At 43.3% G+C, this 72089-nt stretch overlaps 1 protein-coding gene across 6 annotated transcripts; it reads left to right on the forward strand.

The window, feature by feature from the left end:
- Positions 1-835: 835 nt before the first annotated feature.
- LOC147449070 (beta-amylase-like) lies at positions 836-41037 on the forward strand. Of its 6 annotated transcripts, none has more exons than XM_086521607.1 (10): positions 912-991; positions 1110-1133; positions 35721-36118; positions 36230-36331; positions 36446-36844; positions 36945-37109; positions 37191-37460; positions 39463-39672; positions 39749-39988; positions 40484-41037. In XM_086521607.1, the coding sequence occupies exons 3-10, from the start codon at positions 35828-35830 to the stop codon at positions 40832-40834; spliced, it is 2028 nt and encodes a 675-aa protein (XP_086377733.1). In that variant the 5' UTR covers positions 912-991; positions 1110-1133; positions 35721-35827; the 3' UTR covers positions 40835-41037. The 6 variants fall into 6 exon arrangements, with proteins under 6 accessions (XP_086377729.1, XP_086377733.1, XP_086377731.1 ...); XM_086521605.1 differs by lacking the exon at positions 912-991 and adding an exon at positions 2242-2394 and having other exon boundaries at positions 998-1133; XM_086521606.1 differs by lacking the exon at positions 912-991 and adding an exon at positions 2242-2374 and having other exon boundaries at positions 998-1133.
- The last annotated feature ends 31052 nt before the right edge of the window (positions 41038-72089 follow it).

Consider the following 72089-nt stretch of genomic DNA (forward strand, 5'->3'; position numbering starts at 1 on the left):
TCCTAATGTAATCTCGAAGAGAGCCAAAGAACCACAATAATCTCTATGGTAGAAATTCAAGCTCTTTGTTCCATAAGGGTAGAGGATGCAATTAAGGGAGCTCAAAGAGGCGATGAAGAGGGGTCTTCAAGGAGTGGCAAATGACCTTGGTTCAAGTGCTAATCGTCGCGACAATCTTGCAAGATCATTGTACCATATAGTAAGAACTAAGTACAACAAGCCTTTGCCATCGGGCTTGTGTGAAACTGTGAACAAAAGGGTGGCCAAAATTGCCTGTTGGGAATGCTTCCACCAGGAAACCTCTCGTCACTAAATGACAACTCCCCAGGGAGGTGGGATCAATGGCCCAGAGTAGGCGTCGCGAGGCGGGTGCAATCCGGGTCGTCCGATCGACATTTGAACTATGTGTGAACTAAGAGTGAACTGGGAGACATGTGCACCACACCAAATTTGGTGTGAACTTGGTGTGAACTGGGGAGGGCCTGCACACCACATCAAATTTGGTGTGAACTCAGTGTGAACTCGGTGTGAACTAAGTGTAAACTTGTCCACGACGCCGTGATCTATAAACTTATCCCACATCACATTTTCCAATGAGCGCGCGTTAGCCTAATGGATAGAGTAAATCCTTGGGGGAGAGGGTAGTGAGTTCAAGTCCCAGATCCGAAAAAGTGAGAATCTTTTGTATTCTGTAAGCAATCCAACGGTCACGATCAATCGGTGATCGTGAGCCATTGATCCCACCTCCCAAATGGAGGTGTCAATTACTAACGAGGCAGGAAACCCCTCATTTCCGCCACCATTGTATGAACCCAACCTAAGAAAATTGAATGAGAATAATCGTTCCAAAGGAATCGAATTAAAAAGACACGCAAGCTAGTAGACACTAGCAGTCACTCGTTACACAGAGGGGAGCACTGGAGCAGACACTTGAAAAGGTTGGCTGCCCAGTCACGGCACGTCCCGCTGTCGTCTGAGCTCATCAAGCAAGGTACGCACTCTTTCTCCGACTCTAGCTGCATCTGCTGGGGTGTCATTTTCGTTCGTTTTATCTCTGCTTCTTTTGCTTTGAATACACCCTCACATAATGGGCGGCATCGTTTCTGTAGCGAAAGCTTGGGCAAACCCTTTCAGTAAGACTCTCTCTCTCTCTCTCTCTCTCTCTCTCTCAAATTTCGATTTTTACAGAACACAGACTCTTTATTTGCCCCCAGAAGTGGAAATTTTATACCATGACAAGCACATACATTTTTAGGGACTCTTTGGATCTGAAATTGTTGTGGTGACTGGAGTTCGTTTAAAATTGACATATAAGATTTTAATCCACACCAAATTGCAAAGTGGCACTGATTTAGCAAATGTTTGGGGGAGATGAGACAACTTTGACTGGGGCTAGGTGGCTTGTTTTTTCCGGTCCCAAGATAATGATGTGAATTCCAGATAGGTTCAGAGAACTAAGTGCCCAAATTCTGGTGATACCTGTTGTTTATTGTAGCTTCCATTCAACCATAATAGAGGGAGGAGTGAGTGCAGTTAGGCAAATTTTCTTGACAATAGAGACCAATAAGGTTTTGTCGGTAGGCAATGTTGGAGATTGCTAATGGTGGTACTTAGGCTACATGCCATGGTTGTATGGCTACTTTAGACTCGCATATGCTTGTTTATTTTTGTAGTGTTTTTTTTACGGTCAAGTTATTTACTGGGCACCTTTTACTATTGGAGTCAATAGTTTATTCTGATAGGCAACAAGCACCAGGATTGTCACAGTTTGTTGCCAGTGCCAGATAGATTGTGGGAAAGTGTCGCAATGGTCGCACAATAGGCAATAATGGGATTATTTGCAGGTCTAGTAGCTCATTTCATTCGCACTACTAAGCAACATGCGTGTGTTGATCATAGTTGCACGAAACTCCGTTTCTGGCCCTGAAATGTTCCGTCGTTTCCTAGTTTTCTAGAAACGTGGTTTTTGATTCTCGAGGACTTTCTGGACTTTTCAGCCTTCAATTGCATTTTGAGGGCCAAAATTGTATGATTGGGCTTGTGCATGAATTTTTTTGACAAAAACACGAATTGGCCCCCCCTCTCTCTCCTCTCTCACGGATGTTAACGATTACTTGTACTCTTTTTGTTGAAATCTCCCAAACACATGTGGATGGTGCAAGTGTTAGTTTTGATGTGACTTGTGATAATCTGTTGTTGTCATGATTGTGACTATGTTAACAGCATTACATCTACTTCTAGTTGCAGGTACGTGAAGTGCCATGCCAAGGAGGACCCCTACGCTTGGATGGTCACACCCCTTCGCCCAAGAGACGTACCTCTTCGCCAAAAGCCACACTCCTTTGACGACTGATCACACCCCTTCGCTCTACGGGTGCAACTCTTCCGCCAATGGTTGCAACTCTTCGCCGAAAGGATGTGTTTTTACGTCTAAAGTCATGTCTCTTCACTAGGAGACATGTCTTTTCATTTATGTCTCTTCGTCTCCTATATAAGGAGCCCTTGTATCACACATTCAATCAATCAACACAGAGTCTTCTAGTCTTGTCTCTGAGTTCAATTTAAGTTCCTTAAGTCTTAATCATGAGTTTAAGTACTTAATTAAGGATTAGTACCTAGAATCCTTATAGTGGTATTAGAGCAAATTTTTTTCTCGGGACCCGGAGGTTGTGAGCCTCTCACCCTCGTCGCTACACTCTACCCTTTTCTCGGAGTTGCATGGAAGTAGAAGAAAGATGGTACATACACACCTACGCGTATGAGGTAACCTAAACCTTCTTTCTCAATTCTGCATACAAAAAACAGAACACAGATGTGTGCGGCGTACTTGACTTGCGGGGAAAATTGTGTGCTGGTGACTCTTTGCGTTTCCCAACCATCGGGTGGTACCCCTTCGTGCTCGTACTTGTGCCCCTTCATACATGAAGGTCTTGAATCGGCAAGCAGTCACCTCCAAAGGTTGCACCTATTGAAATTATTGGTTGCCTGCTTGCATGACGTTTCATCTCCCAAGCGCCACTTCTCCCAAGCGACAGCATCTCCAAGCAGCGAACCATTACAAATCCTTACGCTGGAACGTGCGCTGAAGTCTCTTTATGCTGATGATTTTGTTTATGCTACTTACTTTAGCACTTAACTTATCATAAGTTTTAAAAACACTTTGGCCGGCCCAATTGTCCATGGTGTGGAAACTTTAAAACAATCAGCCAAAGGGTTTTGTTTTAAATTGGCCAGTTAGCCCTCATATAATAAATCCCATGTGAACACCTTTATACATTAAAAAAAGTGCCAAAAAAAAAAAGCCAGCAATTAAAATGCCGCACACTGCTCTTATCCCCTCACCCAGCATTGGCCTCTTCTCTCCCTCTTGCCTGTGTACTGTACATGGCCATGGAAGACGCCCATACTTGAGTGCCCATTCCGCATCTCCGGAACACAAGTGAGATTGCCGATGAAATCTTACCGGAGAATTTCCCTACATACGAAGTGATTGTGATTCCGGATTCTCTTGCTCAGAGCCGGACGTTAGAATTATTCTTGATTCCCCAACTCTAGAGCACAAACTTATTCCGGAAGGACTTTCCGCTCCTGGAGCATCCGTTACAGAACCTGTTCTTGAATCAGAACCTGCATTTGTTCGTTAATCCCTTTGAGACGTAACCATGCCGAATTCTCAGGACGGAGGTGGTCAATCTGACGACGCCCTTGCTCTCATCAAAGAGCAGATGGCCACACTTTCTACAAGTCTCGCATCACTACACACTCATTTGGATCATATGCAGACGCAAAACAATTCCCGTAATCGTCCTACAACTTCTCGGAGTACGCATGCTGATTCAACACCTTCTTCCGAAGCTTCAGTGGACGAACCAAACGAACCAGATCCATTGAAGAGATAGACAATCGCGAACTTCAATTACTTTATAAAATTTTTAATGCTACAAAAGAAGAAGAAGCTGGATGTTATATTGTCCGAGCCGTATAATGGCCGCTGCAATAAGCGCGTGCTGGACCAATGGCTGTTCAAAATGGAGGTTTACTTATCAAACACAGATTTGGTCGAGAGTAAAAAAGTTGCACTTGCTAGTTCTCTACTCAAGGATACAACATTTCTTTGGTGGCAATGACGGGTTGCTGATGGTAAACACACATCTTCTTGAGATAAATTCCAGCGTGCTATTTGCAAGGTGTTCGAGCCTGCCAATGCAGATTTTCGTGCCCGGTCCTCTCTTCGCTGCCTAAGCCAGACCGGTTTCTTGGCCGCGTACATCACAGAGTTTCAAAGATTAACTCTGGAGATAGAGACTCTTAGTCCCTTTGATAAACTTCACAGTTTTATCGACAGACTCGAACCCAACCTGAAGGACGATGTGCAAAAATACAAACCTAACACCTTGGATGCTGCAATTGCCTATGTGGAGCGTCTTGGCGATAATCGGCGCCCTACACGGAATTTTCTCCCTTGTGACAGATCTTCAAATAGCGCTCGCTTTTCACAGCGCGATCGCAGAGACAAAGTTAGTAACATCAGTCTCAGTTCTGACAGCAAGCCACAGTACCTTATTCAACTTCAAGGTTCTATTCTCAAGATCCGACAATCTCAAAGCAGATCTTCTTCTAATGCTCCACTTGATCGTGGTAAAGGACGTGATTTTTCTCAAGATCGGCATTCCAATACTTAGCAAGTCTCTTCATCAAATGCATCTTCGACGTCAAAGAAGGATGGTTTATGTACACTTTATGGTGGTGACCATAGATGGTATCAATGTCCAAAGAGATTAAATCCGTCTAATTTGAAAAGAAATTCAACGCGGAAACATCATTAAATTCTGAGCAACCAATTTCTGCTCATGATAAAGGAAAATCTGTGGTCAATATGATTCGTGTTTCAGAGGATACAACTATTCTTATAAAGCATGCTCAATGCAATTCTTTAGTTTTGGAGCCTCTTTCAAAGCAAGTTTTGAGTCTTCTTGGAACTCTCAATGGTCGCTCCATCAATATTTTGGTGGACAGCGGATACTCGAATAATTTCGTCAGTACTCAGATGGTTCAATAGCTTGGCTTACCAACTCAGAAGACATCTCACTTATATGATGTGAAATTAGCAGATGGATCAACTTTGACTTGTGATTAAACAGTTCGATAGTTGCAATTCGAGATTCAAACTTATGTAGATCAACTGAATTTCGAAGTCATGCCTTTGTCTTACTACGACATGATTCTTGGTCAGCATTGGTTATTTTAGTATGATCCCGCAATCAGCTTTTGAGGACATACTATCAACTTGTTCAAAGATGGACGTGAATTGATTTTACACGGGCTTTTTCATGCGGAACGAGTGATTTCAGCCTCACGTGTATAAGTCAAACAACATGATATAGTGGATTATGAAACGAGTATGATTTCCGATGCAGATGCAAAAATTCTAATTGATGAATTTTTGAATTCATTAACTTCTTTTGAATCGATTGCTGAGGACAAAGATGATTTCAAGCAAGAAGTTTTTGCAAGTGATACTTCGTTACCAGACACATATAAGGACATAGTTGCAGATTCCGAGTCTGAAGACGAGCATGCTTCCTTTGATTCTTTGTTGGATGATGATATGCCAATTACAAGTCATGAAGTGGCAATTTTTGAAGATGATTCTGAAGAATTTTGGGATTCATTATTGGACGATGATTACACTCTCAAGCCAAAATCCTCTCCAGTGATTACTAAAGTTGAAGTTATCCCATCTGAAAAATGTCTCGAGAAGATTTCCTCTTCCCCAAATTTTTCACAGTTATTGGAATATTTTGAACGAGAAATCTTACATCGCATGAAGAATTTTGAAGATCAATCTCTTGTTGCAATCAACCTGAATAAGCAAGATTCTTCTAAAAGTCTTTGAATAATGCAACGACATGGGATTTAGCAGTCAAAGCAAAAAGGTTTCGCAAGAAGCAAAGGTTCAAGACAAAGGTTTCCATAACTCAAAGATTGAAGATTTTCGAAGATTCAATGCTTTTCCAGAGTTCTATCAATATCAGAAGTCATTTCTTTGACACCGGCTCTCATTTTAAATGGGAGGGAATGCCACGATTGTGACTATGTTAACAGCATTACAATTACTCCTAGTTGCAGATACGCAAAGTGCTATGCCAAGGAGGACCCCTACGCTTGGATAGTCACACCCCTTCGCCAAAGAGACGTACCTCTTCGCCAAAAGCCACACTCTTTCGATGACTGATCACACCCCTTCGCTCTACGGGTGCGACTCTTTGCCCAATGGTTGCAGCTCTGCGCCGAAAGGATATGTCTTTACTTCTAAAGTCATATCTCTTCACTAGGAGACGTGTCTTTTCATTTATGTCTCTTCGTCTCCTATATAAGAAGCTCTTGTATCACACATTCAATCAATCAACACAGAGTCTTCTAAGTCTTGTTTTTGAGTTCAGTTCAAGTTTCTTAAGTCTTAATCATGAGTTTAAGTACTTAATTAAGGATTAGTACCTATAATCCTTACAGTTGTTGTGGACGAAGTTGAGTGTGGCAAATTAAATGATATTCAGCTTTTTTATGGCTTTGGATGGTCAATGACTCAATTGTATAAAATGGTTAAGGATGAATTTTGATATTTACATATAACATTATTTAAAATTTCATTTCATGTTTCACCGTTTCTTCTCGAGACTGAAACTCCGTTTCTCTCGTTTCTTGATCGTTTTTGTTTCTCTGTTTTTGAAACTCCTAGCAATTATGGTGTTGAAATGGACTCTTGGGCTAGACTTTTGAGCTATGGGGTGATGGTTGTTTCTCTCGAGTTGCAGGCTAGTGGGCGGCTGCCAGCCAACATGGAGAGGAGGTGAAGATATTGTAGTGGTCTAACCTCCACAATGGGTGCAAATGCAACCACGTGGAGGCAAAACCCTCCTAATTTTTATGTACAGTAGAGATGAGAAAGAAGATATCATGAAATAACATGGAGAGATTATTTATGCAAAATATCTTCAAGTAGCATGGTGTGCAACACTCGACTGCTAGTGATCGAGATACAAGGATGAAGTGTCTATTTGGGAGAGGCTTGTTTGAGAACATTTGAACTACATTTAAAGTCTCCACCTTTGTTCAATCCATAGATGGATGGGAACTCACAACTAATATTTTGAATGAGTTAATCCTTCGGAAGAGCTCACTGCTGCTGTTCGTTGCCCTTCCCCATCGCTGAACCCCCCCTTGCGCCCTTGCGTTGCCCTCTTCCCTGTACGTTGGTGCTGTCCGCCCTTGCGCACAAGCCCGCCTCTGGCCGCCTCCCTTGTTCGCTCCTCTGTCCCCACGTGCCAACCCCCCGCCCCCCCGCTCGCTCCCTCCAGCTTCTTTCTCGCGCCCCCCCTCGGTTGCCGTCGGTTTCTCCCAACGCCTCGACCTTGAGGGCTTGTCCTTCACCGTCAGAGTTCCTCGGAAGTCGTCTGGTTCTTGTCATCCGCCACACACAGCAGTAGATACAGATGGAGGCTCATGCTCCGTCCGATAGGGACTTTATAGAAGCCCCCTCGCCCGTCCCTGTAGTCTGCAGAGCCCACCATCCGACTTACTCTCTCGCCGATAGAGCAAGCGAGCCTAGCCGTAGAGGTGGAGCGCCTCCAAGCGACCTCCGTCATCTGCAAGATCATTGGTACCCGACCTAGGAGAGGAGAGATGCGTGATCTTCTCCAGGCCCGCCTTTTAGCAGAGGTGGACAAGATCCTCGATGCTCAACTTCTTAGGCGTGGCTACTATCAGATAGAGTTTGAGACTCCCGAGATGGCGTCCAAGGTCATTGTGATGAGCCCCCTGGCCATCCGAGCAGTTCGAGCACACTTTCGACAGTGGCGCCATGGTTTCGGTCCAACCATCGATGCTCTTGTCGAGGAGGCAGAAGTGCCTATCTTTCTCTCTCTATCACTCACAGAATCTTCACTCAGTATCTCTCCTCTCTCTAGTCTATTGCACATCTCTCTTATGAAAGTAAAAGGAACCTTGTGTAGATCTAGCACCCTGAGTTATCGCCATAAAGCACTTTTGTTGCACATTAACAGCCTTGTGAGCTGACTTGTCAATTACATTATCCAAGGTTAAATAGGTAGAAAATTGAAAGCCATAAAGCACTTTTGTTGCACATTAACAGCCTTGTGAGCTGACTTGTCAATTACATTATCCAAGGTTAAATAGGTAGAAAATTGAAAGCCTCTAGGTGATTAGCAATACCCAAGGCGAGTTCATAATTCAATCTCTTCCATTCACTTTGTGTCTATTGGTGGATAAGTCTTGAATTTGCAATTCCTCTACTGCTGTTCTTCTACAACCGGCACACTATTATTGTTTGTATAATAACCAATGGCAAATAATGATCCTAACTTAACTACTGCTCTGAAGCATTAGTCTTCTGATTTCCCATCTATCTATGGATTGAACAAAGATGGAGACTTTAAATCTAGTTCACAATGCACATGTTCTCAAACAAGCCTCTCCCAAATAAACTCGCCATCCTTGGGTCACAGTCACTCACAATGGATTAACTTTTTTTTTTCCTAAGAAAAAGATCCTTCTATTAGTTAATAAAACTGCCCATGCGGCTACAACCACATCTACTAGAGAGGGCTACAACAATCAGAAGGGAAGACTCTCCCAATGAAAAACAGCATATGTACAATGAGGGCTAAATCAAGAGATGGGGGGAGGGAAAAGCCACACAAGTGGACGGTAGTGCCATCTAAGCTCACCCAGAACCATGGTGAAGAAAGGCCCAAAGCGCCAGAGTCGAAGGAATGCCTCTCTATGCACTCCCATGCGGTCGGAGCTGCCCTGAGTCTCTCAAACTGTCCCCTGAGAATATGGATCAACTCGAGCCAAAAATCTCGAACAATCTCCGTTGGTGGCACAAGGCGAGCCTCAAAGATGCGGAAGCAACGGGCCCGCCAAATGAACCAAAGTGTCAAGCCACAGACAAGCTCCCAACACACCTCCCGCTCACTGCACCACTCCCCCGGTGCCACGTGACACATCCAACCCTATGTGTCCGTGGACAAGCTACAGCATGATCAGGGTTCAGTCAGTCCATTCAATCTAGATTAGAAGTGATCAGGCACTTTGTGAGTCTATTCGTAGACCGTGCATGCCCAGTCACTTAGTGTAGATGCATATCCTCTGGTTGCACACAGCATGATCATCAGTATTCCCATCAGAATCCATCAGATCGCATCAAGGGAATTTTCCAGTGCATTTACCCTATTTTACCTATTTTTGACATTTTTCACTTATTATTTTTAAGTGACTTTTGTTGGAAAGTAGGTAGGGCAATTTTGCTAAGTTTGTATATAAGCAAACTAGAGCTAGCACTATCTGGTAGAAGAGACAACAGGAGCCAAGCTCAGCAGGCAACTTCTCAACAAGACCCCTTCGTGGTTTTCCTCCAAGCAAGAAGAACCTCCCCTAGCGTTTTCTCATCAGCAGATCACGACGACGGAAGCAGCATCCCCTAGCGTTTTCAGGTAGCCATCGCCAACAAGTTCCAGCCACTAGCGTTTTGCATCAGCATTCATCGCCAAAAGAAGTTCCAGACACACCTAGCATTTTTGACATCAGCATGCCTAGCAATTTTGGAAACACCTCAGCCTAGCGTTTTTGCATGTCCCAGCGATTGCAGATTTGCAGCATTATGACCTAAGCCTGCAGTGTTTTTCAGCAATGAACAACTAGCAGATTCAGCCCTAAAAGAAGTAGCAGATTCAGCCTTGAGGAACCTCAGTTTTCAGCCCTAAACCTGCAGATTTTCAGCGTCAAAGACCCACAGAAAACAGCCCCCAAATCAGCGTTTTTGGACTAGTCGCAGATCTCAACCCATAGCATTTTTGGACAGCAGTAGAAAGATTGCAGAGTTCAGCCCTTAGGTCGGTCTCGTCGTCCCAGTCGTCATCGCCGACATAGCCTAGACTTGCATCAGTCACATGCATACAGTTTTCAGCCCTAAACCTGCAGATTTTCAGCGTCAAAGACCCACAGAAAACAGCCCCCAAATCTGCGTTTTTGGACTAGTCGCAGATCTCAACCCATAGCATTTTTGGACAGCAGTAGAAAGATTGCAGAGTTCAGCCCTTAGGTCGGTCTCGTCGTCCCCGTCGTCATCGCCGACATAGCTTAGACTTGCATCAGTCACATGCATACAGTTTGTACCAGTTTGTGCAATCACAAGTAGACCACTCTCGCCGATGAGAGTAGGGCCTTCGGAGGAGGGTTTTACAACGTCTGGTGTCGTATCTCTCTTCTCTCTCTATCTCTCAGTCTCATTCACTTGCACGCGCAGTGTCCATTCACTTTGTTTGTGATCATAGCATTCTCTCATTAAGAACGGAAGGCTCTACCTTCCATAAGAACAAAAGGAACCTTGAGCACAGTTCGGAGCACTCATCTTGAGCAAAGCACAACAATCATTTCCGCTGCACCTAACATTGGTATCAAAGCTTTGGCAGTGTTCTGTATCACTCAAGGAAAGAACCACAAGAATCACAAGAATTTTTTTTGCTTGTTGCGGTCGCACGAACCCAAGTTCGCTTGGGCGTGTCGATTCCTAATCGTGTTTTGAAGAGTGACAAGAATCCCAGGAAAGAAGGGCTTGTCCAGCCTCCCCTTGTGTCTCTTTTCACTCACTGAGAGCGAACCGTGCACTTAGCGGCCGGCCATCGACGTGAGGTGGGAAAAAGCAACCTTGGTGTGAGCGCAAGGCCACCAAGGGGTGCGCCCGCGGAAAAGAGTAGAACTCGGATGAAGAGAAGATCCTTCTCAAACACGGTTTGCAAGCGGAAGAAAACCTCAAGAACCTCAAGAACCTCAAGACCCTCAAGAACCCAAGAACCCAAGACCCTAGTGCATGGTCATCACCCGAACCGGAATGGATACTTCGCATAAAAGCGGTGAGCATGAGAGAGGCGACGAAGAGTTCTCCCCACCAAGAGATTTTTCAGACCCTCCCCCTTCGCAATCTACGCCACGAGTTGTACCAACTTCCATGGAGGCGATGGTCAAGTCTATGTTGGACATGATGGCACAACAACAAGAAATGAATCGAGTTGCGTTGGCACAACTAGCAAGAAAAGCAGAACAACAGGAAGCCAAGGACCGCGAGCGCGAAGAAAGAAACGAAAAAACTGCCACACAACAAGAAGCAAATCGCCTTCCTTTAGAACGCGAGCGCAATGAACGAAACGAAAGAAAAGCAGAAAGAAAGGCTGAGAGTGAAGCTCAAAGAGTGGCCTTGGAGGTCGAGCGTGAGGCTCAAAGAGAACTACGCATTCAAGAAATGGTTCGACAAGTACTTGCCTCGAAGTCCGAACCAGCCAAAGATCGTGGGAGTTCCTCAAGTGGCGCAAGCCACGATGCGGATTCCCACCATCCAGTCACAGAGAAGTTGACTTTCAGTAAGTATGATGGTAAGATGGATGCTACGGTTATTCATTCTTGGTTGCATCAATTTAATGCTTATTTTGCGATAACTAAGAAGACAGTGAATAACAAGGTTTTGATGGCAGCTATGTATCTTGCCGGTGATGCCATCAATTGGTACCACGCTTGGCAAGAGGCACAGTTAGCCGCGCACTTAGAGGAAGCCGACGAACTCACGCCCCATTCCTTCAATTGGGCTGATTTCCAAGACAAGCTCCAAGACGCGGTTTATGCCACCTTAGTACCTCGCACGATTGAAGGATGATTGGCACGCTCTCAAGCAAAATGGTATGCCGGTTATGTCTTTTTCTAATCGTGTTTTGCAACTAGGTACCCAATTATGCGAGTCGGATGATGAACGCAAAGAGGCATTCCTTTTTGGATTAGACGACTATATCAAGTTTATTGTAGAAGTCTTCGATCCAATCGATCTCAACAAGGCGGTAGCGATTGCTCTTGCACAAGAGATGAAGCACAACAAGGGAAAGCCTAAGGAGAACAAGACTTCCACAAGTACCTGTTACCTCGCAGACTTCTCAGAACCCTCAGAACGGTAAGAATGGTAACTCTTCTAACCAATCTTCCAACAGTCTCTCTGAAAAGAATTCTTCCAATGAATCTAAGGGTAAGGCTAACACAATTGCTAAACCTAAGCTTACTCCATATGAAAAGGTAGCACAAGGAATTGTAGGAGGATACATCACGTCGGAAGAGCAAAGCAATTATTCTAAGAAAGGTCGTTGTTTTCATTGTCACATTAAGGGTCACATAAAAAGAGCATGTCCTAAGCTTGAATCGAATGAATCTAAAGAATCCACAAAACCCACTTCCTTTGTCAATGCAATTAATGATAACACGAGTGTGCCCCAAGTTTCTCTTGACCCTCCCATTGATGATTCTCTCATTAAATGTTATGATCAGGTGTCGAGACAGCGTTTTGTCATATTGTTTGTTAGTCAGAAATCTCCTTTCGAGGTTTCTGGCTTTGTTTCCGGTATGGACTCTCTCATCACGCAGGAGTGTCTTGGTGTGTCGTTTGCAATTCAACAAGCTGCCTTCGCTAGAAGATTTGTTGTCTCTCCTCTCTCAGGATGTGATATGATTTTGGGCATTCGATGGTTTCATGATCTTAACCCTCTCATTGATTGGGAGGCTAACACTCTCACTCTCCATGCCATAGGTGATTCTCCCATTGTCATTCATGGAGAGGACATTGTTCATTCTCCATCTCTCATTGCTAATATGCAGAACAAGATTGAAAGGATTCAGGAGAAGGAGACTCTCTCAGTCTCTTCTTCTCCAGCATGATACACATGATTTGCATAATGATGATTAGAATGACAATGATAAGCATGATGATTTGCATGATCAAGATGTGATTTCACAAGCATGATGAGTTTCATGAAGATGATGTGATTGTTCACAAGGATGATGTGTTAGTGGATGCTTTTTCTAGCAAAACTAACCTCGTTGTAGATTCAATCAATCACAAAGAACCAATCTTGGCTCTCGAGCCTAGGTCCAAAGAGCCTAGGTCTCAAGAACCATCACAGGAAGTATTATGTGTTCGCATGATTGATACGCACGCATTGTTGAAGTGTTTCATTCGTGATCGTTTCCTATATTTTAGTCAGTGTCTTTATGTGATTCCTTTTATTAGGCATGACATATTATACGTTGAGTACGTTTCACTCATGGGTGAGCACGAATGTATGCGGATTTTTCATGAAAGTTGAAAGGTATGTAGGTAAGGAAGTCACATTCCATGTCTCTTCCTTCGCATGACAAGAGTACCCAAAAGAGCACATAAAAGTATGAGCACCAAGCATGGGCATTTCCATTGCGAATTGCCACAGTTGATTGCTCTAGATCATAAGAGAAAGATTCGATCTCATTGTTTGTATGTATGTGGTGAACGGTTTAGCACTCTGTCTTTTTGTTCATCTACATTGCATGCACAGTCTTTGAGGGAGACAAGATTTTTTCCACTCACTTTACATGGAATAGGTATGTTCATAGTTTTGTGTTGGAAATGGTTTCAGGAATTTTCAGCCATGGAGATTCTTGAAGAAGAAAGAAGCATGACTCTCGACGAAGTTGAAGCATTGAAGGAGCCACAGAAGACTTTGAGTCGCTTTCGGCGCAGCCCAAAGAAGCAAGCGTTGAAGACCTTTATGAAGTTCAAGTGCCGCACGACCCACACATCACAGTGTGCCGGCGAAGAGTCCCTTCCAGGATTCCGGATGCTATTGCCGATCTCCCTCGACGCCATACAGTTCGGTACCAGTACCTCACTTTGAAAAGGAGGGGATGTCACATGACACATCCAACCCTATGTGTCCGTGGACAAGCTACAGCATGATCAGGGTTCAGTCAGTCCAGTCAATCTAGATTAGAAGTGATCTGGCACTTTTGTGAGTCTATTCGTAGACCGTGCATGCCCAGTCACTTAGTGTAGATGCATATCCTCTGGTTGCACACAGCATGATCATCAATATTCCCATCAGAATCCATCAGATTCCATCAGGGGAATTTTCCGGTGCATTTAGCCTATTTTACCTATTTTTGACATTTTTCACTTATTATTTTTAAGTGATAAGTGACTTTTGTTGGAAAGTAGGTAGGGAAATTTTGATAAGTTTGTATATAAGCAAACTAGAGCTAGCACTATTTGGCAGAAGAGGCAACAGGAGCCAAGCTCAGCAGGCAACTTCTCAACAAGACTCTTGGTGGTTTTCCTCCAAGCAAGAAGAACCTCCCCTAGCGTTTTCTCATCGACAGATCACGGCGACGAAAGCAGCATCCCCTAGCGTTTTCAGGTAGCCATCACCAGCAAGTTCTAGCCACTAGCATTTTGCATCAGCATTCATCGCCAAAAGAAGTTCCAGACACAGCTAGCGTTTTTGACATCAGCATGCCTAGCGTTTTTGGAAACACCTCAGCCTAGCGTTTTTGCATGTCCCAACGATTGCAGATTTGCAGCATTATGACCTCAGCTTGCAGCGTTTTTCAGCAATGAACAACTAGCAAATTCAGCCCTAAAAGAAGTAGCAGAGTCAGTCCCGGTAAGAACCTCAGTTTTCAGCCTTAAGGAACCTCAGTTTTCAGCCCTAAACCTGCAGATTTTCAGCGTCAAAGACCCACAGAAAACAGCCCCCAAATCAGCGTTTTTGGACTAGTCGCAGATCTCAACCCTAGCGTTTTTGGACAGCAGTAGAAAGATTGCAGATTTCAGCCCTTAGGTCAGTCTCGTCGTCCCCGTCGTCATCGCCGACATAGCCTAGACTTGCATCAATCACATGCATACAGTTTGTACCAGTTTGTGCAATCATAAGTAGACCACTCTCGCCGACGAGAGTGGGGCCTTCGGAGGATGGTTTTACGTCTCTGGTGTCGTATCTCTCTTCTCTCTCTATCTCTCAGTCTCATTCACTTGCACGCGCAATGTCCATTCACTTTGTTTGTGATTATAGCATTCTCTCATTAAGAACGGAAGGCTCTACCTTCCATAAGAACAAAAGGAACCTTGAGCACAGTTCAGAGCACTCATCTTGAGCAAAGTGCAACAATCATTTCCGCTGCACCTAACATGCAGGGTAAGCTCCATAGCAGGCTAGGGTGTAGGTCGCCCCCCTGTATCACTATCATCCTGCTGGTGGAGGATAGCTCAAACTGTAGTGCAGTGCCCGTGAGAGTGGACCAAGCAGCTGCCCCCCAAGTGTACTATCATGTTGTGGAAAGAGCTGGCTTCAGACGAAGGACCCGAAGCCAAGCCTGTCGTGCCATGGGGCAATCCCACTGACAGTGACGTTGATTCTCCAAGGGATGGTCACAAGTTGCGCATGCTGTCGGAAGGCCACTATGTACTACTAGCCAGCTCCCCACTATGGCAGCTCTATGTGCATCTACCCACTGAAACAAAGTGACTCGCCACGACTGTCTGGTGTCCCACAACCTCGCCCAAAAGGCTGACAAGAACTCAATTGTGAGACCCTCCTCCTGCCAATAAGGTGCTGTTGGTAGACGAGCCTCTCTTCGTGCTGCCAGTATGTGACGTCCCAGTCGAACAGTGTACTGAAAGAAAGGGACCCCTGGATGGTCAACTGAAGAGAAAGGATCCCTCCAAAACCACTCTCCACGATCCCACTGCACTCGTGCCAGTGGACAGCTCTCTTAAGCCCACAGCCTCCAATGGCCTGTCCTGTCTCAAGAGCGCCCTGACCAAAGGAAGTTCCTAATGAGCCTCTCTACCTGACTGATGCAGGAGCTCGAAAAGAACCAACAAGATGTAATGTACCACATAGTAGCCAACAACACCTGGTTGGCCACTACAACTCAGCTTGCCAAAGAAAGTTGTGCCGAGCTCCAATGTAACAGCTTCCTCCTGATGGACAGGAGGAGGGAAGCAATTTGTTGCTCAGGAGACAAGTCCAAGCCAACCTGACAACCCAAGTATCGAACTGCAGTCCCTGGGGGGATCCATCTAAAACCCTCACCTGGCAGCCAATCAGGCGTAAGAGCACTGCCAACCAAGAAAGCCAACGTCTTCCTCCAGTTGATTAGTGCGCTTGATGCACAACAAAAAGTCTCAAGAGCCTGCTCACACCTATGCAGGTTGAAACCGGCCCGTAGGGCGATAGGCGTTGGCTTTCACCCGAAATTCTTTACTTTATACACACACACAGAGCACTTTGCAAAGAGAACCTGCGACGGGAGTTAACACTTCAACTCACACACGGCTCGGAAGCTAGAATGCTCCGAGCAGACGCTGACAACCTGTAGGCCCCAAAATTGGCGCCCCTTTCGGTATTTCTTTATTCTTTAGGAGGGTAAATTACAAGGTAAGGTCCTGGGAATCCTTCACGTGTATCCACCTAGATACCATTTGATTTGGCCAAATTTCGGCAACATAACAGCCCCAAAACTTGCGCGAAACCAATTCCCCTGCTGGAACTCGCTTGCACTGTCGTATACCCTCTAATTCCTGTCCAAAAACAGTAAATTCAGCACGCTGTATTTATTGGTTTTTGCCCTGTTTTCAGCCCCAAACAGTCCCCTAACTGTCCTTTGCCAGTGGGGCACGATTCCCAATGATCTTGGCGTCCGTATGGCTGAAAAACAGTCAAATTACAGCGCATACACAGCGCTGATTTTGCACCTGTACGGTGAGGTTATGACCCTCACCAGTGCCTGCTTTGGAGCAGCAGTTAGCTACCCCTGTTCCTGCTCAAGGAGGCTCTTGCCTCAGCACAAAAGCATGAACCCACACAACTGTACATTCAGTCAAATGAGTAGCCCTCTTGTGGGGCATCACATAACTGCACGTAGGGGAGAAAGAGAGCAGTATGTAGCGTGCGGGGCATCACTCCCGTCACCATACTGTGCATAGAGGGCAAGGTAAGCATTCCATAGCTTCTGTACCTGTTGCAATCCGCCTGTTGCTGAAAATGGCGCCCCCTTTGATGATATGCAGCTCGTTTTTGCCTCCCAGAGTGGCAGAATCGCTCACAAGCTGACACGTCGCCCAGTTTCCGAGTTTGGGCTTTCCCTGCTAAAAATATCTCAACTGGTGCGTCAGTTGACTTCGCGGCAGAGTTGTAAAGTGTTCCCCTAGTCATACCGAAGGTAATGACGCGAACACATTTCACGGCCCAAAATAGCAGTTCCCTAAATTTTAGGAGATGCTTCCGTTGGGCTCCCACTGGTCTTCTGACCATCTATCCTCATTGGGACCGCATCCAAAAGTGCAATGTGGCCCAACTGTCGGATACTTTTTGTTGGTAGTCCCACCTTGACTTTACGCCTTAATTGAGTTCACTTCCTAGTATCCACCAACTTGCTAAGTGCGACGGGGGGACCTATATGATCTTGCTCTGAGCCTAGACATCCTCTTACCATACGAATTCCAGTGCCGACCACTTCCCGTCTGCGGGTGAATCTACCGTTCACATTGGCCATACAATGTCCGACCGTTTGCTACTTCAAAAAGAGGGTCTTAAACAAATAAAATAAACCCCATTGGAAAGAAACCAACAACCAAGGTTAGCAGTTGCCACATCTCTATGACATGGTTAATAACTGCCACGTCCTCGTGACATACCCCCCTCTTGAAATCGCAAACGTCCTCGATTGCATACCATAAATACACGCCACTGATGATCTTGTGCTATTAACACTCTTTTATCATCGCATGTATCCGCAAGAAAGGTCGTAACATACATAGATACAAATGACTTAATGAGGCCTTCATACTTTTGCCATTTCCATCTATGGCACTGAATTCATATGTACATTTGATGTACTAGCTCTATCATTACCCCTCCTTTGCACACGTTGGGTTGGGGCATAAGTAGGCTGTAACCCAAAAGCTTCAAGGTAAAGCTGCAATACATTTGGTGACTCTGACAGTTCATGCTCTTCCATCCACTTTGCATCCATAGGCGGATAGTTCTTGAACTTCACCAAATAACGTCTTGCAACTTGTCCTTTAACTTTTCTGTCCTTATGTGCCAAAACTTGCTCAGGTACCAGGATCTCATCAAGTTCCTCAACTTCTGGCTGATCCTCAACTGGCATATCTTCTGGCACATCACCCACGAAGGGTCTTAGAAGACTCACGTGAAACGCATTATGAATCTTCCACGCATCAGGCAATTTCAGTCTGTAAGCCACATCGCTGATCTTGTCAAGCACTTGAAAAGGCCCATAGTAACGCATGCTGAGCTTAGGAAACAGCCGTTCCTTGCCCTTCATCTTCTTTAACCTTGCCTTTTCGAACCTTAAGAGAACCCAATCACCAGGTGATAGTAGCAATTCACGACGGTGACGATCAGCAGCCTTTTTCTGTTTTGCCTGAGTCTTCTCCAAGGCAACTTTAATCTTCTTATACATCTCATCCATGTTCTCAACATATCGATCTGCCTCAAAGATCTTGTCCTTTGTATGCAAAATGGGAGGAACCTTTTTGCCGCCTTCAACAATTTCAAAAGGTGCTTTGCCAGTAGACGAATGCACCGTATTATTGTCTAGGCAAATACTGTTCCCACTTGCCCTTATTATCTGACACATAGCATTTCAGCAGATCTAAGACAGTAGAATTAGCCTCTTCTGATTGTCCATCAGTTTGTGGATGAAACGAAGACGAGAACTTGAGCGTAGTACCCATGTTCTCAAACAATCCTCTCCAGAACAAACTGGTCATGCGAGGATCACGATCACTGATAATCGATTGTGGCATACCATGGTACTTAAACACATTGTACATGAACAAGCGTGCCAACTGATCAGATTTTATCTTCTTCCTGACAGGGATAAAATGGGCCTGCTTGCTGAACCTGCAGATAATGGTCCATATACCATCATTCCCTGTTGGTGTCCTTGGAAGATCAAAGATAAAGTCCATAGCAATGCTTTCCCATGGCTTATCCGGAATCGGCAGTGGTTGTAACAACCCTGGTGCCTTTTGCCTGTCAAACTTGACCTTTTGGCAAACTATGCATGCTCGCACAAAGGCATCCACATCTCTCCTCAAGGTAGGCCAATAGAAGAACGTCTCTACCGCTTTAACTGTTGCATCAATGCCACGATGCCCTGCATACGGTGGGACATGACTCTCTTCCATGACCTTATGTCGCAGTGGCCTAGTGACACAAAGTCTGCCATGCATCATCATAAAACCATCTCTGAGGAGGTAGTGCTCGTGATGTTGCCCCTCTTGTAACTGTTCAAAGATCCTTGCAAAATCTTCATCAGCAATATACTGTTCCTTCATGTCATCTAACTCATGATGATAAGGAATTGACACAGTTGAAATTTGTGGCTTTCTTGATAACGCATCAGCCACAACATTCTTCTTGCCTTCCACATGCATAATCTGGAAGTGGAACATGGAAAGAATGTTTGCCCATCGCATATGCTTTTCGGATAACTTTGACTGTGTCAAGAAGTATCGCAAGGTCTGATGATCTGTTTGGACAACAAAATCAGCACCTAAGAGGTGGTGCTTCCAGCTAGAAAGCGCATGAATCACGGCCAAGAGCTCTTTCTCATAGACTTGCATAGTCCTCTCTGGCCCTTGCAAAATTCGGCTTTCATAGGCTACTACCCGTCCATCTTGCATTAGCACTGCTCCGATGCTACTGCCACACGCGTCACACTCGACCACAAATGACTTCCTGAGATCTGGCAAAACAATAACTGGATCTGAAGTCAACTTTTCCTTTAAGAGACTAAAAGCTGAAATCTCTTTTTGGGTCCATCTGAAAGTGACCTCTTTCTTTTGCAATGCGTGAAGAGGCGATGCTATCTCTGCAAAATTTCTGATAAACCTTCTATAGTAGGAACACAATCCCAAGAAGCTTCTGACATCGTGCACAGTCTTCAAGTCTGGCCATGTCTTGATAGCTTCGACCTTTGCGGGATCCATTCTAACACCATCCTTTGAGACTATGTGGCCCAGAAAGTGGATCTCTTCAAGGAAGAATTCACTTTTCTTAGGATTGACAAGTAACTTGTGACTGCGCAGCTCTTCAAACACAATGGTCAAGTGACGCCTATGCTCCTCTTCATTCTTCGAATACACAATCATGTCATCAAAGAATGTTCCAACAAACTGTTGATGCGAGCGGAAAATCCGGTCCATCATTCTGTTGAACGTGGCTGGAGCATTTGTTAGCCCAAACGGCATCACTAGAAACTCATAAAGACCAAATGTCGTTCTAAACGCAGTCTTGTGCACATCTTCTGGGCTTATACGAATCTGATGGTACCCACTCTTCAGGTCTATCCTGCTGAAAATTGCAGCACCCTCTAAACGATCGAGAATATCATCAATGCGAGGAATAGGAAACCTATTCTTGATGGTATTCTTATTCAACGCACGGTAATCAATACACATGCGCCATGAGCCATCCTTCTTCTGCACTAGGAGCACTGGGGAGCAAAAGGGTGAAGAACTAGGCTGAATCAGCCCCTTCTCTAATAACTCCTCAACCTGGCCCATAATCTCTTTCTGCTGCGCCGCACTAACCCTGTAGGGAGGTCTATTTGGTGGGCTACACCCTAGCACCAAATCTATCCGATGGTCCTCAGGTCTCTCTGGCGGTAATTGCGACGGTAATGAATCAAAAAAACAGTCACTAAACTTTTGCAAAAATGCTGACCTTTCTTTATCTAACACAGATAAATTTGACTGATCCCTATCTGAGACATCACGTGCAAAAATCAAGTACACAGAAAGATGATTCTTTATTACAGAAGTGATAGCAGAAGCAGATACAATAGGGACTGACTCTCCTTTAAGCTTTACATCCAAGATGTGAGTTTTGCCCCTATGCTGTACAGTGATCTTTTTGTTGTAGGCATCCAAGACTCCATGCACTCGGAACATCCACGGGATCCCCAACAAGGCGTCACAACCTTCGAGCGGCATGATGTAAAACTCTTCAGTGTCCACATACGACTGAATATGCAGACGCAGTTTTCCAATGATGGGAGTAACACACTCTGAGTGGCCAGGACATGCCAACCCTGCCTCTGCTGTGTACCCCATCTCTTCAGCTCTGATGCCGAGCTTCATAGCTAACTCTGGTGAGATAAAGTTGGCTTTGGCACCTGGATCAAAGAAGATGAGTGCCGTCTGATCCCTAACTTTACCCCATGCCCTGCATAACTCACTGGCATCTGTGCTGGTCTGTCACCCACCATGTCTGGCACTAAACCTGCCGTGGGTTTAGGCTTCTTGCCTTTCTGGTCTTCTTTATCCTCTGAGTCAGCTGGCCTTTTCCTTTGTGGACAATGGATAGAAATATGACCAGGCTGCTCGCATATAAAGCATTTGTTTTCAGCCATTAGGACCTTCTTTTCCTCAAGCGACTTGCGCACAAAAGGCTTCCTTTTCTGTTTCTTTGCCTGCGCTCCAGAAGTCCCAGCTGAATCCTTGTCTTTGGTGGCCTGTTCAGACCCTTGTGACGCATCAGGAGCCGTTTTCACAAAGGGCTTCTTCGCTGAATTTTTCTTCTGCTGCCCTCCTTTATCACTGCTCGGAAATCCACTGTCCTCTCCTTTCAACAGGGCAAGACCAGTGTTCGCAACTTCCATAAGCTGAGTAAGGGTAGCCACTCTATTCTTTGTACAGTAATCGCGAAGCCCTTTAGGCAGCCCACAACAATACTTCTCTATCTGCTCTGTCAATGGCACAAATCTGTAGGAGGGCACTGAGAGTAATGCTTTACAAAACCTCCTATTGTACTCCAGCAAGCTCTTGCACGAAGCTGCCGTAAGCTGGTGCCAATCTGTCAAGACATCGGCTTCAAATTCATTTGATAGCCAAGCAGATGCAAACATTTGCTTGAAGTAAACCCAAGTGGCGGGTGCCTGTCCTTGCATTAACAATGTCGTCCACCAGGTAAGCGCATTGTCCTTTAAGAAAGTGGCAGCTTTCCTGACCTTCGAGGCCTCTGTAAAATTCCCTCCCGCATAAGCTGTATCAAACTGCTGGAGGAAAGTGAGTGCCTTAGTCTTGTCCTCGAAACCACTGAAGGTACTGAACTTTACCGCTGCACCACCTTCTTTGTAAGCCTTCGGCTTCTCTAGTGCCCCCAAATTGTCATACGGAATGGTCTGCAACATGGGCACTGTACTAGGCATGATCGGCACGTGTTGGCCATTCACATTTTGCGTCAGAGGTGCGATATCTGGCTGCTGTCCAGAAAAACCAGCCATGCCAAAATGACCCTGTGGCACCCCAAACTGGCCCTGGTTGCCGTGGAAACCTTGCTGCATGCCGATAGTACCATACATGGGGTTTGGCATGATGCCTTGCATACCCCCGAACACTGTTCCTGGCAGGTACGGCTGACTTCCAGACGCATAACCAGCCATACTTTGGAACACTGATCCACCCCCGAAGTACCCAGGATGTACCGTGGGTGGTGGAAAAACTGAGTGCATAGCTTGGTATCCAGCTCCCTGTCCATTCAAGACAGCATGCTGGCTCTGAAAGGTGGCGGGTTGAACTGGCATAACCTGTGGAATAGGCGTTCTAGCCACCTGTTCAAGCACGGGAGGAACCTGCTTTGGAGCCCCCGACTCCGCAACATGCGAGTGTTCCCTTTCCTCCTGCGCCTCATGAAGTACCTGGGCTTGAGCTTCAACAAGCTCCGTACGCGGCGTAGGTTGCCTATTTTGATGTTGCACTGGTGGCGCTTGCAAGAATTCCATAAACCTCGGATTCTGCACCAGCTGCGAAAAGACATTCACCGCGGCAACTAACTGAGTCTTAAACGCATCATCCTCAAGTTGCCCTGTCATAAAGCCCTGTACTACTGGAGGGACATTGACGTTGACAGGAGGTACAGACTGACGTGGCCGTGAGCTCTCGCCAATCTCAAAAACCATAGGAATCTCCTGCCTGTCCTTTGGAGAAGAACCCTCTTCCATAATTCCCTTCCCCTTGTCGGCCATAGTGTAATCCCCGTGTTCTTGCACTGTGTGTCTTTACCCTGAACAATCCAGGCTCACTCTTTGAGGAAAAAGTGATTGATGTCCCGACAACGGAACCATGAAACCGGCCCGTAGGGCGGTAGGCGTTGGCTTTCACCCGAAATTCTTTACTTTATACACACACACAGAGCACTTTGCAAAGAGAACCTGCGACGGGAGTTAACACTTCAACTCACACACGGCTCGGAAGCTAGAATGCTCCGAGCAGACGCCGACAACCTGTAGGCCCCAAAATTGGCGCCCCTTTCGGTATTTCTTTATTCTTTAGGAGGGTAAATTACAAGGTAAGGTCCTGGGAATCCTTCACGTGTATCCACCTAGATACCATTTGATTTGGCCAAATTTCGGCAGCATAACAGCCCCAAAACTTGCGCGAAACCAATTCCCCTGCTGGAACTCGCTTGCACTGTCGTATACCCTCTGATTCCTGTCCAAAAACAGTAAATTCAGCACGCTGTATTTACTGGTTTTTGCCCTGTTTTCAGCCCCAAACAGTCCCCTAACTGTCCTTTGCCAGTGGGGCACGATTCCCAATGATCTTGGCGTCCGTATGGCTGAAAAACAGTCAAATTACAGCGCATACACAGCGCTGATTTTGCACCTGTACGGTGAGGTTATGACCCTCACCAGTGCCTGCTTTGGAGCAGCAGTTAGCTACCCCTGTTCCTGCTCAAGGAGGCTCTTGCCTCAGCACAAAAGCATGAACCCACACAACTGTACATTCAGTCAAATGAGTAGCCCTCTTGTGGGGCATCACATAACTGCACGTAGGGGAGAAAGAGAGCAGTATGTAGCGTGCGGGGCATCACTCCCGTCACCATACTGTGCATAGAGGGCAAGGTAAGCATTCCATAGCTTCTGTACCTGTTGCAATCCGCCTGTTGCTGAAAATGGCGCCCCCTTTGATGATATGCAGCTCGTTTTTGCCTCCCAGAGTGGCAGAATCGCTCACAAGCTGACACGTCGCCCAGTTTCCGAGTTTGGGCTTTCCCTGCTAAAAATATCTCAACTGGTGCGTCAGTTGACTTCGCGGCAGAGTTGTAAAGTGTTCCCCTAGTCATACCGAAGGTAATGACGCGAACACATTTCACGGCCCAAAATAGCAGTTCCCTAAATTTTAGGAGATGCTTCCGTTGGGCTCCCACTGGTCTTCTGACCATCTATCCTCATTGGGACCGCATCCAAAAGTGCAATGTGGCCCAACTGTCGGATACTTTTTGTTGGTAGTCCCACTTTGACTTTACGCCTTAATTGAGTTCACTTCCTAGTATCCACCAACTTGCTAAGTGCGACGGGGGGACCTATATGATCTTGCTCTGAGCCTAGACATCCTCTTACCATACGAATTCCAGTGCCGACCACTTCCCGTCTGCGGGTGAATCTACCGTTCACATTGGCCATACAATGTCCGACCGTTTGCTACTTCAAAAAGAGGGTCTTAAACAAATAAAATAAACCCCATTGGAAAGAAACCAACAACCAAGGTTAGCAGTTGCCACATCTCTGTGACATGGTTAATAACTGCCACGTCCTCGTGACACAGGTTGGCCTCCAGGCCCTCCAAGTACAAAGCTGAGTCATCTGCAAACTCAGCATCCAGTAGCTCATGCCCCGAATAGGGAGCGCTAAGCAACATAGACCAACCTGCTATGAAATCAAAAATCTTCTCATCGCCTCAGCATAGAACAGAAAGAGGAAGGGGGCAAGAGGGCAGCCCTGTCTGACCGAATGTGTGAGCATAAAATGGTCTCCTCTACCTCTTGCCAAAAGCACCTGACTGTGTGCACGTCTGTAGAGAGCTGACACACCTTTAATCCAAGCATCTGAGAAGCCCATCCTACGTAGAGTGCCCTCCAAAAAGTCCCAATCAACTCTATCATAGGCCTTCTCAAAATCGAGAAGAAGTATCACCAAATCCTCACCACGGAGGCGCGCGAGGGCAGATGCCTGCCAAAAAGTGAAGATGTTGTCAAGGATACTGCGCTCCTTGACAAAACATGTCTGGGTCCCATGTATAATGCTCTCTAAAAGTGGTTGAATCCTCACTCTCAGAACCTTGGCAAGAATTTTGTAGGCTGAGTTGAGAATAGTGATGGGCCGCCACTACCGAATCTCATCCAAGGAGCCACCCTTCTTGGGAATGAGGTAGATCAAGCCCTCACTCATGCTGTTAGGCATCTCTCTTGTGTGTAAGATGTACTGAAAAGCGCTATAGAGGTCTGAGCCAAGCAAGTCCCAGTACTCTAAGAAAAAACCGGGAGTCAAACCATCCTCACCTGGACAGCTACCACGGGGAAGCGCTCTAAGGGCTGTGTGGAGCTCCTCTAGCTGAAGAGGCAGCTCAAGTCTCTGGCGCATCTCCTCAGTCACAAGACAAGGCATCTGTGCCCAAACCTACTCTCTGCATGCATCCTGATGCTCTGACTGAGGCTCTGCTGACAACATGTCACGATAAAAATCAGTAGCAACTGCACGCATGTCTCTAGCTCTGAGGCAACTAAGCCGTCAAGCCTCCTCAATTGGCTGATATTGGTGTGCGCATGGTGGGGTTCCACTGTCTCAAAGAACGCCCCTGTCACTCTGTCACCCACCTGGGTCCACTAAGATGCATGTCGATGGAAAGCAAACTCATGACGCCTCTCCTCTATGCTGGCAAGCTCCCGACGAGCCTGCTACAACTGCTCCTCCAACCAGGGATTGTCTGGGTGTTGCTCTTGCATCCTCTGCAAGGAAGTAACACCCAATCGGAGACAATGCTCTTCCTCTCTCGCTGCAGCCAGGTGGGTCGTAGACTCCTAAAGAAAGAACCGACTTAAGCTGAGCAAGTCCACGGCCTCTGTCAGCAGGAGAGTCCTGCATGTCCAAGCCCTCTGACCAAAGAGCCACCACTCGCTCTCCGAGCTCAGCGTCCAACAAGATCCTCTCAGGGATGCGTAGCATTGTGCTCCCTCTCCTCTGTCTATTTATCACAGTGAGGATCATTGGTGCATGGTGCATGGTGCAAGTTGTCCCACCCAAGTCACAGAATTGGTCACTAGCGTAGAAGCGATCTATCCGAGATAGATTCACTCCTCCCACTCTACGGTCCGGACGAGAGAAGGCTAGGCTATCTGGGAGCCTCACAAAGCCAGAGTGCTGCCAAACATCTCAAACCCTCAAAGTCATACATAGCCTCTCCCAAGCTGCCAACTCAGCTTCGTGCACAGTAGCATGGCTACCTCGAATCCTGTCAAGAGGGGTCCTCCAGCATGTTGAAGTCACCCCCAATGCACCATTGCTTTGCATGCAGCAGAGACTCTACAATGTGAGACCAAAACTTGCACGTGCACTTGCCACATTGGACGCATAGATGTTCAAGAAGCCCAAGAGACAACCCTGAACCTGCATAGTAATCGATTGAGCCCTACTAGGTACAAGAATACCTCTGTCCACAATGGCCTGCTGCCAAAAGTCCGCAATAGTCATACATGCCCCTCCTTGGATACCACCAGGTCCAAATGTAGCTGACCAAAATGTCTCATATCGCACACGCAAAAGCTGACCACCTCGTCTAATGCGGCTCTCACACAGATAATGATCGTGTAGCATAAGAAGATCAATCTCTCCGCCCACAAGGCATCGTTGAAGCTCCTGACGTAATCGACTCCTCCGGCGCTAAAACTGGGGGCCACCTAATCCCTGCACATTCCATGAGACGATCCTCATGGAGAGCAAGAGAAAACTGATGCTGCAGCAGCAGCTAATCGTGCTATCTTCGAGGCTGACTTGGATGGGGAATAATCCGCATCCGAGCGTCCTCGAGATAGGCATGACTGCAATGAGTGTCTAGCCCACGCCCAAGAAGAACGAGCCGTGCGCAGGGCAACCTCCTCTGTCCAGAAGTCCTCATGTATGTGTACATAGCATGGCGGGCTCTGCGTGTCAGCAAAGAAGTGTACCACAATGTATCTACATCTTGCCAAGTCTGGAGGTGTCACGGAGAACTTGGCCAATGGCCCTAGAGTCTGTACCAAGTCTCTAACCCCCAGGTCTCCCATGCGGTGAGAGAACTCGAGGGCCTGTGCCTACAGTCACTCCAACACTGAGTCCAAAGTCCACTCAAGCTGGTCCCTGCCACATAGGGGAAGAGAGAAGCCAACCACCGAGTCCAGGGCCTCTATCCCTCAAGCTGCAAGGAACGTTACATGAACTCTGAAGCAAGTTGCCTCAAAGTTTGGTGAAGGGTCGCCGAGAAAACATGTGAAGACGTAGGCAAAGAAGTCCCACCGACGACAAATGTCGAAGCTCACCAGTCTACGAGGAACTGCTGCAAAGGGAGACGTTTGCACCATAAGAAGGGTTCACAAGAAAGGCTGTCCCTCTCTCTCCAGGCGACTCATGGCAAAAGCGCTGCCAAGAGATCTCCTAGCAACCGAGGAAGGTCCTGCCCCCTGGGTCGGCTGCGAGGTAGGAGGTGGAGGAGATGTGGAAGCAGGGGTGCTAGCGGGAGGAGGAGTGGGGGGCGGGGGTGGAGAGCGGCAGAGGGAGAAGGGCGAGGTGGGGAGGGGGAGGAGGAAGGAGGCAGGGGGGGAGGGGTTATTGAAGGTGAGGCTGAGGTGGAGGGTGGAGTTGGGACCTCGTCCTCTTGAAGAGGGTCGAAAGGGTTCCCTGTGTGCACCCATTGCTGCTGGCCTGAAGCCACCACTCTTGAGTGTCAGGCAGGCGTGGTGGCCCCTGTCGACGCCGACCACAAACCTGTTGACAGCCCTCCTCCGCCTGAGCCCCAGGCTCAGAGGGTGGCTCTGTTGGAGTACCCTGTGACTCTGTCTACTGCTACTGGCCAACCCTTGGAGGCTGGGGCTGAGCATGAGGTGAAGGTCGGGGCCTCCTTCGTGGACAGGCCTTCGCAAGATGGCCCATCTTACGACAAATGAAACACTGATTCGAGAGCACTCCACGCTCTGACGGAACCAACCACCACTCACAGGATGACCTTCGGGAGGGTGTGGGTGTCCCGAACCAAAACACATACTATGGGAATGCCAGCCGCCTTGGCAGCTATAGAGGCTGCCGTGCGAGGTGTCTCCAGGAAAGTCCCAATCTCTAAGCCTATCATGGAAAGGAGCCAAAGGTACTCCCTCCTCACGCCAGGGAAACAGAGACTAACACCGGATGGGGTCCCAAACCCCCTTCCAAGGGCCCCCCCTCTATCGTTAGAGAGGTATTTGCTTTGGATTGCACAAATGCTGATACAATGTTCCTAGATGCTAAACTATTGATGGGATCTTGCGGTAGATGCTTGGATCTGCGAGGTTAAGGGCTGAAAATAGAAAACGCTAGTGATGAAGATCTGGATCTGCGATGGTACTAGATGAGATTATGGCTGAAATCTGTTACCAATGGTGCTTGAAGGCTGAATGCTGAAAATGCTAGGCTTGAGGGCTGAAATCTGCAATGGATGAGGCTAATGGATGCTGGGAAACTGAAGGCTGATCTGTTGCAGAAGCGCTAGGTTAATCTACACAGGGATGCTGAAACGCTAGTGGATCTTGGAGACTCTGGCTGACATCTATATGTACATGCTAAATACGCCAGGGTGAGGATGGAGGGGAAAATGCTAGGGTATGCTTGTGCTGCTGGGTACTTTACGACAGGTATTGAATGTGTTTGGAGAGGTGATCCCTAGAGTCATTTATATAGGTCCAAGGACCAAAACGCCTAGTTCGAGCAGATATCTGGGACCCTACGACTGTATGAATCATGCTATATGTCAATTATTGATAAGTTAAAAAGCTATTATTAAGAGGTGCTGTCACAGAACCATGACATGGCATGACCACCCGCGGATGGACATGCTAACGTGGCAAACAGTGCGGCCTGCTGATGTGGCAGACAGTGACCCCCATGATTTGCGTTGACAGGTGCTGACGTGGCAGCCTGTACGGATTTCCGCAAATTGCACTAGCTGCTTTTCCTAGCAGATTTTTTGACCAGTTGATTTTCGGGCTAATTGCTTTTGAGTTTAGAAGCTTTTGGGGCTTTGCTTTTGGCCTCACTATGGAGAGCAACTGGATGCAGAGTTTGAGAGTAGAGGTCCCTTAGGACTTGTACTTTTGCAATAATGAAAAAGAAATACTGAAAGGGATGCTAGACATTGGGGCCAATACCTCTGGGGATTGAACTACGCCGGGCCGTGTTCACTCACTCTCACTCTCAATTAAAGTTCAGTGATTATGAAGTTTTTGTTAACGTGTTGCTATTGATTTCTCCCTTGGAGTGTCCAAGCTTGTTACAGTGGTATCAGAGCTTAGAAAGATTCTTCTTCTACGGAGGATACGATCCTTTTTGCAGCATATGCATGTTTTTGTAAAAGAATCTTCGTGTTCCGACCCTCGCGCATCGGGCGTGCTCCCGTCTTCATTGCTCTGTCTTACAGGGCATAAGCCATAAAGAACTCCAGATTATACATGGGTTCTTGCGGAGAATCTGGCAGAGATAACACATCTCGGTCGGGAGGCAGAGAAAAGTTGAAATTCGGCGCAAGAGCTGAAGAAAAGAATGAAGATTTGGGCAAATTTTTCGGCTGAGAAGTTTGCAAGAGCGGAGTACAAACGTCAACGTCAACTGCAGGCCGACACATGTGTGAAAAGATTGATCAAGTACTCCAGAGTCCATAAACCTAAGGCCACTTATAAAGATTACATAGGGTTGCTAAAAGCAGAGCCCCCAAAAGCGTCTAAAATTAAAAGCAAGAGTTTCCAAAAGCTGCTAGCGCTAAAAACAGCTAGCGGAAACCGCGGAATTCCGTATAGCCAGGGCGTTTTGCAGCCGTCCGTACAGTCAGTGTAAAATGCAGAGGTTCCGTACAGTGCCACGTCAGCCAGTCAGCGTAATGTCCGGGGGTCCGTACTGTTGGGCTGCACTCATTTTATGGTCTACATGTCCCCAAGCCCCACCTCGGCCAATGTCCCTAAGTTGGAACAACTTATAAGGTGAAAATCCATTTACTTTAATGTCCAGGGTTATGCCACGTCATCAAGTTGTGACCTCCCCCCCCGATACTGTTGACATATGTTCAGTGCAGAGATCCAACTTTTGGGCACACTCTCGTGTCTCTAGCGTTTTCTGTCTTGCTAGTGTTTTGCTGTGCAGGTGACATCTTCTCTCTAGCGTTTTCTCTCTCCACGCGTTTTTACTTGCGATCCTCTCTCCTCTTGCTAGCGTTCGCCATCCCTTGCGTGTGCACACCCTCTTCGGTGTGCCATTGCCTGAGGTGTGTTCCTATGTCCGTTCTGTGTGCGGTACGTGACCTTGACTACGAGGAGATCCATTCCGATGGATACGAGATCTATTGGTTATCCGGTACGAGATCTATTGGTTGCAGACACGTTCATCACCCGATTCACGTTGTACCTTTGATAGTGGGAACTAGTCGATCCGCTTTCCGTAGCCGATAGTTGGTGTTGGTTATCACTGTTGGCGCTTGAGTAAGGGGGTGCCATGTTGAAGTGTTAGATCTAGAAATAACTCCTGAGTCCTCGCACTCCAAAAGGGTGGCAGCGAAATCCCCAAGCCGCTCCACAAGATCTGCTCGAAGGGCTCCAAAAAAACTTTACTTTCTCGTCACCAAGACGGTCAATTTTTAATCCTTTGCTGCCCCTTTGCGTCCCACCAACTGGTAGGTAGCACACGACATTTTAAAACGTTGAGTCAAAAAATGTGGGGATGGTCGTTGACATCGTTGCCAAAGGGGAGGGGGGGTCGTCGTTGTCAAGGGCCGAGGATGGGGGGAAGGCGCGTGCTGCCGGCAAGGTAGTAGGGAAGGGACTCTCTTCGATTCTTCTCAGCGCCGCAAATGCTCCACCAAGGCTCTGATACCATGTCAAAGACGACAATGCGGAAGCATAGAGAGAGAGAGAGAGAGAGAGAGAGAGAGAGAGAGAGAGAGAGAGAGAGAGAGAGAGAGAGAGAGAGAGAGAGAGAGAGAGAGAGAGAGAGAGATATGAAATGAAATGAAATGTTATATTAACGTCTTCAAAAGGCTAAAATGACCTATGAGACCAATCTGTTACAAAATGGTGAATCTAATACCATGTCTGGGTACAAAAGAACTAGAACAAAGATACTATTACTAGAATCCATCCTCATCTGCACTCTGGATGTCGAGAGAGTATGGCTCGAATCTTGTGCTGTAGTCTCCGTCGATGCTGTGTAGCCCCTCTCCTCAATCGTGGTCGTCTCGATCTCTGTAGCTCCAGTGCTCGGTCGATGAGAGTGCCAGTCGTGGTCGAATGAGTGTGGGCCGAGCTCTACAGTGATGGCTGCTCTTCTGGCTGTTCCATATCTAGTGAAAAGAAGTCTGTAATTTGTCTTTGGGACTGGCTCTCTCTATCTCGCCCCAGTAAAGTGTCTCTATATCTGTATAACTCAAGTAGATATAGCCCAAGACATCTCTAATCCTCATAACTCATGACCCTAGAGAAAGGACCGAAACCCTCTGTGAATAAGCAGTGGATACGGCCCTGTATCGCATAGTACATTGTGCAATGACATATGTAATGTAGCTTTGTCTCTGGCTCTAGCTGGCATAAGCGGCATATCCTGTTGTCTGCTGGTATCCCTCTGAATCTACCAGTCTCAATCTCCAGCTGATGTGAGGATGTGCATATTTGACCAACGACACACAATCTCCACCTGTGTAAGAGACATCGAGGGTGCCTGAAGGGAAGCCTGTCCATAGTGAAGCCATGCGTCTGAAACCATGATGTCATCATCATAGTTATTGCGGGTATGAACAAAGAATCATCCGCATAAGCCTGACTAGCAAACTGTCGTCCAGAAGGTAAAGTCAGGCCATGTAGCCTACCAGTGGAAGCCAAGGAATCCAAATACATAAACAAGGGATGAGTAGCAATCGCATAAAGCAAAGCACTCAGAGAGTAGCCTTGCCTTACGGACCGCCCCAAAGGCCAAGATTCTGTGAGAGATCCATCCAGCAAGCCTGCAGAATGCTGTGTAAGGTGCAACGGAATGAATGTTTGAACTTTGCTCAAGATGAGTGCTCCGAACGGTGCTCAAGGTTCCTTTTTACTTACGGAAGGGAGAGCCTTCCGTTCTTTAATGAGAGAGTGCAATGGACACAAACAAAGTGAATGGACACTGTGCGTGAAGGTGCATGAGACTGAGAGATAGAGAAGAGAATACGACACCAGAGATGTTGTAAAACCCTCCTCCGAAGTCCCTACTCTCTATGGCGAGAGCGGTCTACTTATGATTGCACAAATCTTTACAATGCTTAGACTTGCCGAGGATGTCGACGACGATGACGACGACGACGAGACGGGCTGAAATCTGAAAATGCTAAGGGCTGAAATCTGCAAATCTTTATCTGCTGAATTCTGACTCTATGTCGGGGACGATGTCGATGGCGACGATGCGACGACGACGCGCTGAAAACGCAGATGCTGAAATCTGCGTTTTCCGGGCTGAAACTGTAAACCTTGCGGAAACTGACCGTGCGGCGAGGATCTACTGCGGGAAGGTGAGATCTGCGAGGTTCGGGACTTGATCTGCGGTGTCCAAGGGCTGAAAACTGAAAATGCTGGTGTTTCTTGAGGTTCCGTCGCGGTGAATCTGCAAAACGTTGGGGTACGATGCAGATGCAAAAATGCTAGGGCTGAAAATCTGCTGCTGTCGCCGGTTGTCCTGCAAATGCAAGACGCTAGGTTGATCTGTTGTGTAGTGATGACGCCGGGGCTGATCTGCTATGCACAAAACGCCAAGGCTGATCTGATGCAAAAACGCTAGGTCTTTAGTGGAGAGAAAACGCTAGGGCTACTGCGGGTGTTGGTCTTGCTGAGAAGTTTCCTGTTGAGCAAGGTGCTCCTGCTGCCTCTTCTACTTGAAAGTGCTAGCTTTGGATTTTATTTATACAAACTTAGCAAAATTGCCCTACCTACTTTCCAACAAAAGTCACTTAAAAATAATAAGTGAAAAATGTTAAAAATAGGGAAAATAGGCCTATGCACTGTAAAAATGCTACTGATGGGATCTGACTGGAATCTGATGGTCATGCTATGTGCAACCAGAGGATATGCATCTAATCTAAGTGTCTGGACATGCACGGTCTGCGAACAGACTCACAAAAGTGCCAGATCACTTCTTATTCTAGACTGACTTTACTGAACCGAACCCTGGTCATGCTGTAGCTTGTCCACGGACACATAGGGTTGGATGTGTCACGTGACATGCTGTGTGCATACAAGAAAAGCACGACACAGGATAGCCTAGGCCCAAAGCCCAAGTGTTGCATGGTATCCGCAATATAATTCCAAAGAACAATATCAAATGCCTTTTCAATGTCGATCTGCATGATCAAGACATCCTGTCGAGTATATTTTGCATATTCCATTCCAATGATGACATTCGCGAGGTTATCAGTAATTTGACGTCGTGGAATGAAGCCGTATCGAGATTGATGCAAGCCTTCATGCAGAAAGCACTTGAGTTGGTTAGCAAGCATTTTTGCCATTAATTTATATACCACAGGCATGAGTGTAATAGGGCGCCAATGAGAGAATTCTTCGCACAATGCATGCTTACGTATCAGCTTAAGCAATCCTTCTTTCCAAGAGGAAGGCAATTCGTCCTGTTCCCAAGTTGTATTCATCATGAACAACAAAGGCATCTTCAAATAATCCCAAAAAGACACAGCTCTCCATCGACCCAAATCAAGCAAGCCAGCATATAATTCTGAATCAGTGAAAACAACTTCCAAGTCTTGAGCTTGCCGCATCGAAAGAATGGGAGCAACATGCGATAGAAACATGTGATGCGCTTGGCGAGCTTTTCTCGTGGGAGAAGGAGGGGCTTAAAAAATCTTGCCATAATGAGAGTGTAGGGCTAGTGCCAACTCTCGGAAAGTGTAGGTCCACTCCCCTGACGGTAATTTAACTCTTCGTATAGCTTGAGACTGCCTAGAGTGATGCAAATGCTGGAAGAATTGTTTAGAAGCACATCCTTTATCTGCAAAAGCTTGTCGATGAGCTCGAGTCTGCCATTTGGCCAATTTCCTCTCATCATTGTGCCGTAGCATAACGCGAGCAGAAAGCAACTTAATCATTTGGGTGGCAGTAAGAGAAGAATGATTAGCCAAGTGCATTTATCTGCTACAAGCATCCTTTACCTGATTAACTTGTTCCCTTAATCGTGACAAATAATCCCTGCCATAATCCTGGATAACATATTGAACACACATAACAAAGCGGAACTAGGCTATGTCCATATCAACATACATCTGGGAGATCAAAGGCGGAATGGCATCCACAATCTCACACACACACACACACACACACACACGAGGAGAGAGAGAGAAATGAAATGAAATGAAATGTTATATTAACGTCTTCAAAAGGCCAAAATGACCTATGAGACCAATCAGTTACAAAATAGTGAATCTAATACCATGTCTGGGTACAAAAGAACTAGAAAAGAACTAGAAGTGGAACAAAATACTACTACTACTACTACAATCTAAAACTACGTGGGTGTAGCAGCTGATACAATAGGTACCCGGTAAACTGGATGTAACAGAGAGAGAGAGAGAGAGAGAGAGAGAGAGAGAGAGAGAGAGAGAGAGGAGAGAGAGAGAGCTTTTTAACGTCTATGTGAGGCCAAAGTCGGCCTATGAGACAAATCAAGTATACATGTGTGTATGTCCGCAGTCTATTGGAAAAGACAAAAGAGTTCACATTGGTACAAAATAAAAGAGAGAAGGACGTGTGGTGGGTGATGAGATCTATGGGGATGGGTGGAGCTCTAGTACTAGGGATATGTGCATCTCTATATGTTGAGAGAGAAAGAGAGAGAGACTTTTGAATCAACCAACCTTGGCAATGAATAACCGATGCTTAAACAATGGGGGCATTTGGTTGCATATATATTCACCTAAGTAAATTGCCCTACCAGACTTTGACAAATAAGTAAAATAAATACCTAAAAGCCAAAATAAAGATTGGGATCACATTGGGCAGTTTACTTGAGATGCCATAACTTTAACAGGTACAAGTGCCATGATTTTGTAGTTTTTGTGTGCCAGCCAGTTTTAGGCCTTGAGCACCCTATTTTTAGCGTATTTTTGCAGTTTTTTTCTCATGTATGGGCTGTGGGATGTTTTAGGTTGGGCTGGGCATTTTTTCAGGCTCCCTATACAGGGAGAGGGGGGTGCCCTCATTCTGGCAGAGCCTTGAACTCTCTTGTGATTGCACAGTTGTGCCTCGCAAGGCTTGTCCCCATCTCCTCTCTTGTCTCTGCTCCTCTCCTCTCTTTCTCGCTCTCTCTGGCTCCGTGTGTTCCCTTGTCACCACACGTTCCACTGCACTTTGACAGAAGCTTCTGCAAATTGTGTCTTGAAAAGGCTGCTTGGAACTGTTGAATGAAGGCCACGGCCCTGTTCATCCTGAGGACCATAAAAAGTGTCAAACTTAACACTTTAGTGAACCGGCAATTAATATAAGAATGTTACAAATGTAGGTGTTATGTACTTGGCACTACGGACTATGACGGTTCTTGGTCTTTGAGTGAACGTATGAATGTACATGGTGCATAATGATATCACTTTGTCAAGTTTGATGTATTCCCAAAACGTTTAAATGTAGTTTTAATTTATCAGTAAAAGAAGGCACTGATAGGAGGTAGCTCTTCTGTTTGTTTGGTTTCAGAAGAGAAAGGGTTCACACTTATCACTTACAATTTGTACTGTCATTTTCTTCTGCCAGAGCTTTCAACCCGGTCACATCCATCAAGGAAGACAGCTCTTTTAGAAGACAGCTAAAGCTTGCAATCTCTCATTAACCAGCCAGCCTATTGCCCAATAGCTGGACAAATGGCGTTTTCCAGTGGGCAAGCAGTGGACTGGGACCTGCAAGCAACTCGTATGAACCTTTGTAACAAAGTGCTTGAATCTCGACTCAAAAATGCCGATATCCTTTGTTCTGGAATGAGGACCAATCTAGGTGGGCATGAGAAAAGAACAAGGAGGCACTTGCTTGCTGGTGTACGGAACATTCACTGTTCATACATTTATGAAGGGGATGCAATGCTACCTTTAAGCCAAGGTGGATTTCAACCCTCTCAGATGGAAAGTAGTGCATTCAGTTCTTCTGAATCCTTTAAGGTACATTATGTGATGCAGACTAATTTACATGCAAAAGGAAGTTATCTAAATTTGCTATCTCTGCTCTTGTTCAAGCAAGGAAGTTCTAGTAACTCTCATTGTCTTGTCCAGGTCAACGAGAAAATTTCACACAGGTTGACAGACTATCCTTTTCCAAATTCCAAGAGTGGTGTATTATTGGCACACTACATACCAGTGTACGTAATGTTGCCGGTAATGCCATCTATGAGGTTGTCATAAAAAGGAAGAAGTCACAGCTATGATCAGTGCTACATCTTGCTATTCTTAGGTACATCTTTCCCACACTTTAAATATTTTCTGATGCAGCTAGATACAGTCAGTGCGGATAATGAACTTGTGAATGTGGACCTTCTTCATGCACATTTACGCGCATTGAAAGCTGCCCATGTAGATGGCCTCATGGTGGATGTTTGGTGGGGCATTGTTGAGAAAAGTGGACCAAAATGCTACGAGTGGTCAGCTTACAGATCATTATTTGAGCTAATTCATAGCTATGGTTTCAAGTTGCAAACAGTCATGTCTTTCCATCAGTGTGGAAGCAATGCAGCCGACAGTTGCTACATTCCCCTACCAGAATGGGTTTGCAAGGAAGGCAAGTCAAACCCGGATATCTTTTTCACAAATCGTGACACCAAACGGAATCAGGAGTACTTGAGCTTTGGAATTGATAATGAGCCTGTTCTTAATGGCCGAACTGCTGTAGAGGTAGAGTTGATATGCCTATCTTTTCTGAGATGGAGCCTTATCTAATTATTGTCTTGGCATTCTTTTATCAATTACTTGATTGTATCTTTTTGGATTGTAGGTGTATCAAGATTTCATGCATAGTTTCAAGCAAAACATGTCTGATTTTCTGGAATCAGAAATGATAACAGAAATAGAGGTGGGACTTGGTCCATCTGGAGAACTTCGGTACCCATCCTTTGCAAATAGTCAAGGGTGGCGTTTTCCAGGCATCGGGGAGTTTCAGGTAAGTGTAGCTCCATTTCTTCTAAAGTCGTAGCTTATTATTTCCCAAGGGTCAGACTGATAGAACTTCATTTTATTCCAGTGTTATGACAAATATCTACTATCTGACCTAAGGAAAGCTGCAAAAAGCATTGGCCAGCAGGACTGGGGCTCCTCAGGTCCAAAAGACGCTGGACATTATAACGATTGGCCACAAGCAACTGGATTTTTCCGCAGACGTGGCACTTTTACCACCGATTATGGAAGGTTCTTCTTGGAATGGTACTCAGGCATCTTATTGAAACATGGGGATACAATCCTTGAAGCTGCATCAGAAGTATTTGAAGGTTGCAAGGTCAGATTAGCAGCCAAGGTATTATTTAGGTAATTCTGTCTGTGTTTATGATTGTTTAGTGTATAATTGAAGTCTCTTATTACATGAATCCCGACACTCATTTTTCTGCTGGTTCATTTGAATTTTTCTTTAAGGCTGTTTAACCTGTGGAAGGTTCTCACATGGATGATAGCTAGAAAACCAAAAGGACACCTGTGTAGCATTACATGTAGTTTTGAAATGGTACTTGATTCCACAGCTTCAATATGTCCTTTGTTCTTCTTGCACAAATAGTTGAAATGATACATAATGGATATTCACCATATTTTCCTTCTTGTACAATATTATTCTCATGCGCTTACCTTGCCAAATTGAGAGAAAACTTATTAATCTCTTTCACAAAGGTAGATTCTGCCTCAAGCATTAGAATTGACGCCCTTCCAAGCGGGTATGGCATTTCCTAGGGGAAAACCGTCGGGTTTCAAAGGAAGTTTAGTGAGGTGAGCGGCAAGTTACCTGGAGGAGACATCTCCAAAGGGAAGACCGAAGCAAGTCCCGCAGTACCTGGGCCTCTGAACAGAGGTACTTGGTCGCTGTCACGCTCAAATCAAGTTGGCGAAATGGGTCTCTCAAGGGATTAGTCATGGCCCTAAGAGTGTAGATAATTCTGGACTCTCGTAGTCCAGAGGAAATTAGTGACAAAAGCGTCTGCCTTCGGTTTCTAGGTGCATAGTCCTGGTTGTTCTTCTTGTATACTTTTTTGTTGTATGAGGGGAGCGACCGGGCGTGCCCTACCCAACTCCGAAAACAAAACAAAATAAGAGAAACACACCTTTCAAACATTGGCCAAGACATTTAACATATTGTGTGTAATCTGTAGGACAATGTTATTGGGTATGTTTAGTTCGCTCTTGCCATCCGTGGTCTTAAATAAATAAGTCTGCCATTTAAAGTATTTCTATTGGAGTGCCTGGGGCAAGAGGCGAATAAGCTACCATTAATCAAGATGAGTAGACCAGCCTCCTACTACTCTCCTTGATAGATGTCTCAAAAATTTTCCCCCCACCACATCGTTATCTTTTCCAGACCTCACAGAGAAGTGAAAATTTGAAGACGCTTCTCTTACACTGTAGCACAGGTGCAGCTTCTCATGACAAGATTGTTTATTGCAATTCGGTCGTTGAAAAGGTTCACATGCCAAAATGTTATTGCTTGAGAATATTGGATGCTTAGAAAGAATTTTGGTCACCCAACCTCACAAACGATCACTTAGAACAACCCTTGCAGGAGACAAGATTCACAGAGTTCCCCTCTGAGATGCGTTGGCCCCCTCGGCGGTATTTCTAGTTATGACTGCTCTCACTAGAAAACAGCACACACTGTTTGTGTGTTACGATCGGTGCTATGGACTCAGATTTGACAGGACATTATTGTGGCAGTCAAATTGACATATGTATCGCCTCAAATGTACCAAAAGTGGCGTTTCAGTACATATACCTTGCACTTACCTTTAAAGGTGCATTTAGGCTTATCCTAGATTCATCTAGGTATATAAATAGACACTGCAAAGTCGTGGATTGATTTTTCCAGGCTGATCAGATGAGAAAGTTTGTGATTAATGATATCTTTTCATCAGGGGATGTTGGCACATAAGGAGATGAAACAAGGAAACATTTTGAAGACTGACATGAACCAGAACCTAGCTTACCACTACTAATGGAAATGGAATGGAGAAATTTACTTAGGTTTTCTCTTCTCTCATGGTTGTGATTGGGATATATGATACCTTCTTTCAATGTGTACCATTGTATTGTATTGCATGTAGAGTGGACAGGCTTGTAGGTCCGATTAAGTGTTTCAAAGAAATAATACATACGTGTAATGAACTACTTTGCACATCTTCTGTGTGATATATCTCGAACTTTCTTTTCATGCATTCAAAAGTCCCTGTAAGCTCCATGGTATGGTGAGTATGTCCATCTCCGGCACTCATCTTCATGTGTAATTATGATATCTTATTGTCGACTTATTTATATGGCAGATAGCAGGTATTCACTGGTGGTACAAATCTAAGAATCATGCTGCTGAGCTTGCTGCTGGGTATTATAACCTTCGAGAAAGAGATGGCTACAAGCCTATTGCCAAAATGCTTGCCCGGCATAAAGCAATTTTGAATTTTACGTGCATTGAGATGCGTGACAGGGAACATTATTGGAAAGCGAAGTGTGGCCCTGAGGGTCTTGTCAGACAGGTCAAGGTTTCATCTCTGCAAACATGTCAGGGCTGCCCTCAGCAAGCATCTAAGTTTTTTTTTGCTTTCAATGCAGGTTACAAATGCTGGGTGGAATGAGGGAATAGATGTATCTTGTGAGAATGCATTGCCTAGGTTTGATAGGGCTGCTTTTAATCGAATTCTGCTCAATGCAAGGCCTGATGGCATTAGTAGCAAAACTTTTCCAAAGAGAAGGGTGTTTTCTTTTACATATTTGAGGCTTGGACCAGAGCTGATGCAAGAAAATAACTGGAGGGAGTTTGTGTCGTTTGTACGGCAAATGCATGCTGGCTTGGTAAGCATTCGAGGGCAATTTTTATGTTGTAGCTGGTACGAGAGCAAGCAACATTTTTCAGTTTACAAAACATCAGTAGAAGAAGGTTGTGTTTGGGAGGGGTGAAACATTGAAACTCCTGAAACATTTTCGGTGGTCCTGAAACACCCAACATGAAACCTAGGCTGAGACTCCCCTTAACTTCCTACCACAGCTCACAAAGTTTGAGTGGTTTTGGGCAATAATTTCTTCATTTTTATTGATTGACGTTTCGGTCTGATGTTTCATCTCCTCTTTCTAATGGGGTTAAAGGTTTTATACCAAAACTCTGTGTTTCGGAATGAAACGTCCCGAGGTGATGCTGGCGTCACTAGTCTATGTTCATGCCCATTTGCAATTAGTTTCATTGTTTCAGAGGTCCTGACACAGGCTGTGAATGTGCATGCATAAGGAAATTGTGATTTTGGATTTATGTATTCTGCTTGGCAGAGCTTATAATTTTACATGTGTTTTCAGGAGTACTATCCAGAACCAGAGAAATATTTCCACCCAAGAGTACCACTTGAACACTCCAAACCATTAGAATATTTGCTGTATGAGCCCGCCGTGCCGGTGGCGTCGGTGCCGCTTGACAAGTACCATGTTCCGTTGGCCATTCAGAAAACCAACGAACCTTTCTTCTCTGAAGATGCCCCAGGAGGGGGCCTGGGTGCCCAGGTGGAGAATGCATCAGCACCATTTCCTTTGAACCTCATAGCATGGCTATGGCATGGGACAGGACCTTCCAGAGAAGTATCACAAACTTTTGAAAACTCGGTCACCAAAGATCTTAGCCTCAATGAAGACCAATCCCAGCCCCTTCAGTGACTTCTTTGCTCTTTCCATTGAACATCCAATGTGATAGCTGTACATACTGTAATTTTACCTAAAACAAGCCTTAGTTAAAAAGGGAGACAGGCATACATTATTTTGTACTCACTGGGCCTACTTTGCATTTCAAGCATTGAATTTTTTGGTTTTTAATTTGTAAATAAATCCCTTAATTTAAGGCCTCATATGACTTTCTTTTCTTTTGGTTCAAGAATGCCCGCATGACCCTTAACCTTAATAAAATCCATTTCATAGGTCCTCTGATGTATTGTTTTTGGAGTCGGGTAGGGCGCGCCCGGCCGTTCCCCTCATACACCAAAAAAGTATACAAGAAGAACGACCAGAACTATGCACCTAGAAACCGAAGGCAAACGCTTTTGTCACTAGTTTCCTCTGGACTACGGGAGTTCAGAATTATCTACACTTCCTGTGATGTATTGTATGAGAGTATTTGTGTATGATTGAGGTCAAATAGTAACCAAGAGTAGGCATTAGAGCTATTAACAAACATACAAGGCTTGAGCATCACCGATAGGTAAGATGTCAAGTTGGAAGTCAGATCCTTAGCAAGGAAACTAGTCGCCGGACTTTCAAACTCAAACCATATTATCATGTCTAGATGCCTTAATGACAGGCTCTTGCTAATTGTCTGGATTTCACAAAAGCTGAAATATGCTAAACAGTTGGTACTAGTTAGTGAAGTCAATGCTCGAATACCAATAAACAACAGGTCAATCAGTAGTATCGTCCCCGAGCTCAACATTGTCCTTGTTATTAATCTTCTCATTCACATCCTCTTTCTCATCCTCCTCTTCATCTTGTGGTGCTTCAAGAGACTTTAGAACCTTGGAGTTACTAGTCTTGAGGTGTAAGCTTCATTGCTTGTGTGTGTGAGAACCCCCCCCCCCCCCCCCCCCCCCCCCCAAGCTTCATCACATAAATAGTCTTTGAATGCAAGCGATTAATAGGTTTTACATATAATGACCACCCTTCCAGCTTCATCACGTAGGCTAGAGATTGGACCATGCCTACATGAATACCACATGACTATAGCATGCCATCTCTCTCCCACTTTAGGTAATCAAAGTTTGTGAGGCCTTCAATACTCTATGACTGATGTTGTCTTTGGTCATCTCTAGTACTCAAAATAAAGCGAAGTCTCTAGAGCTGTGTCTCAATTACCATGGTGGGAGAACAAACTAAAACTTAGGGCCAAGAGAACAACATATTATGTGATGATAGGGTCTCTTCGTACGGCATGGGCGAGTTGTCCCTAGGGAAAACTCATTTGATCACCTTCAAATATACATGCAGCTCCATACCATAACAACTCAACGGAGTTTTGAATTCTAATTTCTCTAGATTCCCATTTTGAATTCACTACCACCTTGTCCCTCGGTAGGACTAATACATGCCTATGTTGACTTGCTTTGAACACTTGGTTAGGGCTCTTGTCCTTGAACACTCAAATTAGCTAAATAGTTCCTCCTTGTCACTCCCAAGGAAAAGGGTGGTCATTGTGTTACAAGACCGTGAAGGGCCATGAGGATGGTCTCGAGCCATATCCTATGCTAAATTTGGCCATAATGCTAAAAACAATATGACAAAATTAGGTGTAAGATATGGTTCAAGACTAGCATAACATATTTCAATGGCAATGAAACTTTACATAGGTGGGAGGAGGCCATCCGAGTAAAGTACGCAATCTTGGAGCGTCTTCAAATGCTCTTGGCCCAGTAAACAAAATAAACCAAAATAATGTAAGAAACATAGAGTTGTGATAAGAGGAGTCTCAAGGAAAAAGTAGGGGTTGTTTATAGCCCAATGGCTATTTTCAAGGGACTTCAAAATCAAACCCATTTGTCAAAAAGTAACCCAAATTTTTTGTAAGGAGGATTCACCAAAAATACAATTCAACCTGCCCTCTTGTGGCAAAAATTTGAAAGTCTTGTCCTAGATTGTGTACTTACAGGTTATGGATATAATATATTTGCTGATCCATCTGCACTTATAAAAATTCTTGTAGGGGCTTTTTTTCACACATTTTGAGGGGAGACAACAACACACTGTACAATTCAAAGTAATAATGGACTGGTTAGGGCATACAAATTGGGCCAAAATTCTTTCAATGGGTCTGACTTATTGGAGCCTTCAAGACATAGTAGCTGTTATGTGTGCCACTTTCCATAGTTCACCATTCAAAAGGTTTTGATATCATTAGATACATAGTTTTACATTGAAGCAGGCCCTCCTTAGCGATAATTGCAAAGTCATCTCCGTCAAATAACAAACCTATAATTTGCATTTACTTGGGATTTAATGAGGAGTCAGTGCTATTTTCCCCTCAATGGCTTTAAAACCATTGAAACATGGCTATTAGGTGAAAATTTTTTCACTTTCAAGATATGTAATTGGCACAAACATTTGTGACGATGGTGATCTCTTGTATGGCAATGTGATGAAGCTAATGTGTGGTGGCCATTATCGCAATCCCAACTAGCATTGTCAATGTCTCCACCCAAAGCCGGGCTATGTGGATTTTTGCAGGACCCTGAGTGACGGGCCCGAAGGGGTCCTAGGATTGGTATGGGACATTTTTTGGGACACTCCTAGGGTAAAGGGGCCAATAACGACTCAATTATGGCATGTATTCAAGTAAATAACCATTGTGTATCTCTAAATTGCCTAATGTCAAGACAAAGCTAGTCATAATCAAGAGCACTCATAACCCTTCAAGCCAGCATTGTGCTTTCTTTATTGCTTGAAATAGCTTTCATTGACAAAGATTGCTTCCAAGAACCATTTCCAATGGTATTTTTGTTCCAAAAACATTTAATTACATTTTCTACGGTATTCTCTTTTCCATTTGTGGGTTTTTTTTGTATATTTTTTTTCAAGCATGTAGCCAAAAAGGTGCTCGAAGCAACTGACATTAACTTGGACTATTTCAAGCACTCCTTTTCAGGGCCTTTCCCCAGAAGATTTATAAATTTTCTCATGTAGGAAAACGGAGTGTTTTTTTCATATAGTGCACAACATCATGAGCTTCTAATCAAGAGGCACCGCATACCAAGCTAGGTACCATTGGGGGCAGGAGACCCCCCCCCCCCCCCCCCCCCCCCCAAACCCATCGTGGGGTCCCCTGTCCCCAATCGTACTTAGCTAGGTATGCGGTGCCTCCCTCACAGAAGCTCATGATGTTGAGGTAAGTCACAATGTGGGAATTATTGTGAGAATTTTTCCAAAACTTCTTGTGAATTTTTATTGGTGTGTTTCTTTGAGGAATGGAGATTTGAGATTTGAGTTGATTTGGGGCTCACATCTTGAGCAACCCCTCCTCTCCAAGGATCGCCCTGTTGCAGGACTCTCTCCGAGTGCCCCTGGAGGATTTATTTATCATAGCGTTGCTAAGCCTTGGAGCTGGCACTATCTATAGAAAATTGTATGTTGAACACCTAGATAAAAGTATTGCACTATAGAGAGTTGAGAGCTCTTTCCTATCTATCCTTCTTGATGAGCATTTGTGAGCTGGACACATATACATCGAGCACGTGTTGTGGTGTCGTGCAAAGGGAACACTCTATATGTGAAGAAAGAGGTGACATTCACACTGAAGCTCCACCCAATCAACTCTTTATATAGTTGGACCTTGTCCTCCATATATAGGACCCCTTTTCATGTGTGTATCTTTTAGGCTAGTTGTCCTTTATCCTCCCAAGTGGACACAAAGCTCCTCCCAACCCCATCATCCAGTTTTGTTTAGTGTTGTCAGCTGCCAATTTTTCTTTTTAGTTCGTCATTGCACATCACTAAAATAGAAACAATGCATCCTTTCATCCCTCTTTTAGTTTTAATTAGGAATAGAAATGCCAATACATTTTTTTCGTTGCCCACTATCATACCAATAATTGGTTTGGAATTCATACATAGAATGGGGCTAGTTAGAGATTTGCAAGGCATGAGGGTGTAGTTTGATAATAGGCATAGAATCTAAGGGTAATCAAACATGGGTGCCAAAGTTCTTCTCTTTTTTTTTTTGGGAGGGGGGAGGGGGGAGATGGATCACAATAAAAAATGCTTATCACGTGAGTTCAACACTACATATTATCTTCTTCTATATTTCCTCACATTTTCTCATATGGAAGGGTTTTATAAATAGTCTTTGAATGCATGCGATACATAGGTTTTACATATAGTGATCACCCTTGATCCCATGTTTATGATGCCTTCTATCAAGAGTTTCTTTTTATTTTTATTTGTGAATAAAATACGGGAAATATTTTTCATAAAGAATTTGTACTATGTTAAACATGGTGATTTGAAATGGAAATGAAAAATTGGAATTCAAGGGTTTTATGGAAGGTAGAGCTTGCGCTAGTTAAATACCTGTGGACTCTAAAAATTTTGTACCTTAACCAGCTTGCTTATACAAAGAGCACTCATGTGTCTTATGTAGGGAGCAAGGAATGGCGAACCACACAAATTAATTTCATGAAGACAAAATTTTGCACAGAAAATGAATCTATAAAAGTGTAGCTTCAAATTGTAAAAATATATAATACCAATGATGGAAAGAGACATGCTATTAAAAGAGAAATGGCCATCTTGCTATGAGACTCCTCAAGTTTTTTAATGAAAGTACTCAAATTTTCAAGGATCACACTATCTAAAACCATGAACAAGATCTTCACTTGAACACATCTCTCACATCATTTGGATTCTGAGATATTGCTCAAGAAAACAGGGATGTGCTCATTGCCATGGGAAACGTCTCAAGCTTTGAAATTTGGAAGCAAGCTCTCCGCGCCATCTCCGGGGTGGTACCCTCCACTGTAGTCATCTTAGGAGCTATCTTGTGTCTATAGCCCAAAAGTGTCAAAGTTGATGATGCGGAAGCATAGATACCACACACACACACACACACACACACAGAGAGAGAGAGAGAGAGAGAGAGAGAGAGAGAGAGAGAGAGAGAGAGAGAGTCGATGAAGAAGCTAGCATGGACACCCTAGTAGAAGGCCTTGGACTACCTCGAATTTGCTACCCTCAACTTTGTACCTTAGAAGAATGCCATCTTGAGCATCGGTTGCCTTTTTAGAAAATTGAATTGTAGACCACACTACGTCCAAGAATCCCCATTCGTGAACTGTAAACACATCATGTCCAAAATATAATACTCCAAAATAATGAACTGTGGAACACATCCTGTCCATGATCCAACCAACAACAATGGATTGGTGTACTTATCCATAGTGTTTTAGATATGTCTAAGTGGTTCCCTGCCACATGCATGTACCTTGAACTCCGACCTATGGGTTCAAACACCGATAACTTGAACTCCAGCACAAGGGTCAAATTAATTATATGGAGCACTTCTTGCCCCTCTTTTTCACTCACAAGCCTCTCTCTGTCTAAAGCTGGTGGCAACATTGGCCTCCATGTGACTAGAATTTAGGAGTCCTTGCCAGTGTAGACTCCAATACACTAGTAGATGCTTTCCTGTCCTTCCCTGAGTCACTATCACTGCTTTTCTCCCGATGTTTGCTTTTAACTTTTCCTTTGTAGAATCTGTGTCTTTGTCTTTGGATCTGCAATCCTTGGCCAAATGACCACGCTTACCACAATTCTAACAATGGCTCTTGGTCCTCTTTTTGGAATCCAAAGCAGCAAGTGCTTCTTCACGTGTCTCAAGAGTTAGAATTTTTCCTTGAGTTATCAACACGGCTTCTTCCTCAATGAGAAAAGTGTTGAGATAATCAAACTCCAACTTTTCCTTCGTGACTTGTAGCTGAAGTGTCCTAGACATTGTTTTATACGCCTCACGCAACTTTGTGAGAACCAAAGCAACTAACCGAGTACTCGTCAATGCACTTTTCATAGCCGATAAGTGATCATGAATAACTTTAGTCTTGATAAGGAATGATTGCATGGATCGTTGGCAATCTTCAAAGTTTGTATGGTAGGAGAAGGTCCTTTGTAAAAGATTCCACAATGACCGACATAGCCTTCGCATTAGCCGCATCCCAATCGACACTTGGGAGCCCTTGTGGGACGGGGCTCTCAGTTGTCACCATTATCCCATAAACCTTTACGTGACAACTAGAGTCGCATGATCAAATTCCAACAAGCACAGTTATTTCCATTCAATTTGTCATTGGCGCTAGAACAAGGGGGGGCCATGCTGAAGTTGCAAGTTCTGCTAATCCGGGAAGCCTTCTCGCACTCCAAAGGTGAGCGTACTTATCCCAAGCCGCAAAATAAACCTCCAAAATAAACCTCCAAACTGTTCACTCCACTACATAGAGAGCTCCACAAAAAGTGGGCTCCTCAATCTTTGCTATCCCACCCTGCTTACCTCGAGATGAGGCTCGAGTGGCCATGGGTGGGCTTTGGTGGAGCTTGGGGCAAAGTTAGGTTACTTAGTGTGCCAGTATTAACAGAGACATACTAAGCACATCACTGCATGCCACGAGTTTATAACATTTGGAGACTCGAACCGCAAAGGAGCGGGAAGCTTGTGGAGAAGCAGGTTGTAGAGGAGCAAGACGCGAATGAACAGGTCGCAGGCACAGATGGGCAGAGATGAGCGTGTTGCGATGTGTGGGTGAGCGGGTCATAGACTGGATTGGGGGCATGGCGAGACTGTGGTTTAACCCCTCCCCATAGTGCAGCCCCTCGCTAAGGAGGAGGTTGAGGGCAGCGAGAGAGGACGGCAGCCTGTGCATGCTAATAAGTTACGAGCTAGGGAGAGAGAGAGAGAGAGAGAGAGGGAGATTTACTGGATGGTCCCTGTAGTGAGAGGGAAAGAGTTGTTGGATGTTTGGAGTTGAGCAGGTCAAAAAGAACAAACGGACAGGGGCTTGGCCCGAGGGGCTGAGAGCGCAGCAATTTGCTGCATGGCAGCCTATACAGAGATAGTGGGTGCAATAAAAAATGTTTGTGTGGTTGGCATACATACCATGCAGTCCAAAGTGTTTGTGTGAAGCTCGCCCTGGTCAAAGATGTAATCAGTCCTGGTCAGAACTGCTTAGTGGACAATTGTACGATGCTTTTTAAGCTGGCATGCCCGCAAGCCATTGGTTGTGTTGATAGTTAGGAGCTCACGTTAATGATCAGCTCTTCAGAGTGATGAGCCTCTGCACGATGATGAGAAGCATCACACGCCTTGCTGCTTTGAATCCATGTAGTTTTGTAGTAGGTCATCTTGGGCTTGTTTCCCACTAGGTTACATCGACGCATTCTTGATTAAGGGTTCTTGCATTAGCAATTCATCAAGTACACTCGTGAAGTACCCGTAGGTAGAAGATCTCGTCTCTCTAATTATCCTTTCTACTACGTTACTATACGTACATGTTCCTCTCATATGAAAAAAATCCTATAATTCATCTTCTCCTTCATGCAATTCAAGGTGCAATTATTCTCGTAAAACTAGTCTTACCTGCTATAATCTGCTTACCATAATTGGCTTCCTAATGGCACTATCAACATTGAGTGTGCCTCTAAGATGTACATGAATGATCTCTAAACAAATCGAGTTTTAATTACATGGACATATTTGACTTACTAATCCTATGCCTAGTATTATTTTGTGGCAAGACGTACAACTAAGGCATAATTAGTAAATATAATGGGTAATTAAGCGAAACAAAAAACTTCTCAAGAAAAATTATGCAAATTTAGGTCATAATTTGCACTTATCTTTGTATATATGTTTCTCCATTACGTGTGCGTTGAGAGGAGCGTTTCCAAAGCTTTGATACCATTGCTACAAATGGATGCGTGGAAGACCCTACAAAATATCAAAGGCAACATACTGCAATCCATGAAATGCACAAATATGCTTACCTGGCAAATCTCGTAGCACATAATCAACGTCATACGTGAACATAGAGCGACATAGAGAGAGTTAGCGAGACGTGCAGGCGTACCTCCTAGAGAGGAGTTCTACGTCGGCATGGCGAGAGATGAGGAAAGAGAGGAGAGAAAAAAGACAAAAACACTGGGTGAAATTTCCCCCTGTGCAAGAGTGACCATTTTCCTCTTGCACGTATTTACTCTATAGATTTCTTGAATGGTCAAAGTGAGTACAAACTTGCTGGAAGGTCATAAATGGCCAAAGCTCATAAAAGAGCACTTGAATAGTAAAATGTACATAATATATATCCGTTCGCATAGGCCTAGATTAGTCAATCCTTTTCCAACTATCAGTTGCAATAAATAGTAAAATATCAATTCCATTACATGATATTTTACTATTTATTGCAACCCCCACTAACCAAAGAAGAACGGGTGACACCATGACAAGAAGACGTAACACGAGTCACATTTACCAAGAAATTGGTTTGAAGGATTAGTTGGAGAGACACGAGCCAGAAGAGCAAGTATTGAACACAATCGTAGAGTCAGATTAGCTGACTTCCAAAATTGGGTCAAAAAATATAGTGGATTGGGTGATCCATACGACCATCTAGCAAGCTTCAGGTAGGTACTAAGAGCAAAGCACATAACACACTTTTACACTCAATTCAAAGGTTTTCAAATGACTTTGGAAGGTAAGGTTTTAACCTGGTTTTAGACCATATCTCTTAAATCCATTAACGATCTACCAACATTGGCTATGAGATTTGTTGCTGCTTGTTTGAAAACGGGAATCAAGCACAATACGATAGCACAAATCTATAACTTTAACAAAAACAAGGAGAGATTGTAAGAGATTGCATAAGTTGAATAAGGCAATGCATTTGATAGATGTCTAGATTTGGAAATTCCAACCGATGAAAGACTTGTCTCATTATTTCTAGAAGGCTTACTCAATAAAGAGTTGCATGCCATTATGTATAGCAAGAAACATATGACCTGGGAAGCATGCAACCTAGATGCTATAGACTTGGAAGATAACTATGAGATTTTCAATGAAGAAAGCACTACTAAGGACTCCTAGAATGAGCCGAACCACATCTACTATGCCTACTATGGTAGCTCCTATGAGTGCCATCAAAGACGCGCTCAAGTGCATGAATGATATGCTGAGCAACATTCAAAGGATACCAATGAGAGGGCCGGGATAGGTCTATGGGGCAATCTTGACCATCAAAATGGTGCGTTATCGAGGATAAATGGACAAACCATGTAATGAATGAGTGCTATTACAAGCCTAAATACGATGGGAATGTCCAGTACATATGGGTGAGAGAACTAGGGCAACCTATGTATAGGTATCCATTGAACATTGGGCAAATGCAGAGACCACCTATGGCTATGGAGAGATCACAACACCTCTGTCAAGAAATAATGCTGTCTGAATCAAGTATATGCTTCTTGAAGGACAAGTGGATGAGCATGTAGTAGTACCGGTTATGCCATATAATAAATCTAGTTCGTCAACCACAGTCGTAGAAGTTTGGAGTGGTAAACCGACTCCTACCATAGTAGAGCTATTTTATCAGGCACCTCCAAAGGTAGCACATGTTTGCTTTATTGCAAACGATAGACCTAGACCACCTATGGTGAAACAAATGCCTAAACCAAGAACGGGGAATTTTTGTAACTATGGTTCAGATGACCAATGGAAAAATGATTGTCCAGAGCTAGGAAAGAATCCCATACTAGTTGAAGCTTATTGAATGCAATGCAGACAAAAAGGTGGGTATTTTCTTGAAGATTTTCCTAGGAATCTTTCACAGACAAAGGAAATATGTCCATAAACGTAGTATGAGTCATGCCAAGTAGCTCCTCAGACAGTGAACCCACAATGTTGATCAAGGTAGTTACCAAGGCACATGCCAAGAAGGATAAATAAAATAGTGCGAATGTGATCCAAGGAAGCTAGAAGTCTTCAAATGACTCAAGAGAGAGAGACATCAATGTTATGGGCTTAGACGACAATAGCAATGAAGGGAAGTTGAAGAGAAGGCCCAAAAATGGTCGAGAAAATAGCTCAGTCAATGTCATCAAAGTTCGAGAAAATAGCTCAACCTAACCAAGATCAAGAGGATCAATGCTGGTAGATAGAATATACAAACCCATCAATACGGCCTTGGAAGCCTTCCAAATAGAATTGAAAGCGGGTCAAACATTGGAAACAAAATGGAAGAACCACCCAACATTGACATGGAAACCACAAAGCTTAAAGCTTATAAATTTTGGTACAAATCATGCAGTCAATTTTGGAAATGCAAAACCCAAAGTTGAAAATCATCAAAGATCCAACAAGAAATGAAACGAAACCAAAATCTATGGAAACCAGAGACACTAAAGAATTGACGGATAATTTAGTTGAAACCGACAAACCTAAATGAATGATGGAATCCTAACTTTGAAATCAGTCCCAATTGAAGAAATGTGGCTAGACCAACCACCCATGGAGCTAGATGGAAAATCTTTGTATGGAGATTGGAAGTTAGAGAGATCAAGCCCATCAAAGGCCCAAACAATCAAGACATAACCCTCATACTTGGCAAAAAACAAAGATAAATTGCAAGCATGCAAGACAAAATTTGAATCAAGAAAAGTAGACTTTGGATGTGGAGAATGTGATGTCTATCATGTCGACACGTATTCAATGTATCATCATGTTGGGTGAGCTGTTGAAGATAAGACCACATCTGTGAAAAGATCTGCAAGACACCTTAGAAAAAATGGGCATAACATGAATAACTAAAGAAAGCATTGAAGAGTTGCATAAAAAAGAATCTTGGGGAAAATTTGTCAAAAATCTGTACCTATGAACAAGGTAAGAGATTACTGCAAATGGAACACAACTCTTTTAATACAATATAACGATGTAACAACCATGGCTATTCTAAATAGTGAGAAAGAAATTGCCATTGTAATGAAAGTAATCTGGGAAGCCTAGGGTAGACATGCAAATAAGGCAGACACGGATGAAACTCCAATTAATAGATGGACACATTGAAAAACCCATGGGATTACTAAAAAATGTGATGGTCAGCTCTTGTGAGATTGACTACTGACAAAATTTTGCTATTGTGGATTCTAAAAAATAATTGAACTATGAAATCATCTTTGAACTATCTTTTATGAGGTAAATATAGACGATTCAAGACTGGGGAAACGATTATCTCTATTTTGAAATAGGTTGGATAAATTACACGTGTGAACTTGAAGGAAAATCTATATAAGGATGTCCATAAGACACCAATCCAAGAGTTGGATTCAAATACATCGACCCGAACTAAATTTTTATCATGGTTAAACAAAGATACACCGATTTGGATGTGTGGAGCCTCAGAGAGTGGTAATTTATGACAAGAGGAATGCATCTTGAATCGAGATGTAAATGACATTGACTATATTACTGAGGCATTCCGGGGCGGGCAACAAGAGAGGCGACCTCTAAACACCCCTCAAAGCTCCCATGCTGCTCAATTGGGGTTGGGGCAATCGCAAGTAAGAAAAAAGCAACAACAAAACCGCAACCAAACAAGTGAAGGGGTACTACATAGTTATGGGATGCGAATTAGGATGCAAGAGAGATCTTGTCACGACCAAGGGGAGATGCAACAAAACACACACAAACAATCTCAGGCCAAGACACACACCAAATGAAGCAAGAGAGATCTAGAGAAAAGAAAATAAAGAGAGAGAGCAATGGAGTTTGTGCAAACACCTGATTCACAACTTGCAAGGTAAAGCTGTATACTATCCACTATCATGGAGCTTACATAAACTAAACAAACAATTGGTGAATGGTAAACATTGCTAGCACACACACATTGTCTTAGGGTGTGGGAAACCTCTCACCACAAAACCCTCTTACAATGAGCAAGAAACTTGGCAATGGAAACACACTAACCATTTTCTTAAACCAGATTAAATGATTGAACTTAGAAGATACGAGTCACCTTGCATTCACCAAACCACGCGGCACAAGTGAAAGGACGACGGGTCTAGAACAAAGTCACGCCTTTGAAGCACCAAACCTCAGATTGTTGAAAATGAAAGAGCATATACAGTAGTAATTTTAGATCAGGCACTCACAATCTCTCACTTTGGGATGTATAGCATCAAAGTTTCTCTCACACCAAGTGTGAAGCTCACAAGGTGATGACTACACCTAAATCTCTCCTCAGGCGTATAGTGTTGGGGTGCTATGTGAGAGCTTGGGGGTGGTTTTACAAGAAAGAGAGGGGCTTATTTATAGGTTGGAGACCCCTCATTAAGATTATTTGAATTCCTTACTTACAAGCTAACAAATCAAGATTATGATTTTTTTTTGAATATTAAAACATTGCGGGCCTTCTTTGTCTGCTTGAGTCATGGATGTGGGCTCAAGAGAGCACATTATTGATGGTAGATAAGATAGAAGTAATATTTAAAGGGGGGGAGGAGAGAGAGAGAGAGTTTTATTATATGTACATGTCTTGAGGGAAGGTGCTTTTTAGAGTTGGGTTAATGGGTGTTTGTGTTAGTAGGTTAGTAGTTAGTACTAGCAATCACTAGGAAAAGTTAGTAATATATTTACAACGGGTAAAATGACTTGAAAGATGAGAAAACAAAGGTGAATGAGATGGGTGTACCCTTGAAATGGTGAATCCTTGAGGAATCTTGGACTCACCCGTGTGTAGATTGTCAAAAGTGACCGCCGTTCTTCTTTTCTTCATTTCACGCTACCGCCATAGTTGAATCACCACAAAAGGAATGAGGGTTTTGTTGATAAAAAACCCCCATTTTGCAAAGATTACGTATGGTTAGGTTGCTGAGTTTTTACGCATTCTTGAAAGGGTAGAATAAAATTGTAATATGGGAGTAATAGAGAGAGATAAGGAGATGGTGGATGTCGTTAGAGCTTCAAAAGAGAGCTATGGGTGTGAGAGGGTAGGCTAATGATGAAGAGAGTGAGAGAAAACCATGGAAGTTGCAGGTTTGAGTGAGGAATAGAGAAAAATGATTGTGTGTGTGTGTGTGTGGAAGTAGGAAAGGAGGTGAGAGAAGACCATGGGTTACTTGTGAGAAAAGTGGACAGATTGGGGTCCACCAAAAAAATCCTATCTCAGCGGTGGTAGCTCAAAAAACTATCAAAATTTTTGAGGTGATTATTCAGCTTTGGGTCCATATTTTGTCTTCTACTCACCGCTTTAAATTCAAAGTGGATATAGATATAAAAAATCCCACCAAAATGTTTAATTTTCTTCATAAGAAAAGTCTTCAGTGGCTCCCCTTTTTTTGAATTTGCATAGCCCTTGTATGAGAGCATGACCTAATAGATTCTTGAGGTTTTGAAAATATGCATGGAGTAGGATTATTCACAAATATGATATATGGATATGAGAAGAAAAAACAAATTAGTATATAAACAATTCGTGGAATCTAGAATAGTGTCAGCTATATATATATATATATATATATATATATATATATATATATATATATATAAAATAGGGAATCAAATGAGAGGACCCTCATTTGTTTTATAGATTTAAGGACTATTTACAAGAAGTGAGGAAAAATGCATGTAGAAAAATGGTAATTTAGTAAAAGGGAATGACATGGTAAATTGTACTTTTGTGATTTTTCTCAGAGTGGGTTCACACCGAGGTTTGGAGTGGCTTGCATGAAAATATTTATTTATATACTAAAGAGTATGTACATTGGTAAGAAAAAATGTGGTAATGTGAGTATAACATACTTAGACAAATTGAACATACCTACTTAGAAATATTTAAATAAATATTAAAAATAAGTATAAAAAATCCCTGTATTTAGACCCTATATACAATGAAATAGTTATACATAAATGGGCCATAATTTTGTTTTGTTTTGTTTTTTTTTGGCGCAATTAGCCCAATGACTCAATAGAGGGTTTTTAAGGAGATATGGGGAAAGTCCTCTAACTCACACACGTGTATGTACAATGAAAAGGTAGGGATAGCCACAGTGTTTGGGTGATTTTGGTAGGATGAGGGAGCTCACTATGGAAATATTGGATAGGTGAAAAACGGCAATCATTAGCCCTCCCACATGATGATAATACATTCATGTACTTTCATAAGTCATTCTTTTCAATGAGAGTCATTCCAAGCTATTTGCGATGTTTTGTGCCTCAAACAAGTCTTCATTTTGTAGTTCTTCTTCACCTTGTCTTGAGCTACTGACACAAACCAAACTATAAGACTTACATGATGATATAGCTTCTTGGAAATGCTTTTGTACATCCTTTGGTAGAGTGCGACTCAAGTAGGGCTTTAGTCGGTACCCATTCACCTTCTTAGGATGCTCCTTGCCATCTAAATCCATGAGTTGATAGTAATTTGAATTAAAATATTTTTTGACTGCATACAGACCTTGCCATCTAGTGTTGAAGTTAGCATCAAACCTATTGCCAAGTCGATTATCATACCTTAACACCAGCCCACCTTCCTCAATACCCTTGTCCTTAACCTTCTTATCAAGCTTTTCCTTTTCTTGCATAGCTTTCCTCTTGTAGCACTTGTAAACTGCTTCTCTTTTTCTCTCAAGCTCATCTAAAGTAAGAAGTCAATCCACCCATGCATCTTGATCTCCTCCCGTCCCTCTGCTGTGGAGCCGCATTGTTGGAATGTTGAGCTCAATACGCTGCAAAGCCTTTTGACCATAGACCAAGTGAAATGGCGTGAACTCTATGGCTTCCCTATATGTGGTTCGATATGCCCACAAGGCACCATGCAAGAAGTCATCTCACAACTTTGTCTTGTTTTGTACGATCTTCTAATGATGCCTGCAATGACACCATAAGCCTTCTCCACCAAACCATTTGACTGTGGATAGTAGGGTGTGCTATGACGATGTAGAATGTGAATCTCTTCACAAACTTCCGGGAGAAACCCTTCCTGAACCTTGGACCATTATTAAAAACAATTTCCAAAGGTGTGCCAAATCTACAAAAGATGTGAGAGTAGACAAACTTTCTCACCGTCCTCTCATTTACCATTGCTACACTTTGTGCTTCTACCCACCTAGTCATATAATCTATAGCTACTATAATGTAGAGTTTACCATTTTTTGTTTTAGGCAGAGGACCCATAGCATCAATGCCCCATTTTTCAAAGGGTCCATTTCCAATCATGATTTGCCTTGGACCATATATCAATATTCTATTCCCATTTACCTGACAGTTGTGACAACTTTTACACCAATGTTGGACATCCACATGCAGACTTGTCCAAATATACCCCGCAAGAAAAATCTTCTTCACAGTTAACTCTTGGGCAAAATGTCCACCACACGCCTCTTCATGCAAACCTTTTAGAATGGCTGGAATTTCCTCGATAGTTGGTACTCTTCTACACACTTGATCCTTCTCTCTTTGATAGAGGGAGCCTTCTAAGAAGAGATAGAAACTTGCCTTCTTCATGAGTATCCTCTTCTGAGTGTTTGTGAAGTCTTGTGGAAATTCACCCTCCAAAAGGTAGCCAATAATGGGAGCCAATGACTCCAATCCCTGGTACCTTGGTTTCTTGACAACTGTTGCATCCATGATTACCTGCACTTCTTTCTCAACACGTGTAACTGCTTCTTGTGCAAGTAAATTGGCATTTCATTTTTTTTCTGAGGAATATGATATAGTTGCACTTCTTCAAATTGATTAAACAACCTACGAATGGCATGAAACTTTGTCCTTGGTCATTCATTCTTGCATGCCCAAATGCTTAAAATGTGCTTCACAATGAGAAGTGCATCCCCTTTTACCATGAGACGTTGTATAACTTGGCTGATGCACATCTTCAAACCATGAAGTAGTATGTCATACTCTGCTTCATTGCTGCTACTTGAACTTGGTAGATTGACCTTCTCTTTCATGACCACCTCTCCTCTTGGGTTGAGCAACACTAGCCCTCCTCTTGCTTTTCCTGTGGCTCGTCAAAAAGCTCCATCAAAGAACAAGGTAAAAGCCTTAGGAATACTTTTTGGTGGTGGCAATGGTAGGATCTTTACTTCAAGTACCGTAATCTCCTTCTCATGTACCCTAAGTGAGAATCCCTGTCAATTGTGCACGCACACTATCTTCTACCTTGAAAGAGTATTGGAACTCTTGCAACTCCTTTATCCACTTTGAGATCCTAGTAATAAGATTCATTTGAGATGACACCCAAAGGAACAAATTTTTTGCAGCGAGAATTATAAAAGGTTTTGGTAGCAAGTAGGATCTAAACTTTCTCATCGCAAACATGCGAGAAAGAATCATGGGTTGTGCCTCTGTGTAGCGTCTCTCCAAAGCATTTATGATCCTGCTAGCAAAGTAGATGTGTTGCATCCTGGTACTGTGGAGATCTTCTTGTAGTAAAACTGCACCAATTGTTTCCTTCCCAACACTAGAGCTAACAAAGAATGTGTACTCCCAACAAGGAGGCATGAGTGTTGGTAGTTTTGACATAATGACTTTAATGTTATAAATATATTCTTCAAGACAAACTCTATTTGTTGTTTCAATTTTTGCAAGGGGTGAAGTAACTCTGAGGCTAAGTGAATGAAGCGTAACACATACTTCACTTTTTGAATGAATGAGTTGACCTCCTTAAGACTCTTGGGTGATGGTAACTCAATAAGAGCCTTTGTCTTTGAAGGATCCACCTCAATGCCTTTATAGAAAACCTTGTGACCGAGAAACATCCCTTCATTCTCTCCTATGTGACATTTGTTAGGGTTGAGTTGACCTCCCATGTCATAGAGTTTCTTCAAAGCTCCTTCTAGGCTTGAAACACCATGTTCATGAAGCATTGGAAAGTTGCAGGAGCATTTGTCAGGCCAAATGGGCATGACTCTAAAAGCATAACAACCCCAAGGAGTGACGAAGGTTGTTTTCAATTGATCTTCCAATGCAATCCCTATTTGAAAGTAACCTGAGTAGCCATCACACAAAATATACTTCTTTGATCGGCTACCTCATTTAGTATCTCATCGTGAAATGGGAGGGGAAAGTGATCTCTTTTTGTCGCCTCATTGAGTGGATAGTAATCCACACACACCCTCCACTTTCCATTCTTTTTACGAGTGACCACAACTGGGGACACCCACTTTGAATTCTCCATTGGATAAATGAAACTTGCTGCTAAAAGCTTTCTTACCTCCTTGAGTAGAGCCTGCTCCTTGATATCGCCTAGCCTTTGTAGCTTCTGAGCCTTAGGTGTGGCCTCTGGCTTTGATTAAATCTTATGTTGAGCAACATCTACTTCACACACATCTATGTAGTCTTTAGTAAAACTTCCTTAGCACACATTTGAACTCCTCTCTTTCTTCCTTTGTAAGTGTTGTTGATAGCATACCTTTTATTATTCCTTCATCTTCCACACCTTGGTTCTCTCGAGGACCTACCTCTTTCAAGCCTTGACAAGAGGTCTCTTGGTTGCTTGGCTTAAACCTTACCCCCATGACTTTGATGGAAGACTCCTCTTCAGTAATGCTTCCACCACTTTCTTCTTCTGAAGTGCTATCGGTCCAGTCTTCCTCCATCTCACTTTGAGATGATTATTCATGGAGCTCCTCTTGATGTCGCTCCTTCATGTCAAAGAAAACCTTCTTATGATTGTCATTCTTGCAAATTAGCGTTCCACTCTCCCAATCCTGTAAACCTCGTATTTTCATTAGCCATGGTCTTCCTAGGATAGATGGGTAACCATTTCCTTTGGTGGACATAACATAGAAATCCATTGCCTTCTTAATGCCAAAGGCCTCCACAAAAACATTTTTACAAATGCCTACGCACTTAGCCTTGCTATTGTCTACCATTTTTACTTTGAGTTCAGGTGTCTCATGGATGTGCATGCCTAGTCTTTGCATGAGTCCCTCTGTCATGATGCAAATTTGTGTACCTCCATCCACTAGACCTATCCTACTTAACCTTCCGTTGATGTAATAGTCTAGCACCGGTGTGATGTCCTCATTCATTTCAGGTTGTGCAATTTTTACAACATGCACACTCTCTTTTACCTTTCTACTAGTGCTAACTCCCTTTGTTAAATCCCTCCTAACTTGTGGACATAATGCAAGAAACTAAGGCCATGAGATATTAGGATCCTTACCTCTCATGTCTTCCAAAAAGTTGTATGGAGCCATACCATGTCCAAGAGGGAAGTCTTGGAGGTTGATACGATGCCGAGTCCTCTTGGCTTCTTTGGTCTCCTTTGCCTTCTTGGCTCGTCACTCTGTGATGCGACTCCTTCTTTTTTCACGACCACGCTTAATACCATTTGCTGACATGTCAACCTCATTTGAATTTATCACCTCTAGCACATGCACATTTGGATCTTGCAAAGGTGGAACTCCTTCTACCCCTTGTGGAGGTGGTCTTGCTCCATTTAGACTTTGTAGAAATTAGACTTTGTAGAAACCTTGTTTGTTGACCACTTCCTTCACCTGCATTTATCATTGGATAATTCAAGTTAGGTCTCCATGGCTCCCCACGAGACCAAGGAAAATTATACATCCCATGCCCAGATTCCTTGCAATTCCAACATTGTAGTACTCACCTGGGTCGTGGATCTTGCTCCTCAGCTTTCTTTGTTGGTCCCTTGGGACCTACTGCTTGTGCAAGATGAATTGACAAGTTTCTGAAGGATTCATTTAACTTTTCAATCACCTCCGTTTTGTTACCTAAGGAATCTCTCTAGATGTTGATGCTTGCAACTTTTCCTTCGGTCTAGGACCCTCTATTGGAACCTCTCCCCTTAGGCACTTGAGTTTTCTATACTTCTCAACATCCCTAGTTTTAGCTGCATCAAAGGTAGTAGGTGCACCCACTTCAAATTTTATCTTGAGTGTGGGAAAGAGACCGGCTATAAACCTCTCCTTCTTTAGGAACTCTGCACCATCACCAGGGTTAGCAACATTTCTCACCCATACAACTCAAAGACATAGAAACTCTTGTTTGTACATGTAGTAGTCATCCAAGTCTTTTTGCTTCTCAGAAACGATGTCTTGCCATAGCTTTTGAGTGTTTTGGGAGTCAAAGAAGTATCTCTTGAAATGATCAATGACTTCTTTATAGTTTCCCTCAACCTCCTGAGATAGAGAGTCAAACCAAGCGTTAGCATCCTTCCTCAGAACTACCTCAAATATTTCTAAGCATTCATCATCTCCTATCACTCTTTTTATGCGGCAAGCCATTTTGAAATTTGCTACAAATAGCTCAAAATCCTCGCCAGACTCTCCAAAGAAGAGGGGATATCCTGACATTTGGCGTTGGGTTTCCATTGAATTGATTTCAAAGTAACACACGTTTTTTTCTTTCTTAAAAATAATTACACAATAATTTTTTCTAAATTACAATCAGTTCTATGACAAAATAAAAATATGCACATGAAATGATCTATGATAGTCAACAAGAGGCAGGATGACAGGGTTTGGTGATACAATAATTTCTCCTACTCTTTGGGCACCAAACATGAACACCATACCTTGTTAAAAATGAAAATTTCTACTACTCACAACGTTTATTCTAATGTGTGTAGTGAAATGGAAGGAAAAAACCTCTATTCCTGGGCCATTATCCATGGTCTATGCATGACATAATGCTTAAAACAAAACAAAAATATAGACGTCCAAACTAAGGTCGTACCTAATGAGAGGCAAAATAAAAGGATTTACTGAAGCGTTTATCTCGACCAACCTAAGAGAGCCCAAAATTCTACGAATTACTCATTGAAATTGCAACTTAGTACTAACAATTATGTGTACCTTTTGCCTTGCAATGGGAATGAAAGGACCATACAAATTCTCGTGATTCATGCAAACTACTTGACTATTCTAAAGGTTGAACCTACACAAAAACATTCACAAGCCCTCCTCAGTGGGGGCACAAAAAATTGAGGCGGTTCGGTGTGGGTAACAAGAGAGGCGATCTCTAAACACCCCTCAAGGCTCCCGTACTGCTCAATTGGGGATGGGGCAATCACAAGCAAGAAAAGAAACAACAAAACCCACAGCCAAACAAGTGAAGGGGCACCACCTAGTTATGGGATGCGAACTAGGACGCAAGAGAGATCTTGTCACAACCAGGAGGAGATGCAACAAAACGCACACAAACAATTTCACATCAAGATACACACCAAATGGAGCAAGAGAGAGCTAGAAAAAAAGAAATAAAGAGAGTGATCAATGGAGTCTGTGCAAATATCTGATTGAAAACTTGCAAGATAAGGCTGTATACTATCACAGAGCTTGCATAAACTAAACAAAAAATTGGTGAATGGTAAACATTGCTAGCACACACTCATTGTCTTAGGCTGTGGAAAACCTCTACCACAAAACCCTCTAACAATGAACAAGAAACTTGGCAATGAAAACACACTAACCACTTTCTTAAAGAAGCTCAAATGATGGAACTTAAAAGATACGAGTCACCTTGCATTCACCAAACCACGTGGCACAAGTGAAAAGACGACAATTCTAGAACCAAGACATGCCTTTGAAGCACCAAAAACTCAGATTGTTGAAAATGAAAGAGCAAATACAATAGTGGTTTTAGATCAGGCACTCACTCTCTCACTTTGGGATGTGTAGCATCAAAGTTTCTCTCACACCAAGTGTGAAGCTCACAAGGTGATGACTACATCTAAATCTCTCCTCATGCCTATAGTGTTAGGGTGCTATGTGAGGGCTTGGGGATGGTTTTACACAAAGGAGAGGTGCCTATTTACATGTCGGAAACCCCTCATTAAGAGTATTGGAAATCTTTATTTACAAGCTAACAAATCAGGATTATGAATTTTTTTGAATATCAAAACATTGCGGACCTTCTTTTTCTGCTTGAGTCATGGATGTGGGCTCAAGAGAGTGCATTATTGATGGTAGATAAGATGAAAGTAAGATTCAGAGAGAGAGAGAGAGAGAGAGAGAGAGAGAGAGAGAGAGAGAGAGAGAGAGGGACTTTTATTATATGTACATGTCTTGAGGAAAGGTGCTTTTTAGAGTTGGGTTAATGGGTGTTTGTGTTAGTAGGTTAGTAGGTTAGTGTTAGCAATCACTAGAAAAAGCTAGTAATATATTTACAACGGGTGTTTGTGTTAGTAGGTTAATGGTGTTTGTGTTAGTAGGTTAGTAGTTAGTATAAGCAATCACTAGAAAAAGCTAGTAATATATTTACAACGGGTAAAATTACTTGAAGGATGAAAAAAGAGGGGTGAGTGAGATGGGTGTATCCTTGAGATGGTGAATCCTTGAGGAATCTTGGACTCACCCGTGCGTAGATTGTTGAAACTGGCCGCCATTCTTCTCTTCTTCTTTTCACACCGCCACCATAGTTGGATCACCACAAAGGGAATGAGGGTTTTGTTGATAAAAAACCGCCATTTTGTAGAGATTAAGTATGGCTAGGTTGCTGATTTTTTATGAATTCTTGAAAGGGTAGAATAAAATTGTAATATGGGAGTAATAGAGAGAGATATGGAGATGGTGGATGTCGGTAGAGCTTCAAAAGAGAGCTATGAGTGTGAGAGGGGAGGATAATGGAGAAGAGGATGAGAGAAAACTATGGAAGTTGCAGGTTTGAGTGAGGAATAGAGAACAATGATTTTGTGTGTGTGTGTGTGTGTGTGTGGAAGTAGGAAAGGAGGTGAGAGAAGACTATGGATTACTTGTGAGAAAGTGGGCAAAATGGGGCCCACCAAAAAATCCCTATCTCATTGGTGATAGCTCCAAAAGGTATCAAAATTTTTGAGGTGATTATTCAACTTTGGGTCTATATTTTGTCTTCTAGTCACTGCTTCAAATTCGGAGTGGAGATAGATATAAAAAGTCCTACCAAAATGCCTATTTTTCTTCACAAAAAAAGTCTTCAGTGTCCCGTGTTTTGTTGAATTTTCATGATCCTCCAAGAGTGAGCCCCTCCTTGCATGAGAGCATGACTTAATATATTCTTGAGGGTTTGAAAATATTGATGGAGTAGGATTATTCACAAATATGATATATGGATATGATGAAAAAGACCGGTTATATATTTAGACAATTCGTAGAATCTAGAATAGTATCAGCTATATATAAATATAAAATGATAGAGCTTCAAAATGTTCTTTCAGATAATTATTATGATGCTAGTGATAATCTTGAAGCAACACTCACGATTGAGAAATTTGACTCTAAAAAAGAGAACGTGAGAGAAAAACTACTACTGCGAGGAGGAAAGGAAAGATTTTTTGAATTTTAGAATCAGCATCAAAGATAAGAACATAGATACTATAAGAAACAAGAGAATGAATTAAGAAGAAATCAAAATGTGCCAAAAATAGGGGGCAAAAGTCAATATTTGATGACGATGGATGCAGAAGATTGTATCAAGGATAAGATCACAGGAAGATACCCCATCTCAGAGAAAGGAAAAAACATGAAATGGCAACCCACAAAATAAAAATAAATCAAGAAAAATTGGTGAAATCAAAGAAAAGGAACCTTTGATAACAAAAACGAAGCGAAAAGCTAAGTATAGGGAGTTGAAGAGAACCTTGAAAGAAGTATGAACCACTAAAATGGAGACTGATAGTGGCAAACCAGGGGCTATTAGTGTTCCTTCACATTACAAGAAGTATACTTTGCAGAATCGACGGATCATCATGGAACAACAATTGAGGTAGCCTAAGGAACGTGGAAAATGCTACGAGGGCCCAAAGAACGCTAAGAAGATTGAACTAACAGAGTGTGGGGAAGAACCAAAACAAGCCTATATAGCTACATACTTATTTCAAGAGGAAGAAATCCTCATCAATACTTTGAAATAGTATATGCATGTCTTTGCATAGCTGTACAAAGATTGTAAGGAAGTAGATCGTAAAACCTATCAGCATATTATTCCTTTGAGAGATGATGCCAAGCCGAGTAGATAGAGACCATATATGTACAACAAGACCTTTGCCAAAAGTTAAAGAAAGAGATAGAGAAACTCTTGAAATTAGATGAATTGGGTGTCACCAATTGTGGTGGTACCAAAGAAAAATGGGAAACTCAGAGTGTGTGTGAATCTCAAGAAGGTGACTATCACTACCATACAAGATAACTATCCTCTTTCCATCAGATCACGTTCTAGAGTGAGTAGCTAGTAAAGAAGACAACAACTTCTTGGATGGATTTTTGTGTTACAATAAGCTAGCCATTGATCCAAAAGATCAACACAAAACGGCTTTTGCCACAAAATAGGAAATTTTGCTTATATAGTCATGCCATTTGGGCTTACCAATGCACCAGCAACATTCCAAAGATCAATGAACCATGCATTCAAAGAGTATCTCAGGGATTTCTTGGAATTTTACATGGATGATCTTTCAATAAAAAGAGAAGACAAGTTTGAGCACCTCAAGTGTATTCACAGGCTTTTTGCTTCCTCATGAAAGGAAACCCTAAGATCATCTTAAATAACATAGGATGCTTGGAGAAATCCATAACATTGAAGGTTTGACTTAGCTTGTGTCCAAGGACCTTGATCTTGAGATCTTTCAACATTCCAATAGGTGTAATGATAGATCCATTGGCCATTTTTACCCCTATGTTTTTGACTTCAAGATGAGGTTTTCCCATAGATTCCCAACAGCTTTTTGTTAAAAGATAACTCCCACACCACCATCTTCATAGTTAATCCTTTGTAGTGATTGGTAGGGTTGCATTAGATTCATCACCTTCAAAGTATTGCCCCAACTTGTTAAGAAGTATTTCAATAATTGAGCTTTCATCTGGTTTAGGTTGTGGGTCCAAGCATTCCTCCTCAAATTGGATTCTTTGGGCATATTCATCCATTAAGAGAGAAACAACACATTTGGTGGGTATATGTAGACGGTCTATATGGACTTGAGTTCCACCATAACCAGACAAGAAAAAACCATCTTAGCAATGTAGATAGAGGCAATGTTTCACCTTCTAGAATAGGTGGATGCTTGGAGTTATGTTTGAGATTCTATTGCATCCAAAGGGAAACAACTTATTTAGAGAGTGTATCTAGAGGTGTTTCATGCTCTAGATTGGGTGAAGGCTCAAACCCCATCCTCACAAGAAACAATCCAACTTGGCATTGTATCTAGAGGATGTTTTACCCTTTAGGATGGATGGATATTGGGACTTAAATTTGAGCTTACCCCATCCAAAGGGAAAACAACCCAATGATAAGGTGTGTGTTGAGGGCATTTCACCCTCTAGATTGGGTGGAGGCTCGAAATTAAGTTTGGACCTCACTTCATCCAAATGGGAGGAAACCCATTCACAGGGTGCACCAAGAGGGTGTTTCATCCTTTAGCTTGGGTGGAGGCTTGAACTTAAGTTCAAGCCTCACCCCATCCAAATGGGAGAAAACCCATTAATAGGGTGCATCAAGAGGATGTTTTGGGCAAACTCTCAAACTTAAGTTTGAGTCTTCTGATCCAAAGGAGAACAACCCATTGATAGGGTTTATATCAAGAAATTTTTTAACCCTCTAGATTGGGTGGATGCTTAAACTTAAGTTTGAGCCTCGGTCTTGTTTGGAGGAGAGAGAACCCATCTAGAGGGTGTGTCCTTTGGAAACATATACCTTATAACTTGGAAAATAGTTCAATAGTGGTAAAGGGGTGGACAGATGGAGAGAGAGAGAGAGAGAGAGAGAGAGAGAGAGAGAGAGAGAGAGAGAGAGAGAGAGAGAGAGAGAGAGAGAGAGAGAGAGAGATTAACATGACATAAAATGTAAAATCAACATTCAGACTTTGCAAAAGGAAAAAATGATCTATGAGGTAGCAGGCTAAATAGATTCGACCAACAAAATATGCAAGCCTCAAGATAAAAGGATAAAAAGGGGTGCTTCCATTATTTAGACATTGTGACACATGTCCGCCCTGGCAATTATTTTTTGAATAAAATTCCCTACAACTTTGAAATAACAAATTTATCTGGCCGAGGGACTCACCTTAAGAGTGGCAATGCCCTGGCAAAATATTATTGTCTAAAAGTGCGTCTAGCCCTAGAGGAAGTGAGCACCGAGGCAGTGAGAAAAAGTAGCAAGAAACCACCTTCAACATATGTTGAAACTTTTGCTGTCGCCTCAAGCAATGTAATCCCTCTTGATGGCGTGCTGCAACAGCTTATAGTGGCCCCTTGACCACCATCTACATGGATGTTATCATACTCTTTGGTCAGTGTTTGTTGGCTTTGATGCTGTGGCCTAGCCACTCTTCGCTGTCAACCTGCAATGAAGTATAGCTAGCTCGGATGCTAGGTTCCATGGTGACGGATAGCTAGCTTGGGTGTTGGGCTTTACGGTGAACAGTGTAGCGTAAATTTCAAGGCCAAAAGTCATATTGAGTTGACTCTCTGAGGCAAGCTTGTGTCCCAAAGCAGGGAAGGCCTCGTGTAGATAGAAGAGATCTACACAAACAGTAACGTCCACAACAAACTCAAGTAGGTATTGAAAAATCACAATGGTGTAGACGGAAGAAAGAAGAATCAGTCCACAGGGCTAGCGCTAGCCACGGATTGGGTGTATTGTAGGCAAGAAACACGGGAACGTCGATTCTGTTAGCCATTGCCCAACAGCATAAGCAATGTTTAAACTGGAATCTTGATGTCTTTGTAGAGGTAGCACCATTGAACCACTTGTGGAGTTATGGTTTCCATCTGCTGGTTCAAGATTTCAAGTTTGCGGTCAAATTTTTCGTTAATGGACCTGGCCAACGAACCATTTGATGATGCTTTTTTGGGTGGACCTTGCCAGCTAGCCATTTAACCTAATTTGCTTTCTCGTTGCCAACTAACGGTTTGATGTGCTAGCCAGCCATTTAACCTAGGTTTTACTTTTGTTTGCCATGGAGCATGCATGGCTCGACCTCAAGTTTGAGGCTATAGGCAGATGGAATGCACACCATCACTCTTATGTGAAACTCCAACAACATCATGTGTTTTTATTGAATAGATCCCTCTCGCATAGGCCCTGCCAATGTGTAGAGCCCTATAGTGGGTGGAGGGCGGTGGTAGGGAGAATCAACACCCCATTAGATAGGAAGTGATTCGGAAGCAACCACAATTTTGAAGTGCTGGCAACAGATGTGTGAAGTGCGGTAGGTCATTTTTGGCTCACAACTGGCGATACCCCGTTCAAAGGTGCTTCTTTACTCTGGGGGATGGTTGAAGCACCTCCCAACAAAACTATCATAGCAGCTTGCGAAGGAGGTCTTTGCAGCTTATGTAGGGATGCTTGTACTTTCTTTGAGGGCCCTCCAATGGCGCCTCTAGAGGGCTTATGGGGGAGCCCTCATATACATCCATATCCAAGAATATCTCAAGGCCCCCTTCCAAGCCACATCTATACCAGTCTTCAATTTTTGATTTGTAGAGAATTGCAATAGACCATATGTAGCCAGTTGTTAAGTTTGGTCTCGTAGCACTATTGTATGTAAGTGTGTTTTACTTGAGCACAATGTTGACATAGTAATTGAGTGTTTTTTGTAAACTATGTAGCTTGGGATGAAGTTGCTTGAGCTATCACTAGTACCACTAGATGTTAAGTTGGAGTGCTTCTTATGTTACCTCGTCATTGATTTTGGTCTTGTAACACTATTGAATTGAGGTGTATATTACTTGAATCCAAGGTGGAGGTAGTTGTCATCAAGATTTCCTTTCTAGAGCATGTAGGTCAAGCTCAAATATGAGCTATTGAGAATTGGTATATTTCCCTATCAACAACTCAAGTGCTAGTACACTTTAGGTTGGAATGGTTCTTATGTTGTATCTAAGCACACCCATATATAGCTCAATGTGTCCAATATTTCTACTAACTATAGCACATGCAAGACTTAATTCTTTGTATCGGTTTCAAAATCTCCATTCAGCTAAGAGACTTCCTATCTCTTGACTTGCATTCGATAGAGCTGAAAGAAGCTTTTCTCAAACCGCCTTCCCTTTGCTTCCTTCATATGTTATTTTGTGTATGAGGTATATTCTCTCTATGTAGTGTGCACTTGTGTCTATGCACCAAAATTCAAGTGCTAAATTCTTTAATATCTAGTTTAGGATTCTAGTGCTATGTCTTCTATCTAGTTTATATTTCCTATATCCCCACCATCATATAGGTTTCCCTTGGAATGATCCACGTGCAATGGTCTCTCCTCATGTATAAGGAAGAGATCAATCCACAACAAACCAAGTTAAAGTCCACTCAACTAATTGAAGTTGCACCTCTTGAGAAATCTCTTTTGTTATTTTTTAAAGATCAAGTGAGCAATCTTCTTCTCATGTAGTGGGTATGGAATCATCTTTTGAAAGGAGGAGATTTTTCAAGCAAAGTTCCATTTTTAGAGATTGTGTTTTTGCAGATGCAAGATCTTTGCATGTAAGTAGGATGCCTACATTGTACTGCACCACTCCATTTTAGAAGCATCTCATGTAGCTGTTTGAATTGTCCCAGATTTGTGATTTCCTAAATTGGTCTTCCTTGCCTAATTGTATCTTTGCTTGATTTTGTCTCGTGGTGATCCTCATTGGTTTTCTCCCTTATGGTGGTAGTTTTAGTCTCCATGGTTTCTATTTAATCGGAATCATCTTCAGGATCATTCATGTACACGGGGCCATCACCGTTCCGTATGTTGATCTTTGAACTAGGGGTTGAATTTGTAGCTTTTAATGATCTCTTTGTTTGTGTTTTCTTCTTTCTTCCTCGATCAATTGATCTAGCATCTCTCTCTTTGAAGATGTAATTTTGGTTTTGGAGCATCAACCATGTGAGTGCATCCATTAGTACTACATAGGTAGTTTGTGGTGTCCCATCGGTAATGTCTATCAAGTTCAATGGTGTAATCTTTGCTCCATTTGGATTATTAGGACATGGGGAAATTAAATGATCTAAGCCACAACAATTACAAGTGAGTGTTGCCATTTTCAATGTGCTCCCTTTGAATTGTTTGCAATGGTGCAACATTCCGTTGCATTCTAATAGGACACTCAGCTACTCGATGTGGTCCACCACATTTGTAGCATTAAAGAGGCAATCTCTTGGAGATGATATTGATGTTTGGCCTCTTGTTGCAAGAGCAGTAGCTTGATATATGGGCTTAAATTGTCCCCAATGGTCCTCCATGTAGTACTGGGGACACTCTTCAAGCATATTGACTCCATAGGTGATACGAGAGTCTATGTCATCTTTATAGTTTAAATAAGTACTAGATGCCTCACAACCTACTTGGTTCCTAGAGGGGTAACTCTTAGATGCAAAGGCTGTGGTCCCAACACTCAAGGGGGTAATGGTGTGGTTTAGATAACATTTTGGGCTCTAGGAACCATGTCATGTGATGGTTTCTCAGTAGGTGGGGTAGGCATTAATGCAAGAACTTGAGGCGAGTTTGTCCAGGTTAAGGATGGTCTATTTTCCATTATACATTTAAGCAATAGACAATCCTTAGCTTGATGGCATACCTACCACGCACATTGCAATTCCCATTAAAATCTCTCTAAATGTAGGGAATTCATTGGTGTTATGTGCTCCCAAGAAAACAGAGCACTTATTGGATACATATGATTGTTTTGTGGAGTATAATTACCCCTAAGGCTTTCTTGGATAGCCTGGTGACATTAGCCAAAGTCATCTCAGATATATTTTTATCTTTCGCGATTGGATTTATTGTCATTAGCTCATGCTTAGATTCTTGTGAGCTAGTAGACTTGGATTTAGAAGATACCCTCGCTCCTACGCTCATTAAATTGTCTTCTAGTTGGATTGCATGGCAGTGATTGCTTCCCAATTAGTGATACCTCTAATGACTAGGCCATTGTAGATATCCTCATGTTGTAATCCTCTAATGAATCTACTGAGTAGCTGGTTATTGTTGAAACACTCATTTGGGGCACATCAAGAATTCAAATGCTTCAACCGACTAATAAAATCTCTCAATGACTCCCCTTCCTCCCCTTTAGCTTTTTGGAGTTGAGATGCTACATCCCAAAGTACCCCCTCTTGTATGTACAATCTCCTAAGATTAGGGTAACACGTGCGCTCTTCAATTCCTAAGTTTCCATACCAATCTCCAGCCTTCCCACTCAGGGTCAAGCTCAAGGCCTTACACTTATGTAGCTCGTTGTGCTCTTCCAAGGAATCACACACGTGTTTGAATACCTCAATATGATTTCTAAAATCTCCATCACCGTGAATTTATGTGTAAGCTTGGATGTGTGAGATTTGACCACTTGTACCACCTTACTTCTATGCTTTATCTCAGGTATGCTACGCATATTATCTGCAATAGATCAACTGCTAGTTTGAGAAAATGCTGCCAAATCTCATAAATAAGCAGGTATAGTGGTTATAGGTGCTCCTGGAACTACATGTGGAATGGGGGTTGGCCTTGGTCTTGGCATACACACGATCCTTGGGTCCCATACTTGGTACGTTGTTGTACCATGTGGTAGTCCAAAGTTCACAGGTGTGGCCTAGGCATAGCAGTGTAGGATATGCCATGTTATTGTTAACTAGAATGGCCCCACTTGAATAAGAGCTTGGATAATGCCATTGTGGAGCATAAGCCCTTGGAATAATTAGGCGTGTAGGAGCTACATGAGCATGAGGGGAGACATGTACATATGATTGATGCACACTTGTAGGTACTATTGTAGGCATTGTGCTACTAGGTAGTGGTGCTTTACTAACGAATGTGGTCCACGATGTTCTTTTTTCCGTGCCCATTAGTGACTGACTGGTAATTTGACAGCACTAGATTTTTCAAATGGCATGACTATTTTCATAAAGGCATTTGCCTTCATGGCTCAACATTGTTATATCATACATAAGCTCTCAATTTCCTTCTCCCTAGTTGCTTTCATGTATCGTTTGACTTCTTGTACTTTCGTAAGACTCCTACCATCGGGTAGTCGAACTTCAGAGGGTGATTGATTTGCAGGAACTTCAATGAATGCAGAGGGTAGGATATTGACATGGACACTCTTGGAAAGTATAGGGTCTACATGAGGTGTGAAAGGAAAATCTACCTCCCCGGCGCCTTTGTTTACTTCAATAACCATAGGCTCCAAATGAATGGCTTGACTAATGGTTTCCATTAGGTGACTAAACATACCAGCACTTGGTTGTGGGCCCAAGACATGTTAGTTTTGGTTTTTATTTTTAGGGTATAGGGTAGGGTGTCCCTTCATCATGTTGCAATGAGAGGAAGAGTCAATAGTCACCGCAATGTGTGGGTCTTGGGTCACACTACATTGGTTCCCAGCCAAAGGCCTGGAATCTGACATGGATGGATAATGGGTTCTCGCATAATTTGAGGCACTCTCTAATTGGTCAGAGTCTAGAACTCATCCAAAGCATAAATACATATGATTTCAATGTCTTACAAGTATGGATAAGTGTTCAAAACACTTTCCTTCAAAAAAAAGATTGTGTTTTGTTGTTTCGGTTTGTTAGTCGTTTTTTTATTCTTTTCTCTTTTTTTTTGTCGCTCGCTATGCGGAATGGGGCATGCAATAGCTCAAAACAAGCGTATCACTTAGAGGACCTTAGTGCACTTTTAACTCAGCTTTTGACCACCTAAGGTGCTCGTGACCCTCAAAACAAGAGATTTATACCTAGGCATGTGGGTAGAAGTGAAAGGTGAAGGGAGGCTTGTGGAGGGAAAGGTGGACCCTTCATCCCACATGCCCCATTGCCCCCTTCAAGGAGGAAGGTATATATATAAACTCAAGTATAACTACTATCAAAAGACCAAGACCAAGACCAAGACCGTGCTCGTGCCCGTGCTTAGGCGATTGAGACTTTTTCTTTTTCTCACCTACACGGGACCTAGTTGAAATCAGTTTTTTTTGTCAATTCAAAAAATCAAACACCAATTATGTGGTGCTCTTTTTTAATTGATTAGTTTTTAGGAGTTTATGAACAAAATTAAATCAGTTCAAGAATTGACCACAAATAGAGCATACATTAACATAAAAAGAGAATTTAATCAACATTAACATACAAAACATTGTGAACAAAAATAAATTAGAGCATAAATTATAAATTAACAAAAAAATAATAGAGCAACCGACATTAATCTGTAACAATGCATACAAATCTGCACACACAAAACACACACACACACACACACACACACACACACACACACACACACACACACACACACACACACACACACACACACACACACACACTTCCTGACCTTTCAATCAAAAGTAACCTCAACAACCAGAACGTAGTCTACGGTTGGAGCTTGGTGCAGAGCGGATCCCCACGAATGGTGCCAAAAATTTTACCTATCGGGACCTTGCTTAACGTCATGTGCAAGCCATAGGTGCTGTAAGTACACAACATGTGCACAGA

This window comes from Adiantum capillus-veneris, chromosome 10 (genome assembly GCF_014529385.1).
Source record: "Adiantum capillus-veneris isolate H3 chromosome 10, ASM1452938v2, whole genome shotgun sequence".
Classification (NCBI taxonomy): Eukaryota; Viridiplantae; Streptophyta; class Polypodiopsida; order Polypodiales; family Pteridaceae; genus Adiantum; species Adiantum capillus-veneris.

What these genes read in the sequence shown, in the direction of transcription:
- LOC147449070 (XM_086521603.1), top strand. Translation starts at nt 35,828, where the DNA reads ATGGCGTTTTCCAGTGGGCAAGCAGTGGACTGGGACCTGCAAGCAACT. An exon ending in GTTCTTCTGAATCCTTTAAG is followed by an intron (nt 36,119 to 36,229) that starts GTACATTATGTG and finishes TGTCTTGTCCAG; the next exon opens with GTCAACGAGAAAATTTCACA. An exon ending in GGCAAATGCATGCTGGCTTG is followed by an intron (nt 39,989 to 40,483) that starts GTAAGCATTCGA and finishes ATGTGTTTTCAG; the next exon opens with GAGTACTATCCAGAACCAGA.